At 42.7% G+C, this 69,906-nt stretch overlaps 1 protein-coding gene across 3 annotated transcripts; it reads left to right on the top strand.

Moving 5' to 3' along the window:
- The first annotated feature begins 9,763 nt into the window (after positions 1-9,763).
- Positions 9,764-42,895, top strand: LOC132874420 (vacuolar fusion protein MON1 homolog B-like). Of its 3 annotated transcripts, none has more exons than XM_060910591.1 (5): positions 9,764-9,827; positions 10,245-10,832; positions 11,198-11,990; positions 36,367-36,514; positions 38,803-42,895. In XM_060910591.1, the coding sequence occupies exons 2-5, from the start codon at positions 10,286-10,288 to the stop codon at positions 38,968-38,970; spliced, it is 1,656 nt and encodes a 551-aa protein (XP_060766574.1). In that variant the 5' UTR covers positions 9,764-9,827; positions 10,245-10,285; the 3' UTR covers positions 38,971-42,895. The 3 variants fall into 3 exon arrangements, with proteins under 3 accessions (XP_060766574.1, XP_060766573.1, XP_060766575.1); XM_060910590.1 differs by having other exon boundaries at positions 9,776-9,902; XM_060910592.1 differs by lacking the exon at positions 36,367-36,514 and having other exon boundaries at positions 9,776-9,902; positions 38,803-38,937.
- Positions 42,896-69,906: the final 27,011 nt, after the last annotated feature.

The following is a 69,906-nucleotide window of genomic DNA, read 5'->3' as shown; positions in this document are numbered from 1 at the left end:
TCTGAGACCATCCGGCCACACTTGTCCAATCCGAATGACATCCCTATGTCATCGCTGTAGATCCGGGTGGTCAGCCTGGTGCTGTCCAGCTCTTCATCTTTGACCATTGAGATGGTTACTGGTTCATCCGGGTGGCCAGAGAAACTGTTTGGCAGTTTCCATCCTCTGGTATGGAGAGTGAGTTGTACTTCCATTAATCTCTAGTTGTGATAGTAGATTTCGATTATGGATGTTGGAACACTGGGCTAATGTTAGCCTTGATTGTGGGTTTCGAAGTATCCAATGGTCCCACATTCGCTGCATGTATCCCCTCTCTCTGGGATTGCTTGTATAGTAGCATTCCAGCAATTCCGTATTTTCTGTCCTCGTCCATCGATGTCTTGTTCCAGTAGCCCGTTTCTCATCAATTTGCCCTGGTTCTCTAGCAACTGACGGGCAACGTCTGAGCCGGTATGACTCTATCAGTTATGATCTTCACTCATTCCTGAGGTAGGCTGATACATCATGAGGGGTCTTGCCTAAGGACCCTTACTGGATGATGTGTTTGCCCCGACCGGGATTCGAACCCCAATCTCCTGCGTTGTAGTCAGTGAGCATTACCACTGTACTATCCAGCTGATATATATACACACATACACTTCATAAATATCTATATAAATATATAATTACAAAAATAAATATCTACTACATACTACATAACTTCAAGGTAACTGTGTACCTTTTCAGGGTCAAAAAGGTACATGCATGTTCCCAATCAGTCTATAAATTCTACAAATAAGTACCAGATGTACACCCAGGTATTTGTAGGTCCTGACTATCTCCACATCGACCCCCTCAATAGAGATCGGCTGCAGAGTTGGCCTGGACCTTCTAAAGTCCACAAGCATTTCTTTTGTTTTGCCAATGTTCAGCTGCAGGTGGTTGAATTTACACCACAACACGTATCAGGCTCCTGTACTCCTCCTCCTGTCCATCATGAACACAGCAATCGCAGTCTGAGAACACAATCGAACACAATCGCAGTCTGAGAACTTCATGTGGCAAGACTCTGAGTTGTATTTGAAGTCTGATGTGTAAAGAGTGAACAGAACTGGAGAAAGCACAGTCCCCTGTGGTGCTCCAGTGCTGATGATCACCGTGTCAGAAATGCCATCCCTGATCCCCTACATGTTGTGGTCTCCCGGTGAGGTAGTCTGTGATCCAGGAGACCAGATGTGTGTCCACCTCCATCTCCTGCAACTTGTCTCTCAGTAGAAGGGGCTGGATGGTGTTAAAGGCGCTGGAGAAGTAAAAAACCATGATCCTCACTGTGCCACTCCCCTTGTCCAGATGAAAGTGAATCCTGTGCAGAAGATAGAGGATGGCATCATCCACTCCCACCTTCTCCTGGTACATGAACTGCAGTGGGTCCTCAGCATGGTGGACCTGGGGTCTGAGGAGGTTCAGCAGCAGTTGCTCCATGGTCTTCATCACGTGTGATGTCAAGGCGACCTGCCTGTAGTCATTCAGTTCCTTTGGATGTATTTTCTTGGGAACTGGAATGAGGCACGTCTTCCACATGACAGGAACCCTCCTAAGGCGAAGACTCAGGTTAAAGATGCCCTCAGCATCCTGGGACACACCTTGTCCAGGCCTGCTGCCTTCCTGGGGTGGAGTCTCCTCAGCTCTCTCCTGACTTGGTCTACAGTGAAGGTGGGGGGACTGAGGGAGTGGATGTGTATTCCGTCTGCAGGAGGTGTTGATGGCTCTGATGATGATGTTGGTGGTGGGGGAAAGGGCTGATGTGCCGGTGATGGTGACGAGGTGACAACTGCTGCAGGAGGAGGGGAGGAGCGGGCAGCAGAAGCAGGACAATCAAACCTGTTGAAGAAGTGGTTAAACTGGTTTGCCCTGTCCATGCCCCCATCTGCTGAGCTATCACTGTTCTTCTTGCAGCCTGTGATGGTTTTCATCCCATCCCAGACCTCCTTTATGTTGTTTTCTTGCAGCTTCTGTTCTACCTTTTTCCTGTATGACTCCTTGGCCTCTTTTAGCCGGACTTTGAGTTCCCCCGTACATGCTTCAGCTCTGACCTGTCTCCGTCTTTGAACGCCCTCTTCTTTTGGTTGAGGAGGCCCTTGACTTCACTGGTAATCCAGGGCTTGTTGTTTGGAAAGCAGCGTACAGTTTTTGTGGGAACAGCAACGTCCCTGCAAAAGTTCAAGTAGTCCATTATGCAGTGTGTCACCTCCTCAATGTCCTCCCCATTTGGGTCTAACAGTACATTCCAGTCGGTTGTCTCAAAGCAGTCCTTAAGAGTTTCCTCTGCCCTGAATGAACGCATGGTGGTGGGCTACCTCAGAACCATTGGTTTGTACTGAGGCTGTAGGAGAACCAGATTATGGTCAGATCTCCCCAGCAGTAGTAATGGGATTGCCTTGTATGCGTCCCTTATATTGGTCTACGGTCCTGTTTTTCCTAGTGGGACAGTCCATAAACTGACGAAAGGCAAGGAGAGTGGAGTCCAGAGTGACATGGTTAAAATCCCCAGAGATCACAAAGAAAGCCTCGGGGTGTTGTGTCTGCAGCACTGCCATGGTGGAGTGAATGACGTCACACGCCGCCTGTGCGTCCGCATGCGGAGGAATGTAAACACAGGTGAAAATGGCGTGTGTAAACTCCTGAGGCATGTAATACGGTCGGAGACTCACTGCTAACAGTTCAATGTCCCGGCAGCAGATGATCACCTTAATGTTTATGTGTCCTGGATTGCACCATCTGGTGTTAATAAACAGTGCAAGTCCCCCACCTTTGCGCTTGCCGCTCAGCTTCGCATCCCTGTCCGCTCTCACTGTAGTGAATCCAGGTAGCTCCACATTAAAATCTGGTGTGTCACTGCTAAGCCACGTCTCCGTGAAACACAACAAACTACACTCCCTGTAGAGCCTCTGGGTTTTCACCAGTCCTGCCAGCTCATCAGTTTTGTTGGTTAGCAAGTTCATATTCCCCATAAGCACCGACGGAACTGAGGGTTTGTACCTCCACCACCCCTCCATCTTCTTAGCCTTGCGCTTGGCCCCGGCTCTGCAGCCCCAGTACCAGGGCTCGAAATGAACTTTTTTTCTTTGTGTCCCCCAGTGGTCCCGAATTCTGTGTTGTATTGTCCCGAATGGAAGCAATAGTGTCCCCATTTTTTTCCTCTCCGAAATAACCAGTGGTTAATATCATATGAAGTTACTATTATATTTGTAACTATGCGATTTTGAACCCTTTATATCATTTTTACAATAAGTCACAAGACACAAGCGACACATGTCCTATACATCATCTACTTCAAAATTACAGTTATTGCATTTAAAGTTTATTAAACTTTGGTGATCTCACTGTATGAATAGATACCCGTTTATTTAAAGGGGCCAACTAGCTCATTCAGAAAATGTTTCAACTCCCTACATCTGCAGTACACTTTAGTTGAAAATAAGACCCCTTTTATGTTCATTTCATCTACTTATACCTTGAATATCTGTTGGCACTTATAAGGCCAACTTATAATTTTCACCATTACCGTTATCCATTTTTATGAACTTTCCGTTATCCATTACCGTTATCCATTTTTATGAACTTTCCGTTATCCATTACCGTTATCCATTTTTATGAACTTTCCGTTATCCATTTCCGTTATCCATTACCGTTATCCATTTTTATGAACTTTCCGTTATCCATTTTATGAACTTTCGCTGCCGAAACGTGGGGGCAAATGTTAGCAACATCAACATAGTGCCAGGTCCTAGCCTAGTTGTGCTGCTGACTGACTAAACTTTCTGAACTAGAAAGACACCAAGAAAACTCACTTATTCTGTTGAACGGTATCTTCCGTCAATATCATCCACATCATTCCTGTTGTATTTTATAACGTGTCTAACAGTGTTCATTAAGTTCATTCAGTTGCTAGCGTTGCCTGCAGACCAGGCGATGACACTTTGGATCCTGAAGGTCCCGGAGACGTTATGTCTGGGCTTTCAGTTTCTTCCCCGCGGTCGGTCCGCTTCAACCACTTAAGCATTTTTGTTCTGGCAAGAGTTGGCGCAGCGTGTGTGGTAGCAATTCCATTCCAAGTCCATATAATGCGGACACCGGCCGAAGATTCTAGAACAGAATGCGCTGCTCTGTAGCCTACGGATGCAGGTGCATCGAAAGTGTAGCTACTACTGTATGTATTTTTCGCTGTTAAAGTTTTAAAATTAAAATTGACAAATTAGGTGAATGTCTACGTATGTGTTACGGCTTTGTAAATAATATTAATGTAGAACTTTTTTTCTAGATCTATTTTTTTCCATTGTCCCGGGATTGTCCCAGATATGATGATTTTGTGTCCCGATGACATTTTTTATGGTCCCCAGGACATCGGGACACCGTTAGTTTCGAGCGCTGCCCAGTACCTCCTCCTCAGTTCCACAGGTAGTGAGTGGACAATGCCCTCGTGTCCCCTCGGTCGTAGGGCGAGCAGTTGTTCCCGAGTATAACCACGAAAATCTCCGCTGCGCCGCATGATGACACCAGAAATATTCATAAGATTAGGGTTGTCCTGATCCGATTGCGTGATCGGAAATCGGCCCCGATCACGTGACTGTGGACTCGATCCGGACTCGGGCGTTAGGTTCCGATCAGGTATCGGATAAACTGAGGCGCGGGATTTGCTGCTATGTCTGCTGTGTGGAGATATTTCCGAGTGAACGAGGAGAACGATGCCGTAGCAAACTGTGAGCTTTGCAAACTCGGGATCTTGAGAGGTGGGAAAACAAAGGGTGCGTTTAACACAACTAATTTAATAAGACACCTAAAAAACAAGCACCCGACCCAGTACAATGAGTTCAGTGTGGCAAACAAGCCAACCAGCCAGCCAACACTCGAAGAAACCTTGAAAAGGAAAGAGAAAATGCCCAGCGACAGTAATAAGGCAAAACAAATTACAGAAAAGATTGCCCAAATGATAGCGATGAGTGACCAACCATTCTCCCTGGTAGAGGACACTGGATTTCTCCTGCTTTTAGAGCACCTGGAACCTAGGTACAATATGCCCTCACGTCACTACTTCGTTGAAAAAGCACTGCCAGCACTACAGAAAAAGATCCGTGACAAGCTACTTGTGCAATTAGCAGAGGCGTCTGATGTCGCGTTTACCACAGACATCTGGAGTTCCTCTGTGTGTCCGATGTCATTACTAAGTCTCACTGCGCAATGGGTAGACAGCAAGTTTGTTTTACGTCGTGCGACCTTGCATGTCAGGGAATTCCGTGGATCCCACACAGCAGAACGTATCCAGCAGGCAATAGAAGAGATGCTAAACAACTGGGGAATCGACAAAAAACGAGTACATGTCATTTTGCGTGATAATGCTGCAAATATGAGAGAGAGAGAGCCATGCTGGATTTGGGAGTACAGAGTGTGGGCTGTGTCGCACATTCTTGTCAGCTCGTTGTGCACGAGGGCCTGCTTTCACAGCGTAGTGTCACAGACACACTAGCCAACGCGAGGAAGATCGTAGGCCATTTCAAGCACTCGCCGCTGGCCTACTCCCGTCTGGAAGACATACAGATGGACTTGAACATGGATGTCAAGCGCCTGAAGCAAGATGTACAGGTGAGATTTCTGTTTTCATTTTCATTCCAATTCCATTATTTATTTCTATTCACGTTGCTCTGCACCTGGTTTGCCAACAGAATTTCTTTGTAATAGTAGTGAAGTGAAGCATACTCTGAATACAGTTTATGATATGGAATGAACCTTATTTTCATTATAGAATATGAGAACTGTATAACAATAATACAAATTATTGGTATTATTTCTGATGTGCAGACAAGATGGAACAGCAGCTATTACATGCTGCAGAGTCTACTGGAACAAAAACGGGCTCTCAGTGTGTGTGCTGCTGAGCGCACCCTACCAGCAACACTGACTGCCCACCAATGGGAGCTCATGACAAAGACAGCAGAGGTTCTCGCTCCCTTTGAAGAACTGACCAGAGATGTGAGCAGAGAGACTGCATCTGCAGCTGATGTTATTCCTACCATCGCTGGTAAATTTTATTTATTATTTTATTTTGTAACATGTTTGAAACAATCCATTAACAAACTATCCCTTTCATTCATTCATTCATTCATTAGTCCTCAGACGTGTCTTATCTCGTGAGGATGACCATGACCAGGGGATCAGGACCATGAAGAGGACTCTCCTGGAGGCAGTGGAGAAGCGCTTTGCTGATGTGGAAACAGAGCCCATCTTCTACATGGCCACGCTACTAGACCCCAGATACAAAGATGGGCAAGTACACTTAAATTAAAACGCCCCTTTTGGTCAACATGTTATCACCAGTAATATGAGCCAATATTTTATTTCCCTTTTAATTTAGTTAGTTATATGGTGATTTTAATTGTTTATTAATTTATTGAGCACATGTGTAATTCAATTGTACTGAACTACTGTGCTATGTGGTGTCTTTCTTAGGTTGTTTTGAAGTGTAAGTAATGGTACATTTTATCTATTTTCAGTTTCTTCAACAAGGCAGGCCACCTGACGCTTGCCAAAGACAATCTCATCCAGGAGGTGGCGAAGATGGAGGAGAGGTGGGCCACCAGTGAAGAGCCAGAGGCCACAGCAGAGCCAGTGAGCAAGTCCCCATGTTTTGAAGGATGCAGCAGCCTGGCCAGTGCCTTTGAGGAGATCTTGCAAGAGAGGCAGTCACAGGCCCGGTCAGTGAGTACCACATCAGCAGAGGTGCAGGTGCAGACCTACTTCTCACAGCAAACCACCCCCAAGAGGAGCAATCCCCTTCAGTACTGGAAGGATCATGCTGCTCAGTTCCCATCACTTGCTGCTGTTGCTACCAAGTATCTCTGTGCCCCCTGCAGCTCTGTGGACAGCGAAAGACTTTTTAGTGCTGTCGCAAATGTCCTTGATGAGAAAAGGAACCGGCTCTCATCTGACCATGTTGAAATGCTAATTTTTATCAAGAAAAACATACATACTATTTTGTAAATGTAGAGAAGGAGAATACGAGTTAGATTGAAGTTCCAAAAAGCACAATACAGGCCTGACTTGATTGCAGTAACTTTTATTTGCGCATTTATTTGCATTTGATATTTTGATGCCATGCCTATTTTTAAGTTAAGCAGCTATTTGTTTTAATACTAGACTATTGAGTCTTTAATGTTGCATTAGGTTCTAATGTTGCACTATTCCTAATGTGAAGAAAATTTTATTCTATTTCTGAGTTGTTCTGACTTGAGACTGTAATTCAACCTACCTCATAGAAGTTGGTGGAAAAAAATACAAATAAGGGACATCCTGGATTTTATTGTTTGCTCTTAATTCATTTCATAATGTTCTATAGAAGTATCGGATCGGGACTCGGTATCGGCAGATACTCAAAATCAAATGACTCGGACTCGGGGGCAAAAAAACGTGATCGGGACATCCCTAAGATATAATAATAATACACACCAGATATGTGTAGTTGTAAAAAGACTAAAAGAAAACCGCTAAAAGAAAGCGCTAAAGTCAAAGAAAGATGATACAGACGGAGCTACTGGAGAGGCCACCACTCTGCGTCAGCGCTAGAATCATCTTGGTCCTTATCCTGTCCTCTTTCCAACTCCTCTCTACTCCACGTTGGTTCGAAGTCGTATGGAATAATCTCCATCACTGATGAAGCTGGCAAATCTCGAAATTAATCTAAATTGGAATGATATGGCGGGGCGGCACGGTGGTGTAGTGGTTAACGCTGTCGCCTCACAGCAAGAAGGTCTGGGTTCGAGCCCCGTGGCCGGTGAGGGCCTTTCTGTGCGGAGTTTGCATGTTCTCCCCGTGTCCGCGTGGGTTTCCTCTGGGTGCTCCGGTTTCCCCCACAGTCCAAAGACATGCAGGTAAGATTAACTGGTGACTCTAAATTGACCGTAGGTGTGAATGTGAGTGTGAATGGTTGTCTGTGTCTATGTGCCAGCCCTGTGATGACCTGGCGACTTGTCCAGGGTGTACCCCGCCTTTCGCCCGTAGTCAGCTGGGATAGGCTCCAGCTTGCCTGCGACCCTGTAGAACAGGATAAAGTGGCTAGAGATAATGAGATAATGAGATGAGATGGCGAACTGTGTAAACAGTTTTCAACATGGCGGCGCTGACACTTAACGTTTGAAGTCTCGTGAAGATTGCGCGGATAAGCAACGCCTGCTGTGGACCATACGAAATACATTCAACATGGCTAAAAACCGAAAAGGCCGATAAGTGTAATATAATATGCTAATACGAGTCACGATATAAGGTTAATAAAACCGAAAACGTAATTGAATAACACGTTAATTAAGAAATAAAGCAAGTTTAAAAATGACTTAAGTTCCCCTTTAAAAGTGCATCACAAACGGTCTATTCTGCCTCAACTCTATTGCGCTGCTAATATTTGCTGCTAACTTCCGAGGCACCGCAATCTGGTGTCCAAAAACAAACAAATAAACAAAGAAATGTGCAGGTAGTTGACGCGATTGTGGTTATTTCTAACTAGTAGTTCCACTGTAAGGGCCCGGTAACAGTAAGTTGTGACTGTTACTTAGCAGGGTTTGTTTTCTTTTCTGATAAGTTTAACTGTCCCCAGTGGCGTGCACAGACATTTTGGGGGGCAAGTGCTCTGGGGGGAAAAAAGGGCACTTTTTTGTGGATGTGGAACACCTTATTATAAAAGTCTGAGATTTAACCCTCCTCTTGTGTTCATAATCATATCAAAGTTTTGGGTATTTTTCTGTAGTTCCATCTTTAAAAAGTCTGATAAAGTCTGATCTTCCCGTCACTGACTTGAGTCTCAAGACTGTGTTTATTCACAGATTTCCGTGAGATCATCTTAAAATTTGTAACGAAATATACACACTCAATGGGCTCAACGGAGCTCTCCTTTATTTGCATAACGGCGTGCATACTAGCATAACGTGATATTCTTAATCATGTTATAAAAACAGGTCGGAATTGATGGAGAGTGGGGTTGCCTCAGTGGTTTAGGCTACATTTAAAATGTTGTTCAGTTTGTTTCTCCATATGGAAAGGGATCAAATAAGCTGGCAAAGGCTGCCATGTGCAGTTGTTTCTGTATGCGACAGGCTACTTCACGACAAAATAATTACAGCTTAGGCTTAGAGGGCAAACAATACATTTTCACTCGATTCATGTGTTACCTGGCTGGTGGGGCAGGGGAAGAGCTGACTGACTGCCCGATGTGTTGTCTGCGCTACGACAAGGCTGTGGCTTCCAGGACGCTATGCTGCTGCAACCTCACATTGAATGCACTGCACGCTTGTTCACGTGACAGAGCAAGAGAGACAGAGGTCCGGTGTGTGTGCGGAGGGGGCACACATCGGGACATTATTTTCACACACGCTTTTAATGCCGCGGCTTTTCTAAAAGATCATGTCGACATTGGCCTCAGTAAACTGTAAAAAAAAAAAAATTCAAAAGGGCACTTTTTTGGACAGAGGGCAGAGGTGCAGGTGCTTGAGCACCACCTCGTGTCTATCTGTGCACGCCACTGACTGTCCCAGTTTACTGCTATTTAAGACAACACAATTTATTAAAGATGAACAGCCAGCACAGGCGTTCAATATTTTGATGAGTGCTTTGACAAAATATAACTACTCTTTTTAAAAAAAGAGAGAGAGAGAAGAAAGATTATGATGTTTGCATGCGAAAAATTTTTGTTTTCACGTGTTTTGATTGCGGTATGGATAATCGGTAAGAAGGTAAGTTGTGCGCATGCGCAGCGGAAATCGCAGCGAAAGCGGATATGGAGCAGTACTTAAACAAAAACAATGCCGGTACGGCTTCTTAATGAAAATTTTGTGTGTAATATTTTTCTTATACATTCTGCTCTAAAGATGTCTTACTGGACAGTAAGTTGACTAAACTAATTTACCTGAGAGGTTAAAAAAAGTATGTATCTTAGGTATCAGGTACGCTAGCTAGATGGCTAACTAGTTAGCCTGTGAAGGTGCGGAGAGAATTTGCTGCTGTTAATTTTAACCAATAAAATTTAGTTAACAGCGGTTTGTACACTAGAGGAAATGTTCTGTGTATTTCAGTGGTTCATCTGCTGTATAGCTCATTTCTCATTTTCATCTACCTATCAGTAGACGGATTGTCATTCGTCACTCAGTCTTTTTTCCTTGGCAGCTTTACTAATTTCTGAATTTAAACGTATTTGTTTAAGAACTATTTCTCCTTTGTTTCCTCAGTACATGTTCTGTTGCTATGAATAAGGGAAATCCGAGTGAATATGACTGAGATGGATACGACGGACTCCCCTGTTATCACATCTTTACCTCAGAGTGATAAAAATGAAATGCAAACTGAAAATAATATAGACAGTCTTATAGAGGCTGATGATCTCATGACTCTCCCCAAAACAGAAAGAGATAAAGGGACAAAGCTGAAAAAGACTCCCTCAGAAGACCATGTAAACCCAAAATATCTTCCTGTTCAAAACCTTAAAGTGTTGGAAGACAGTGACCAAGAAGACGTGCGTGAATTTGTTGTGACCATGTTAGCTCGAGGAAAACTGGAAGAGCAGGGTGTGTGCACAAAGAGAACTTCGTCCCCTCTCTCAGAAACTCCCCTAGAAGCTTCCTCTCACTGGGACGAGGATGTGACTGCAGAAAGTTGGCGACAGCATCGGAAGCATGTGTTTGTTCTGAGTGAGGCTGGGAAGCCCATCTACTCTCGCTATGGCAGTGAAGAAGCCCTCTCCTCCACCATGGGTGTCATGATGGCTCTGGTGTCCTTCATTCAGAGTGGGGACAATGTCATTCGTTCTGTCTACTCAGGTATTGACCTACTTGGAGTGAAATTTATTATTTAAAAAGAAAATGGTATGTAAAAATTGTGTAAATTTTAATAGACTATAAATGTTTTGCATGTAACTCTGATACTTAAGATAGTCCTTCTCTACATCATTATCATTTGCAAATTAACGATAGACATTACCTAGATTCTCAAAGTTGGTGGCATTGAACACAGGCTATCAAATCAGACCATATTGTGTCATAGCAGATTCAGTGGTATCAAATATCAGTTCTTTGCCTTTGCATCATATTGTGTGGGACAGCAGGTGATTTTTATTTTAAATGATGCTGTTTCATAACTGTTAATTGCTGTTTTAACCCTTCTGTCTGACACTCTTGTGCTATAGATGAGCATACAGTGGTCTTCATGCAGCAGGGGCCTCTGGTGCTTGTCTCTGTCTCTAGCACCCATCAATCTGAACAGCAGCTACGCAATGAACTGCTTTATGTCTATAATCAGATTGTGAGCATGCTCACCCAAGCCAGCATCACCCGCATCTTTGAGCACAAGAAGAACTACGACTTGCGCCGCTTGTTAGCTGGCTCAGAGAAAATCCTAGATGGTTTACTAAACCTAGTTGACTTTGACCCTAGTTTCTTGCTCTCAGCTGTGCACTGTCTACCTATTGCTTCTTCATTCAGGGACTCCCTTAGCCAGATACTTCAGAAAGCCATCACTCCCAACTTGGTCTTCTCTATCCTCATTGCCAAGAATCAGCTGCTCACCATTGCACAGGAGAAGATGGTGATTGAGGATGCCAAGCTGGATCCTGCTGACCTCCTCCTGCTTCTCAACCTTATTGGTGCCTCCTCTGCGTTTCAGGCCGGTGAGATCTGGACCCCAATCTGCCTCCCCAGCTTTAACCCTGATTGTTATTTTTACGCCTACATATCCTACTTGGACCCACCCAAGTGCACCGTGTGCCTTCTGCTGCTCTCCACAGACAATGAGGCATTTTATGCAGTAGCCGAGTGCAAGAGGAAGATTGAGGAAGCCATGCAGGCCCAAAATGCTCTGACCTCCATTGCCAAAGCTCAGTCCTACAGTGTCAGTCAGGTGGGAGTGTCTGATCTTCGGCACTTTATGTACAAGCCTTTTGATGTTCCAGACAACCACCATCAGCTAACACAGTTCACCAGGTAAAGGCAACTGAAATGATAAAACTACCCATTTAAGTTAGCACACGGTTTGGTTTACTCTTGTTAAAAAAAAAAAGTTTTTGAATATGTCAGAATGAATCAATCTTTTTTTCAGTAATTTATGCTGAATTTGTTTATCTCATCATTGTAAACTATTTTTCAGTGTTTCTATGGGCATTAGAAGTGTAGCACATACTGATGCAGTCATGTGAAATACAGTATATGGCTGGGTTCCCCATTCGTTTTTCCCCAAGGGCCTAATTATATCATGCATGCCAAGCCAAGGGCTAAAACGTCCAGGGTTAAACCAACGCACACCAACACTGAAAAATAAACCTCCTAGCCTGCATACGTCTTTTTATATCTAACTCAAACCAAAAACCTTTTTATTTGCTGCCCTCTTAAAAGCAAAAAACAATGACTATTAGCAGGAAAAGATAACTGTCAGCTTTTTAACAAATGCCTGATGTGTCTGCATACCAACAATTACATTAATGCTGATTTGTCTGTGAAGATTCTCAGTCATCCAGGTCATAGTAACTGTGGGTGGTAAAAGAGAGCAACTGGACTTGCTTGAAGATTCTTGAAGAATTCACAAGGAAGGAGCTCCACTCAGACCTACCATCAGCAGTATAAACTCTGTCACCTATAACATTGCCAAACACTTAGCCACCATCCTGGCTCCTCTTGTTGGGAATACGCTACATCATGTCAAAAACTCAAGATTTTGTTACTAAAGTTGCAGACCTCAAACTAGACTTAGATGAAACCATGGTTTCTTACGATGTCACTTCTCTTTTCACCTGCATTCCCACCACAGAAGCAGTCGAATCTGTTATAAAACGACTCCTTCAAGACAACACCTTACTGGATAGAACGAACCTCACCACGGACCAGATTTGCACCCTGCTTGACCTCTGCCTGACTACCACTTATTTCCAGTTTAATGAAAGTTTCTACAGACAGAAGCATGGATGCGCCATGGGCTCACCGGTGTCCCCTATTGTGGCCAATCTTTACATGGAGGAAGTGGAACATAAAGCTTTGACCACTTTTTCAGGAGTTGCTCCCAGCCACTGGTTCAGATATGTGGATGACACCTGGGTTAAAATCAAAACCCATGAAGTGGAAGCCTTCTCTGGAAGCACATCAATGCAGTGGATATCAACATCAATTTCACTCAGGAGGATGTCAGTGGGAATAATCTAGCCTTCTTGGATTGTGATGTACACATTAGACAGTCCCCCCAGGATTTTGCGGGCCTTTTTTGGATTGTTGCGGGCTAAAATGGCTGAAGTTGCGAGGGGGTTTCCAAAAAATTGCGATGAAAGTTGCGGTGTTTTTTAGTTTTTTGTTGTGATTACATTGCGGGAGGAAGTGAAAGTTGCGAGAAATTGTTGCGATTTTCTCTTTTTGTGATTAAAATTGAGTATGTTAAATATTAAGTTATTACCGAAAAACTATTGATTAAAAAAAAGCAAAGACACTGAGAAATGGTCCCATAAACAACTTTACCAATATAAAAGATTACCAGGACTACAAAAATGCAGAAAAATAGGCTTTACTTATCCAAATGCTCCTGTTGGTTCAAAAATTAAAGTGCATAGAACCTCACAGCACAACATGAAGTTACTTTAAAATATAATATAAATGCCTCAGCTTTCATGTAAGACAAAAAACTATTAATACTAGTACTGTGTGCAGGCAGTCTCTCCTGAAGACTAAATTAAACAATTATAAACTAATAAAATAAATGGCTCAGGCTTCATAGAAGAAAAAAACAATTTGAACAGAATCTCACAGTATGATGCTGAAGCTGCCTAAACAATGGAAAATAAAATATCATTTTGGCAAAAATGTTGGCATCCATTAATTTCTTTTATTAAGTAAAAAAATAATGTAAAGTGCACACAGTCCTTCACTGTAAACATAACACACTTTCAGTAACAGAATTTAAGCCTACGTAAACACTGACTCGCACATCATGCAGTGTTGCCAGATACTGCTAACGTTTTCCATCCCAAAATATGTTCAAAACCTGCCAAAATGCACTTAAAACCGCCCAATCTGGCAACACTGCGCACATGCTGCTTCTCTTGAACGTATACACGGAAGTAAGGTGGAAGGTAGTTTGTCGACGTCACCTCAAGACAATGCCAACAATTGGTCAAATTTGCGGGAAAGTTGCGGTGATTGGATATAATTGCAACACCGCCCTGAATTCACGGGGATTGGTTGAATTTGCATTGAAGTTGCAAATCGCAACATCGTGAAATCCTGGAGGGTCTGATTAGACAAGACAGTAGCCTTAACATCGAGGTCTACCGGAAACCCACACACACAGACCAGTACCTACTCTTCGACTCTCACCACCCACTGGAACACAAATTGGGGGTCATTAGGACCTTGCAACACAGGGCTCAGAACATTCCTACAATGGTAGAGGGAAAAGAGAAGGAGCAGAATCACATCAAGAAAGCACTTCAGAACTGCAGGTATCCCAACTGGTCTTTCTTCAAGAGCAGAAAAAGGAACATAACGGACAAGGAGGATAACAGGAACAAACACAAGAACATTGTCATTCTGGTCTATCTGAGAAACTCAGGAGGATCTTCTACAAACACAACATTCCGGTACCTTTCAGACCTAGTAACACCCTGAAGCAGAAACTGGTCCACCCTAAGGATAGACTAGCCAGACACAAACAGGACAACGTAGTGTATGCAATTCAGTGCAGTGAGGAATGCACGGACTCGTATATTGGGGAAAACAAAACAACCACTTCACAGGCGTATGGCTCAAAACAGGAGAGCCAGTTCCTCAGGCCAGGACTCTGCTGTCTACCTTCATCTTAACAACAAAGGACACTCATTTCAGGATTGCAACGTACACATTTTAGCCAAAGAGGATCGTTGGTATGAGTGAGGAGTTAAAGAAGCCATATTTGTCAACCTGGAACGGCCATCACTGAACAGAGGTGGGGGTCTAAGGCTACATCCACACGACAACGGCAACGAGATTTAAAAAAAAAAAAAAGATATCGCGTCCACATGGGCAACGGATCAGTAAAATATCAGGTACATATGGCAACGCAACGCTTGCTGAAAACGATGCAATACACATGCCACACCTCTACGTGCGCTGTAAGACGGTTCCATCGGAGACACCAGAACAATAGAAGTAAGGATGCATGCGCATAAACTATTATGCGCGAGACTTCATGTTAGCCACAAAGTCAGAAAAATCTGTTCGTAAAATTGTTCTCATCTCATTATCTCTAGCCGCTTTATCCTTCTACAGGGTCGCAGGCAAGCTGGAGCCTATCCCAGCTGACTACGGGCGAAAGGCGGGGTACACCCTGGACAAGTCGCCAGGTCATCACAGGGCTGACACATAGACACAGACAACCATTCACACTCACATTCACACCTACGGTCAATTTAGAGTCACCAGTTAACCTAACCTGCATGTCTTTGGACTGTGGGGGAAACCGGAGCACCCAGAGGAAACCCATGCGGACACGGGAAGAACATGCAAACTCCACACAGAAAGGCCCTCGCCGGCCCCGGGGCTCGAGCCCAGGACCTTCTTGCTGTGAGGCGACAGCGCTAACCACTACACCACCGTGCCGCCTCGTAAAATTGTTATAATGACCAAATACAATGAAAAGTATTTTTCCAGTCTCACTTGTGAAAGGTAATCCCATGTGATCTCGTTTGGACGGTAAACCTGTTGGTACAGTTAAACGCAGCACATGAATGAGGCATCTTTATTCTCCGCTTTGCCCCATCCAATATGGCGGCGAGGATGATGTATGATTCTACGCGGAAGGCGGCGTCTTTAATGGTGCAGAATAAATTGAATGCTACACGTTGATGGATTAATTTGTTCTTCTATGCCCTTTTTGTGGAATGTATTGTAGGACTTAAACCAACATCTGAAGAGGTGAGATCGCTCCTTTTTTTTCCCTATTTTTGCTGGTGGGATTGACTCTGCCCTAAGGGCTATTCATTCTCTCTCTCTCTCTCTCTCTGCACCATTACACAATAAATATTCACAGTGAAAATATTTTGTAAGCGTGTTTCATGAACCAAGTTATAGGATTTGTTGACAACTCGCATTGAGTTCGTTACACTTCTACCCGGCGTGAAGCACATGTGGTTGTGACGTCATCATAAACAAATCCGTTCTACTCATCCAGATGACTTCGCAACGGCGCCGTTGCCAGATTTTTCCACTCTGGAACCCGTTCTCAAAAGATTTCGTTTTGGGGCACCCAAAACGCCGGTGCCGTGTGGACGTCAGGCCGAAATGATAAACAATTTTATCAGATTCACCTGAATCCGTTGTCGTGTGGACAGGGCCTAAGACATCATTTATCAGCCACCTACAATGCAGTCCTTGGCACACTTCCCAGACAACTGAATGCACACCAAAACCCAGCTGTTTTCAGTGACTCACAAGAGGACAGAGAGAATCAGCATTCCATTTATCACCTTAACGGCCAATCCGTTGATCACCCTAACGACTTTCGAGGCTGTTCACATCCAGCCCCCAGTGACCCACACCAACAGGATGACTCAACGACACCTTAGATGAGCTTTTCATCCATGAGAGGATAAATACCTGATACTCCCTACTAGTCAGACAGAACTGAAGAAGCCTTTCGGATGAGAGGTGAAACGTCTTCAAGAATCTTCAAGCAAGTCCAGTTGCTCTCTTTTACTACCCACAATTAATGCTGATTGTTAAACAGTGCAAATGTCTGCAAAATATCCAAACAGTTTTCTGCATAGACAGCTATCAGCAGTATCTCTACAACCACATTCACTGCACCTCAGACAATAGATAGTTTTCACATGACGTCACAGAGTCGGGGATTCCCTAGTGGCGGCCATCTTGGGGGTCCAGCTTACCGTACGGGTGACTGAGCACACATTGTAACGCGCGAGTACAAAGTCTTCAAAAGAACCCAAGCAGGCTATTTAAAGCTAGCAGTGGTGCACACTTGTTGTATTCACGGCTGTCGTAATAGGTCAAATGATGAAGTCAAGCGGAGCTTTTATGGAATTCCCACTGTACGGGAGCACGAAGGCGAGCAAACAAACTCGGCATACAAAAGAGAAATCTATGGCTTGCGAGAATCAACCGCAAGGATTATCAGCCTTCCAAACACAGCAAAGTCTGCTCCAATCATTTTATAAGTGGTAAGTTGTTTAAATAAACAATCAACTGTGTTTTAAGTTTGTTTTTGGAAACCAAAACATCATGTGAACAATCTCTGGAGAATGCCTAACTGGAACCGCTGAGTGTACGTTTACATTGTAATGTACACTTAATATCGCTCGTTTGTCACGTTTCTATTTGAAACTTGTCACTTCACTCACGCAAGGGTCATTTTTGAAAAACAGTTTAGGTCTATTCTGTATGATTTGATTTGTGTTTGGGATGCAAACAGCGCGCCTTTTGGCGGATGCCGCCTGAATCGCGCAGATCCGATATTTTTTTTTTTTAGGGGGGGCGTTGGAGTGTCTGATTATAATTTCAAAGTAAATTCTGTATTAAAATTACTAAATAAGCAAATCCGTTACAGTCCATGAAACAGGAAGTATAAGGATGAGAAAAAAACAGTTTAAATCGGAAAGCTGCGCACATTTGCGCAGCCCAAGCGGTGTGCAGGACTGCGCATATGTGCGCAGCTTTCCGATTTAAACTGTTTTTTTTTCTCATCCTTATACTTCCTGTTTCATGGACTGTAATGGATTTGCTTATTTAGTAATTTTAATGCAGAATTTACTTTGAAATTATAATCAGACACTCCAATGCCCCCCCCCCCCCCCCCAAAAAAAAATATCAGATTTGCGCAATTCAGGCGGCATCCGCCAAAAGGCGCGCTGTGAATATATAAAGTTGTATATATCAGACAGCTTTTAAAGTTTGATGAAGTCAGTTTCAGGCTTTGGAGCAGGCTTTGGCAGTTTCAGGCATAGTCACTTGAAAATGCATCTTTGTCCACTTCGTAGGGGTCAATTCCCCCAATCAAGGCCAGTTTGGCTGCATACCGTTGTCGTGAGATGTCGTCTAATGTATCTATATGCTTCTGTTTGCTTGATTTTGCTGACATTGATCTTTATTTTAGAAAACTGACTATATAACTTCATAAATTCGTCCGAGATAACGTAGCCGGTAGTGGCGATGGTCCGTTTTGTTTGCCCCCCAAGATGGCGGCTGGGGGGCGTTCCCCGGAATGCCGTGACGTCAGTGAAAACTATCTATTAGTCTGTATGCATATCAAGCATGTTGGTTTAGCATTGGCGTGGTCTGGTAAAATGAAACAAAACTAAACGGTCCCGTCAGATATGACCCGACAAGTTTCTTATTCACCTTTTGCACTTTTTTTGTGCAGGCCATGCTGTTCTTTCTTTAAGACAGTTAATGATTGTCTACTGGTAATAAAAGGCAGAGATGACAGGTGCTTTAGCTTGTTAGTTGAGGACCGTAGATAGCATGCACATCTTCCGATGTCTACGTGTGCTTCACAGCATAGGTCCGAGGTCAAGTGCATAGTGTGGGATGAGGTCAAAATAAAGTAGAGCAGCGCAGACATTTTCACATGTTGCACAGTTTATTTCATATGTTATGTACCTGCCACACCTGTCATGGCAATGCTTGTGGAGACCTGACCATAATGCCGTTTGTCATTTTTGAATATTCCATTCCAGATTTAGTCCCCCTTTGCTGTCGTCATCTCCATTTTTCTGGGAAGCCTTTCCACTAAATTTTTGAGCATGGCTGTGGGGGTTTGCCCATTCAGCCACAAGAGCATAAATGAAGTCTGGCCTTGATTTCAAGCGGGGAGGCCTGGAGCACTATCAGTGTACCAGTTCATCCAATAGATAGATAAATGGATGGATAGATCACTTTATTAATCCCCAAAGGGAAATTGCAGTGTTGCAGCAATAAATTCACATAAAACACACACACATACAAAATATATATTCTATGCTCGTGCTTCTAAAAAAAAAAAAAAGAGAGAATATCGTGGAAAAGTTCACTTTTTTCCATAATTTAATTTGAAAAAGAGAAACTTTCCAAGCTCATGAAAATCAGAAATCCAGTATCTCAAATTACATTATAGGTATTTAGCAGACACGCTTATCCAGAGTGATGTACCCAGAGCACCCTGGGGAGCAGTTGGGGGTTAGATACCTTGCTCAAGGGCACTTCAGTCATTCCTGCTGGTCCAGGGAATCAGTCTGGTGACCTTTTGGTCCCAAAGCTGCTTCTCTAACCATTAGACCATGACTTCTCCCAATTATTAGAATATTTCCTAAGATCAATTAAAAAAGGATTTATAAGACAGAAATGTCTAATTTATCAAAAGTATGTTAAATTTGATTAGATGAGAATCCACTTACCCATTGGGGTAAAATGATAAAGATCCTCAAGGCTTATGGAATTCCCCCAAGGCTTCTAAGAGCAATTGATGCGATGTACACTGGTACCCGAGCAAAGGTGATGACCCCTGATGGTGAGACTAGAGATTTTGAAATCTCTGCTGGTGTTCTGCAGGGCGACACACTAGCCCCTTACCTCTTTCTGATAGCCCTTGATTATGCTCTTCGAAAAGCCATCGATGGACAGGAGCATGAATTTGGCTTTACAATAACTCCAAGGCGTTCGCGCAGATACCCGGAAAAGAACATCACTGACTTGGACTTTGCTGACGACATGGCGCTGCTATTTAACGATGTCAGTCGGGCACAAAGATTGCTGTACAGTGTCGAGAGGGAATGCAACCGTATTGGCCTAGCTCTCAATGACCAGAAGACCCAAGGTGATGTTGCATGGTGTCATTTCCTGGGCATCTGTTTACAAACGATGGTAGTACAATTGAGGAGGTTAATGATTTTAAGTATCTCAGCTCATGGGTTAATTCCACCGACCAGGATATTAAGGTGAGAAAGGCTCTTGCCTGGAAAGCGTTAAATGACTTGAGTAGAGTTTGGAAATCTAGTGTCTCCCGTGAGCTTAAGATCAGGCTCTTTTGCGGTAACTGTGGAGTCCGTGCTACTTTATGGGTGTGAATGTTGGTCATTAACATCGACCCTTGAAAGATCATTTGATGGTGCTTATACTCGGATGCTCCGTATAGCCCTTGACATCACTTGGCAGAGCTTTGTGCCAAACGAGGAACTTTTATGGTACTTTACCAAAAATCTTGGACAAAGTGGCCTGGCGGAGACTTGGACTCACTGGCCATTGCTTTAGGCATAAAGATCTGCCCACGGGAGAGCTTATGCTTTGGGAGCCCCTCCATGGCCACAGAAATCGGGGACGCCCTCCTCATTGACATCCTCAGGAGGGACATCAATGCATCATCCACTGCTGAGCTAGCAGAATGCATGGCCAATGAGGAAGACTGGTCATCCAGGCGTGAAACTCAGCTGAGGCCGCCACAGTAGTAGTAGTAATAGTAGTTGGTTGGAGCTTCTTTACCACGAATTACTGCATTAATGCGGTGTGGCATGGAAGCGATCAGCTTGTGGCACTGCTGATGTGATTTTGAAGCCCAGGTTGCTTTGATGGTGGCCTTCAGCTCGTCTGTATTTTTTTTTTGATTGGGTGTTTCTCATCTTCCTCTTGACAATACCCCAAAGATTCTCTATGGGGTTCTGGTCAGGTGAGTTGGCTGGCCAATCGAGCACTGTAATATTAAGGTTAGTAAACCATTTGGTAGTAGTTTTGGTACTGTAGTCAGGTGCCAAGTCCTGCTGGAAAAGGAAATCAGCATCTTCATAAAGCTTGTCAGCAGATGGAAGCATGAATAGCTCCAGAATCTCCTGGTAGGCAACTGTGTTGACTTTAGACTTGATAAAACACAGTGGACCAACACAAGCAGATGACATGGTAACCCAAATCATCACAAATTGTGGAAACTTCACACTGGACTTCAAACGCCTTGGATTCTGTGCCTCTCCAGTCTTTCTCCAGAGTATAAGACGCAGTACTTTCTCTCCTTAGCCCAGGTAAGATGCTTCTAACGTTTTCTCTGGGTCAGGAGTGGCTTGCTATTAGGGATGTGACAGTTGTAGCCCCTTTCTTGAGGACCTCTGTGCATGGTGGCTCTTGATGGACTGATGCTAGCCTCAGTCCACTCCTTGTGAAGTTCTCCCAAGTTCTTGAATTGACTTTGACAATCCTTTCAAGGCTGTGGTCACCCCTTTTGCTTGTGCACATTTTCGTGCCAGCCTTTTCAGCAATGGCTTACCCTCCTTGTGGAGGGTGTCAATGATTGTCTTCTGGACAACTGTCAAGTCACCAGTCTTCCTCATGATTGTGATTTGTGTGTACTAAACTAGACTGAGAGGCGCACAATATTTTTATACCATTTTACACAAACTTGAAATGCAATTCTAGTATTTTGATACTTTTGATTTTCATGAACTATAAGCCATAATCATAAAAATTTAAAGCAAAAAAGCCTTGAAATATTTCACTTTGTGTAATGAATATAGAATATATGAAAGTTTACCTTTTTTGAATTATGAAAAAAGAAATTTCATGATATTCGTGTGTGTAAAATTACATATACACACTACTACAAAAGAGACTAAAATAGTAAAAAATAAAATAATACAACGAAAACTGTAATTAAAAAGTAGAATGTGCAATGCCCCTGTGAGAACAAGTCTACCACAAACAAACCGAGTACCATTATATACTGGTTGGTTTTGTCAACACATGATGATGGCTTTGGAGGCAGTTAATGTAAAGGTGTCTGCATGTCCCTCTGTAAGAATTTTGACATGTTCAATGCCATTACCCAAGTAGTACGAGCAATAACTGTGACCCACTTGTGGGCCGTTATCTGTATTTCAAAAACAAAGTAGACCTTTGGGCACATATGACAGTGGAATGCGTTCTCTATCAGCTGTTAATGATTTGAGATGGAATATGAAACTCAATTGAAAATATGAGCATGTTGGTCTCTGTAGGATGATCACATGTTCTCTTAAAAGGACAACTATTTCGGGGTAAATCTCCGCAGTTCTAGGCCAAAGGCCACAGATCCAGCATTGGCCCTTGTTCAGGGCTTGTGCAAAGCCGTGTGCGGCTCTCAGAAAGCTATCGTCTACGGCCAGTTCGGTGTGTTCATCGTACCTCGGAGCAGCTTTGATTATAACATGCAAGGGACAATAGGACAATTATGAGCATCATTATTATATGACGGACTCAATGTGTGATTACTGACTCTTCCAAAACCCTTACCACTTCCAGCAATACACCATCTCGAGTCTATTCAAACTCCAAGTTCACAATTTACAACTATTAACTAGAGAATAAAACTCAAACCAGAAACAATAATTATAAGGTTATATAGTGATTCAAACAATTTTTATAACTACTTAGATTATAGGAGTGATTTAAAATGTTATGACTGTGTAACTGAATTGGTAAAAGCTCTTGAATCATCTTTCTTGTGGCTTGTTTACAACTCAGTGTTTTTGAGTCACTAAACCTTGAGTCCAAGTCCAGTCTTGAGTCCTTAGTGTTCAAGTCCAAGTCATTTAAAAAGGAATTAGAGTCCGAGTCGAGTCCGCTATTGGTCGAGTCTGAGAAGAAGACTCCAACCGCACCATTTGACGGTGGCTGTTTTAGCACATTAGTTTGTTCCTGAACATGATGTATGAACAGGTGAATGTGCATTCTCTTTGTTGGGGAGTGCAAAGTGTTCTGTCAGAGATGGTTGGGAGACGGATGTAAGTGCAGAAGGTGTGTTTATTAATACAAGTGAAGACAGGTGAACAATCCAGAACGGCAGGCAAAATTGTAAAACAGTGAAACAGGCAATAGGTCGAGCGAAGCACAAACAGGCTACCATAGATTAGGTAGAATCAAAAACAAGAAACAGGAAATCGGGGATCAGGAAACCAAACAAGGAAATAAGGCTAGGTGTGCTGCCTTTAGGCAGATATAAAACATTTTGGGATTTAATGTGTAATTCATGTAACAGGAAGGCAGACTTTTTATTTTGATGTCATAGTTAGAAACAGGAAGTGGGAAGTTAGTTGGAGCAAGGCAAGCTGGTGTTAACATGCTGTGGAAAGGGCTCCTGTGGAATTGCTGATTCATTTGTCCCAGCAGAAGCATCACTTATGTATTCTTTTGTTAATGTTGTTAGTTTGTTGTAATTGATAATTTTATAGTTTGTCGAATTTATGCAGTTAAAAACAGTTAAAAAGTAAATGGTGAAGGAATAGATAACGATTTTCTGGACATGTTAAATGTTAGCTAAATGTTAGCTATAGCTGAGTTTAGGCATTGCAGTTAACAGTGAACGTTAAGGTCATTAGCTTGGCTTGCCTAGTTTATGTAAGTTAACTATCTTAGCCTGTATAGAAACATGATAGAACCTAATTATTTTCCTGATTGTTTTATTTCTAGTTTCACTTTCCTGAAGTTTGTGATTTGGATTCTACATGTAAAGAATTTTTAATAAAGACTTTGCATCACGAATAAAGGAAAGTTTAGCTCACTGTCTAGCTGGGTTACCACACCTTAGTGAGGATAGTACAGTGAAAGTGTGATTCAGCCGGAGTGCAACATCGAAAGTGGCAAGAAAGAAAATCTAACCAGAAGAATGGAACAAGAAAAGAATCAGAAAGCTGAGAATGCATCAGTGTACACACACAAGTCAAGGAGCTCTAACTCCTCTTCATCCAGTGCCGCAGTCAAGGCGCGCACGGCAGCAGAGGCTGCAAAGGTACGAGCTGCGTTTGCAGAGAAAGAAGCAAGGCTTAAAGTTGAAAAGGCTGAAAAAGAGGCAGAGCTACAGCTGGGAAAGGCGAAGCTGGAAGCTGAATTAAGCTCACTTGAACAACAAAAAGGGGCAGCTGAAGCACAAGCTGAAGCATTAGAAGCAGCTGAATATCAAGAGAATTCAGTTAAGTCTGGTTCATCTTCACATGAGGTCCTCCAAGAGGAAATTGCAACACGCATAAGAGTATATTGCAGCACAAACCGAACTGCGCCGGAAAAGCGTTCCAGTGTCTCTCCCCGATCCAGCACATGATGCAGCAATGTCTGAAGAGAGTTACATTACATGGCATCCTTTGTCAGCGATAGGCCCGAACGAGGATGATGTATATGAACAGGGCGAGGCCCCCAGCAGACCACCTGGCCACAACAAGTCGTCGAATCGAAGCGCACCTCATATTGGAAATCAAACAAATTCAAATTGAGACAGCGGATGTCATGAAGTGCCAAAGAAGACGCATTTCCCTCAGGAACCAGCACTAAGCGCAATGGCGCCACCATACTTTCCTTGTAATGTCCCATCAACTTCAAGCGTGGCACTTGAAACAGAACACCTAGCACGATATCTGTCTCACCGCGATCTAGTGAGTACCAGCCTCTACCAATTCGACGACAAACCCGAAAATTACATGGCGTGGCAGTCATCATTCGATAATGCCACTGTAGGCCTGGGACTCACATGCACTGAAATCTTGGATCTGCTCATCAAGTGGCTCGGGCCAGAGTCAGTCAAACACATTAAACGTATTCGCTCTGTGCATGTAGGGCGCCCAGACGTAGCACTACAAAAGGCCTGGGAGCGCCTCCGGCAGTGTTATGCTGCGCCCGAAGTAATGGAGAAGTCACTGTTTAAACGACTGGACGAATTCCCAAAAATATCGACAAAAGATTACGGGAAACTGAGGGACCTAGGCGATCTCCTTATGGAACTGCAAGGTGCTAGAGGAGAAGGTTACCTCACAGGATTGGCATACCTGGATACAGCCAGGGGAATTGGGCCCATCGTTGAAAAACTTCCCTATGGGCTTCAGGAGAAATGGCTTGTAATTGGCTCAAGGTTTAAAGGGAAAAAAAACAACGTCTATTTCCCTCCATTTGATGTCTTTGCCGATTTTATCTGTCATGAAGGAACGATCCCAGCTTCATTCTTTCATCTGGCAACAGCAAAGCAGCTTTACACAACTTTGGGAGTAAGATATCTGTTCAGAAGACAGAGATTTTATCAGGTAAAGATCCGCCTGCAGATATACCTGAGAAAAAAGCTGAAGGGACAGAGAAAATTTGTCCCATTCACAACAAACCACACGCACTGAGGAAATGCAGAGCGTTCAGAGGAAAGACACTTGAGGAGAGGAAGAGCATTCTCAAGGACAACGGGATGTTTCAAATGCTGCATGTCTGCTAGTCATCTCGCTAAAGACTGTAAGGTAACTCTGAAGTGCACAGAGTGTGGCAGCGACCGTCATCATGCCGCCATGCACCCAGGTCCTCCACCTCAAGTTGCGAAAGGGCCTCCACCACCATCAGACAATGGCGGGGAGGAAGACGTGCTGGCTGGTGACGGCACAGTCATCAATTCTAGCTGCACACGGGTTTGTGGTCCAGGCCGAACAGTAAGATCCTGCTCAAAGATTTGTCTGGTTCGAGTATATCCCCAAGGTCAATGCGAGAAGGCAACTAACGTACGTAATTTTGGACGACCAAAGTAATCGTTCATTGGTTAGATCTGACTTCTTCGAGCTATTTAACATCAAAGGCCAGTCATTCCCTTACTTACTCAAGACCTGTGCAGGGCTGGTGGAGACGTCAGGCCGGAAGGCTGAAGGGTTTCAAGTCGAATCTCTGGATGGGCAAACCAGCCTACCACTTCCGCCTCTAATTGAGTGTAATGAAATACTCAATGATCGCTCTGAAATACCGACACCTGACGCGGCCCGCCGCCATCCACACCTTAGAAGTGGAGCGCCTTACATACCTGAGCTTGACCACAACGTGGAGATACTTATCCTGCTTGGCAGAGATCTCGTCAGAGTCCATAATGTCTGGCAGCAAGTGAGCGGACCTCCAGACGCTCCTTTCGCACAAAAATTGGAACTAGGATGGGTGCTTGTCGGGGATGTGTGTTTAGGGAGTGCACATAGACCAGTCGTGGGGACATTCAAGACCAATGTGCTGGAGAATGGCCGTCCATCTATCCTCACACCTTGCAAAGGTTCCATAAAGCTGACTCAGACCGTGTCTCATGGTGGGGAGCAGAGGAGTAAGTCCACAAAATCATCACTGGATGCCCTTGGACAAAGTGTTCAGTGAGACTGAGTATGACAATAGATCTGCCCCGTCTATTGAGGACACCATCTTCCTGGAGATCATGGACCGAGAAGTCTACAGAGACAAGTCAAACAACTGGGTTGCTCTGTTACCTTTTAGGGTCCCTCGGCAGCGTTTATCCAACAACTACGAACAAGTATACACTCGCTTCACTGCTCTGGAGAAGACGCTACGAAGGAAACAGGAGATGAAAGACCAGTTCCTGGAATTCATGAAGAAGATATTTGAGAAGAAGCACGCAGAAGTGGCTCCGCCACTAGAAGATAATGAAGAGTGTTGGTACCTGCCAACTTTCGGAGTCTACCACCCACAAAAGCCTGGGAACATTCGCGTGGTATTCGACTCTAGCGCAAAGTATTTAGGAACATCTTTTGAACGACATTCTTCTCACAAGACCGGACCTCAATAACTCACTCATGGGGGTGCTGATCCGCTTTCGGAAGGAACAGGTTGCAGTGATCGCCGATATACAGCAAATGTTCCATTGCGTCCTTGTTCGCAGCGACCATAGGAACTATCTGCGGTTCTTGTGGTATAGACCCCTTTCACTGACGTCACCCGAAACCGGAAGTAAACAGACCCTGCACCATTTTGGAAGACCAACAAACTCATGATAAGGGGATAATAACAGCAGCGGTATGTGAACCCACGAGAATAAAGTGGAGTGGCAAACGACTTAAACAAATCTGAGCTGTTTTATTTATGATTTATTGGCCCAACAGTAGACTTGAAAGAAACCTGTGTGAGACTTGGCAAAAAACTGTGGATATAATGGATAAGTCTGTGCATGATCTGCGGACACTTTGAGGTAAGCAAACGCAAGAAATTCAGATTTAAAACATGCTAAAGTGGCCCCAAGTTGATAACTGTATGAGGAGCAAGCCTCCCAGACTTCTACAATTTAATAATAATAATAATTTAGGATGGTTTGGGGCTTGTTTGCTGCTGCCAGGTTGGTTGTTGAGTAGCCTGACTTTTTTCCCCTTGCGTGTGGTATCATTGTTGACGCGAGGTTGTTTTTTGAACATGCCAATGCGGACACGATTTCCCCTGATGAGTTATGACTTCAGACGCGATGCGTGTGTGGAGGTGTGGAGTCCGCATGATATGTGTGTAAGAGAGGCTTCTCATGTGTTTGGAGATCCGCGCTCCGAGACAAGCGCAAGCACACACACCCCCAAGGGAAAAAAAGGGGCCCCCCGAAAATATCGGCATAGTTCGAACACTGAGTGTAGGCACTGGGTGTAAACAACAAATAGTTTACAATGTCTGGGTAGCAAACAGATGGCAGAATTGGTGTCAGGTCCTCCTTATGTTTCCATTCTCCCTTGCCCCGAGTCTTATCATATGGGTCAAACCCATCAATCACAGCCAGTTTCTCCACATACCATGCCCTTTCTGCAACTGGTAATGTACTCACATAACCAGAATTATCATCCATCGTGTCACTTTACTCTCGCTCGTACTTTGTTTTATATTGTGAGTGCATGTACTTGGTCTTCCAATATGGCGCCTAACAAAATCTCGCGGCGCGGTGACGTCATGTGAAAGGGGTCTATAGGGACAATGACATGTCCAAGGACATCATCGACTATAGAATGAGGGTCCACGTTTTCGGCAACAGTCCATCCCCGTCTGTGGCTATCTACGGTCTTAGGAGAGCCATCCAAGAAGGTGTGCACAGACACGGAGTGGACACTGTCCAGTTTGTGGAACGTCATTTTTACGTCGATGACTGGCTCATTAGCCTACCCACTGATGCTGATGCCATCAGCCTCCTGCATAGAACACAGGCCTCCCTCAGTGAATCAAACCTGAGGCTGCATAAGTTCGCTTCAAATAGCGATGTCGTCCTGCAAGCCTTTGCACCAGAAGACAGGGTGGTCCTGAAGGACCTTGACTTCAGTGGTGAAGCTACGCCTGTGCAAGGTAGCTTGGGACTATTGTGGGAGACCACAACAGATACGTTCACATTTGCTGTCTCACAAGAGAAGAAGGCCTTCACTCGCAGAGGAGTGTTGTCTATGGTGAACAGCATCTTTGATCCACTGGGCATGGTCGCACCAGTGACCATAGAAGGCAAAAGTTTGCTGAGGGAACTCTGTGTCGACATGTGTGACTGGGATGCACCGCTCCCAGAACAAAAGCTGAAACAATGGCAATCATGGCGAGAGTCATTGCATGATTTAAGCAAGCTGCACATTCCACGTGCATACATTGCGACATCACTTTCCAAGGCTGAGCACACAGAGCTATGTGTGTTTTCTGATGCAAGCACCAAGGCTATTGGAGTGGTGGCGTATCTGAAGACCACGCAAGCTGATGGAGAAATCCAAGTAGGATTCATCTTGGGGAAAGCTAAGCTGGTTCCACAATCGGAACCAACTATCCCTCGGCTAGAGCTGTGTGCTGCAGTATTAGCCGTAGAAGTCGCTGAACTCGTACAAGACGAGTTGGACATGAAACCCGATGCGGTCAAGTTTTACTGTGACAGCAAGGTAGTGCTGGGATATATTCATAATCAGACCAAACACTTCTATGTTTACGTTCACAACAGAGTTTGTAGAATGTCAGTTCACAACACCTGACCAGTGGTACTATGTCAGTACGGAAGACAATCCCGCAGACCATACATCGCGGGCAGTTCCTGCGTTGCAACTGGCACAGACCACATGGTTCACGGGACCGGACCGTACAAACAGAGTCCACCTGATGAAGACTCAAGGGAAGTCTTTGAACTTTTAAACCCGGAATCAGATGTGGAGATACGTCCTGAAGTGAATAGCCTTTTGACTCAGAGTCAAAACAGAGGCCTCAATGCCACGCATTTTCAGCGGTTTTCATCAATGCACACTCTCACTAGGGCGATTGCTCTGCTTGTCCATATCACCAGATCTTACAAGAACAAGTCTAGTCAGTGTAAGGGATGGCACTACCTCAACTTCCCGCGCACTCCGGATGAGTTGTCTCAAGCCAGACACATCATCGTCAGAGCAGCGCAGGAAGATGCCTATTCTAAGGAATTCACAGCACTTGAAAGTGGAAAAGCTGTAGCCAAGGACAGTTCTCTTCAGAAGCTCAGACCTGTTCATGAAGATCTGATTCGCGTTGGCGGCAGACTTAAACATGCTGACTTGAGCAGTCTAGAAAAGAATCCCATCATCTTACCCAAGAACAGTCATGTTTCCCTGCTGCTAGTGCAACAGTGTCATGAGGATGTTAAGCATCAAGGATGACACTTTACAGAAGGGGCCCTGAGAGCTGCTGGCTTTTGGGTCATAGGCGGAAAAGGGCTTATTGCTTCGGAGCTGTACAAGTGTGTTGTGTGCCGGAAGTTACGCTGCAGAACAGAGGAACAACTTGTGGCCGATTTACCTCCGGAACGGCTACACACATGCCCACCCTTCACTTATGTAGGAATGGACGTGTTCGGACCTTGGCCAGTCATCTCAAGGTGCACCCGAGGTGGACAGGCCCAAAGCAAGAGATGGGCGATGCTCTTCTGCTGCATGAGCTCCCAAGCCGTGCATATTGAGCTCATCGACTCTTTGGACACCTCCAGTTGTGTCAATGCACTTAGGCGATTCTTCGCAATAAGGGGACCTGCTAAGCAAATAAGATCAGACTGCGGAACAAACTTTGTTGCCGCTGCAAAGGAACTGGGACTCAGTCAAAACACTTCAGTCCAGCAGTTCTTGAGCCAGCGAGGATGTTCATGGGTGTTCAACCCACCTCACTCATCACACATGGGGGGCTCATGGCAACGTTTAATAGGCCTCTCAAGAAGGATCCTGGATGCGATCCTGTTACAGGAGAACGTCCAGCTTACCCATGATGTTTTAAACATCCTCATGGCAGAGGTGGTTGTAATACTCAACGCCAGACCCCTCGTTCCAGTCTCTACTGACCCAGAGTTACCCTTCGTGCTGTCCCCGCGATGATTCTCACCCAGAAGGTGGGAGTTACTCCACCACACGGGGAATTCACGGGAAAGGATCTTCTCAGCAGACAATGGAGACAGGTGCAAGTACTTGCTGACCTGTTTCTGGCGTCGCTGGCGACAGGAGTACCTTCCCACTCTGCAAACCCGACGAAAGTGGAGAGAGACACGACGGGATGTGAAGGAAGGGGACACTGTGCTCCTGAAGGACAGTCAAGTCGCACGTAATGCTTGGCCAATGGCAAGGATTACAGCAGTCGTCCCTGGTAGGGATGGCAGAGTAAGGAAGATCGAGCTGAAGACAGCGGGCAAAGAATCCAAGCTGTTTCAGAGACCGGTGTCAGAAGTAGTTCTTCTGCTGCCAGAGGACTGAACTTTAGGCCATTTATTGCTTAATAGTGACCTTTAAGGTCAGACGGGGAGTGTGCTGCCTTTAGGCAGATATAAAACATTTTGGGACTTTTATTTAATGTGTAATTCATGTAACAGGAAGGCAGACTTATATTTTGATGTCATAGAGTTAGAAGTGGGAAGTTAGTTGGAGCAAGGCAAGCTGGTGTTAACATGCTGTGGAAAGGGCTCCTGTGGAATTGCTGATTCATTTGCCCCAGCAGAAGCATCACTTGTATGTATTCTTTTGTTAATGTTGTTAGTTTGTTGTAATTGATAATTTTATAGTTTGTCGAATTCATGCAGTTAAAAAGTAAATGGTGAAGGAATAGATAAAAATGATTTTCTGGACATGTTAAATGTTAGCTAAATGTTAGCTATAGCTGAGTTTAGGCATTGCAGTTAACAGTGAACGTTAAGGTCATTAGCTTAGCTTGCCTAGTTTATGCAAGTTAACTATCTTAGCCTGTATAGAAACATGATAGAACCTAATTATTTTCCTGATTATTTTATTTTTAGTTTCATTTTCCTGAAGTTTGTGATTTGGATTCTACATGTAAAGAATTTTTAATAAAGACTTTGCATCACGAATAAAGGAAAGTTTAGCTCACTGTCTAGCTGGGTTACCACACCTTAGTGAGGATAGTACACTAGGTAATGTCTCAACAACGCAACTCAATACTTCACAAAGTGCGTGCATTTTCACAGTTTTTATAGGTTATGTTTTAATCTTGTGCAGATGCGAGTCATTTACAGCACGCACGAGAGAGAGCCCGCTTGGCTCTGTCCGGAGCATGCCTGAGAGTCTTGGCATGCGCCAAGGCACGCAGGTGTGACACTCTTGCATGAAATTAGGACAAAATTAATATCTATATAAATATCTTATGCCAAATTATTATGGCATGTTACAAAGAAAAAGGAAAAAATCCAAGTCCTCGTCTCAATGCAGTTAATGCACGAGTCCAAGTCAAGTCACGAGTCAAGTCAAGTTTATTTGTATAGCACTTTTAACAATAAACATTGTCGCAAAGCAGCTTTACAGAATTTGAACGACTTAAAATATGAGCTAATTTTATCCCTAATCTATCCCCAATGAGCAAGCCTGTGGCAACAGTGGCAAGGAAAAACTCCCCTGGATGACATGAGGAAGAAACCTTGAGAGGAACCAGACCCAAAAGGGAACTCATCCCCATCCGGGCAACAACAGACAACATGACTATAACATTAACAGTCCTAACGTAAAGTCAGCTTTGTTGATGCTGGAAACCCGAGCGCAAAACCGTTCACGACAACCGTAGTCCCAAAGTCAGCAAGTTAACTGCAGTCCTAGAGTCAGCAAGTCCTTAAAATTAGGGCATGAATCAGACTTGAGTCCGAGGCTTGAACTCGAGTACTACAAGCCTGTTACAATTTACGCTGTATAGAACAAGCATGCGTAGACTAATTGGGGAGAGGTTACGAGCACTTCACCCAGATGTCTTGTTACTTCTTTCCATCGTTGCCTGGATTGTCCTCCATATGCGTGGCACGAATCCGCTGTGGTTTTCCTTTCACTGCTGCTTCAGTGATGAGGATAATCTGATCGGGTTCTTCAGACTTTGGCTCTAGTGGTAAGTGTTGTGGTTCAGAACGGAGCGATTCAGTGATCAGAACCCACTGTCCTGATACCAAGCGGTGTCCACTGGGTCCAGGCAAGGTTCAAGCATCTACCACTTGCTTTCTTGCTGTCTGAATTGAGTCTGTAAATTGGGAACAGTACTTTTAGCAGCACATCACTAGTCAAATGGACATCAGCAGTATGCAAATAAATTGTTCCTGGTAAAGACATGGGTCGACGTGGAATGATTTCATAGGGGCTAAGCCCAGTGTCTTTGTTGTGCATCGCTCTTGTACTGCACAGCACTATAAGGAGTGCCTCTGGGCCATGAGAGCACTTCCTGATGCATTTTGGACAGTCTGTCTCTATAGTTTGATTCATTCTCTCCACCATTCCTGATGACTGAGGATGATGAGGGCAGTGGAGCTTCCATTCCATGCCTAGCATCCGACATACTACTTTAGACCGTGCCTGTGAAGTGGGTTCCTTGGTCTGAGTCCACAGTCTTTTGGAGGCCTCAGCAAGGGATGATGTCTTTTGATCAGCACTTTTTTGCAGTGTGAATGGCTGTACCCGGTCTTGTGGGGACTGCTTCCACCCACCTGGAAATATTTCCACCACAACTAGAACTTCAGAGTATCCACGTGACTTTGGTAATGTTATGTAGTCCACCTGTAAATGTCCGAATAGGCCTGGTGGGGCTGGAGTTCTCATCATAGGTGTTTTTTCATTTTCCACAATCAGTTGTTTTTTAGACAGATAACACATCGTCTGGCCACACTTTCAGCTTCTTTTCTGAATGCTGGATTCCACAATGTCATCCTGACTCTGTAGACCATTTTCTCTACTCCAATGTGGCCCAGGGAGTGTATCTGTGTGGCCAGATATGGTGGTAGGAGCAACGACTGTTGTTTCCATGATCCACTGTCATGTCTCTTTGCCCCATTTTTCATCTTTGCTACAATCATCTTGTAGCTCTTTGATATCAGCCAGAGCACGCGACTACAGCACAATCAGGTGTACGCATTGTGTTGCAAAAATGGTCAAAATTTGATTAAGCAGTTTCAAGAAGTAAAGTGATTATTTTTGCTGCCAAATATATTGGGAATGTGGTATTCTGAGGTTTTTTTTTTTTTTTCTTATTCAGACCTACATTTTAAAAAAAAAAAATGTATGGAGCCATGTATTGAGGGCCTACGGACACTACGTACTCATAATGAAGTTTTATCAATCAATAAATGCCAATGATTATATACAATATTTAGTGTAAAATAACCTTATTCATAAACTTTAAAACAGAACATGCAAAATAAATGCTTATAAATCCATATCAAAATGTCTATGTATTTCTTAGGTCTAACGTAATGAAATTACGTTCATGAACGTACGTGAAGTCACGTTCCCAGCCTATGAGTTAGTATTAAGTAAATTACTCAGCATTTAAATTAAAATTCATTTTTTAAATTACACATTTCTGGATCAAGCTGAAAGGTAAAGGTATGACTTGTAGGAAGTGCTGTAGTTCTGTACATAATACCCCATATGTGCACAAAATACATCATTCATACAGGAATTATTTAGTGATTTGATAACTTATTTACATAGCTTTATGTAGGTGGATGTGAGAAGTCAACTGCCATTGTAAATACAGAATGTATGCTTACTACTGATGTTAAATAATGGGAACAAGATCAGTGAAGCTTTGGACCTACAGACACTACAAGTAGCCTATGTTATTTTTACTAATTTTATAACAAAAAAAAATTATTTATATTGACTGAGATTTGTCAACTAGCATTGTAGACTAAAAACAGGCAGCACTACAGTGCTAATCATATGACTCAAAATTGTTAAAATTTATTCTGTTTGCTCTTATGTTAAATAATTTTCATTAATTTGACACTCATACCATTTACTGTTCCTTCGTTGTATTTGCAAATATAAAATTTGTTTACTTATTTTAAACAAAATTTGTAAATTTAATGGGAGAAATATGGGTAAATCACTGCCAAATAGGAACAAGAATGCTTTGGGCCTACAGACACTACAAACAAGAATTGTGATTTTGACTAATTTTATAACAAAAATTTATATAAATTGATCAGATTTGACAACTAGCATTGTAGACTAAAAACAGGCAGCACTACAGTGCTAATCATATGACTCAAAATGTTAAAAAGTTATTCTTTGTTTGCTCTCATGTTAAATAATTTTCATTAAATTGACACTCATACCATTACTGACCTTTTCATTATATAATCATTTGCGCATATATAAAATTGTTTTACTTATTTGTAACAAAATTGGTGAATTTTATGGGAGAAATATGGGTAAATCACTGAATAATAGGAACAAGAATGCTTGGGGCCTATGGACACTACAAACAAGTATTCAGGTTTTATCACTGTATGTATTAATCCAATTTATGTTGAGTGCTTATGTTTGATAAAAGTATCCAACAGCAAATAGCAACATACTAATAATTATCAAACATGGCATCCATTCTATGATTTTAGTACCAGGCCTATGGACACTACAGATTTTTTTAGGCAAAATTACATGGGTTCAGGATCAGGTGACAAGACCTAGTATTTGTAAGCAATCGGATAACTACTGATTCACACACAACAGAGACATCATATGCTTGCTTATAAATTACATTTTGATGATGTATCTTGCACTTTAGTCTTTTAGAGTAGTTTTTGTCAGAAAATATATAATCATGCAAAATGACGCTCGACACATGATTTTCATTTTTAAATTTTTTTTATATAATACTGTGACGCATTTACTCAATAAACATGAAAAAAATAAATGTGGTAAAAGAAAACATGAATTTTACTAATATTTGCAATTAATTTAAACATTTGTATACATTTAAAATATCAATAAATAGCAAGTGCAATATCATTGTATCAAATTTATGATAAATTTGGATCACATAATTAGTCATAACTTTGGACTCGATTGATCGATTTCCACAATTTTTTCAGGGATTTTAGATCCAACGTAGTTACATAATTTCCATTACTCTTCATGATAGACAAGCAAACTCATATGATGTAGGATACAGATACTCAGTACTAACAGTAATTGGTACACCTGATTGTGCTGTAGCCGTTGTGCTTGTAGAATCTTCACAGTTGCGGTTTCAGTTTGATTGTCTGCTGCTTTGTTAGCCCCTTCCTTGGTGGCTAATTTTGTGGCCCCGTCTGCTGGCGCATTTCTTTTTCGCTTCTTTTGTGTTTTGCCTCGTGTGCTTTGACTCTGAGGATGGACACTTCTTTAGACGGCTGCAATGCAGCTAATAGTTCTTGGACCAACTGTCCATTCTGTATTGGAGTTCCAGCAGCAGTCAAGAAACCTCCTGTTTTTCCATAATTGTCTGAACTTGTGCCACTCCAAAAGCATATCTGGAGTAACTTAGCCAGTGGGTGTTTGTGGTGCACCCACTGGCTAAGTTACATGCCTGAAAGTATAACTAACACATACAACAAAAGAAAGAGACTAAAAATAGTAGAAAATGTAATTAAATAATAGAACAAAAACTGCAATTAAAGTAGAATGTGCAATGCCACTGTGAGAATAAGTCTCTCCTCCTGGCACACAGGGGAGTCATTTATATATTATTATTGCAAAAAGGTGTTCAGTGAGGCTGAGGTTAGGGCTCTGTGAAGGCCACTTGCACACCATCCTTATCAAATCATAACTTTGTGGACCTCTGTTTGTGCATATGGCTGTTGCCGTACTGGAATATGTTTAGTTCTAGTGAAGGGGAAAGTGTCTTTTTGTATGTCGTAGCATAACATTCTTTACAGTTGTGGCAAATGTTTTGGGAAGGCCCACATATGGGGTGATTAGTTAGATGTCCACAAAGCTTGGCCATGTGTTTGGTATTTGTAATGGATATTATCTTGTGTCCACTTACCACTTTCCTGCTCTTATGATTTTATATTTTTCAGAATTTCCTAAATAGTGTGGTGGGGTTGGTTTGGTCCTGTTCCATTTCATCATGCCTAGCCATAATTACATAATTTTTATACTTAAACTGTACAAAAATTAAAGCCACATCACTTCTTAATGTGTTCTGCAGTTAGTGACCACAATGACCTTGAGAACTGTCTCCTTGTCACAAGCTTTAGTTTTAACCAGGCTGTACTATGCCTTTTGGTGGTTGAACTGAAAATTGCATATTTTCTAATACTTATGCCAGTAGTTCTGTATAAAATGGAGACAGGTGAACCATGGTTTGCCAGGTGTGTCGTGCATTTGGATCACATTTGTTTGCTTGTGGCTCTTAGCCCAGAGATGGAAGCTCCTTATGACAGTGAGGAGGAGAAGATGAGGCTGCTGGACCTTTACAGAGACATGCATGGCCGCATGCACAACACTTCACGCCCTCTTAAACTCATCTACCATGTGGCTGCACGAGAGACCCTGCTGGCCTGGGTATGATTTCACTGATGATTAACAATTACCTGAGTGCTACAATATATTGGTCTTGTCTGGTTGCTTTTATGCAGTCTCATTTAGTCCAGATGTTTTGCCTGTTCATCCCCCTATATGGGTTAATGAGCTTTAGTCCACATTGGTGAATTGACTACTCAGGAATTGGAGATTAATTTACTATAACAGCACCTCTGACAGGCTGAATTATAAACAACCATTGGGGGTTGCTTGGAAGATGAGACCTTGTCAAAATACCTGAGAACTGGCCATTATATACAGTCTTCTCCAGAAGTATTGTAATGGCAAGGCCAATGATTTTGATTTGGTTGTAAACTGAAGACATTTGGTTTTGAGATCAAAAGATGAATATCAGATAATGGATCAGAATTTCAGCTTTCATTTCCTGCTATTTACATCGAGATGTTACAACTGTAAACATGGCACCTTTGTTGGAAGACCACCTGATCTTTATACCTAAAGCAAAAGTATTTGAATAGATATTTACTTTAAGACTAACGGTTAATATTTTGGTGCATCTCTCTTGCAATAAGTAAGTGACCTGCTGATGCGACCACTGTTGCATTCTTCATGTGGGTTGCTTTTCCAGGCTTGCACTGCAGCTTCTTTCAGGAGGGTTTTTTTTTTGGGGGGGGGGGTTGGGTTCTAACTTCAGTCTCCTTCAGGATGTGAACTGCATGTTCAATTGGGTTAAGGTCTGGTAATTGCCTTGGCCGGTCTAAGACCTTCCACCCCCATGTTGCAGTGTGATTTGGGTCATGGTCTTGCTGCATGCTGACGTTCCTCCCAGTTTGATTAATTTCTCTGTAAATTGGCACAGAATGTTTCTGTAGACTTCTGAATTCATTTTGCTGTGATCCTTATGAATTGCATCATTGGTAAAGATTAGTGAGCCTGTTCCAGAAGCAGCCGTGCAAGCCCAAACCATGACAGTACCTATGACACTTGCTCATATATTTTGACTCATGAGCGTATTCATGCTTTATTCTTTCCATCACTGGTTGTGTGTTTTTTGTTATAATGCCACAGGATGTTGGAGCTGAAACTAAATAATGAATAGGCTTAAAGTGCAGACTTTCAGCTTTAATTTGAGGTTATTTACATCCAGTTTTGGTTAAAGTTTAGGAATTGCATTATCTTCGTCTATAGCAGGGGTGTCAAACCTGATCCATAAAGGGCCGTGTGGCTGCAGGTTTTCATTCCAGCCATGCAGCAGCACCCTGATTTGGCTTATTCAATCAACTGACACACCCACCCTTTAATCAAGGGTGGGTGTGGCTGCAAGTATTTGACTGTGTGAAGACAGTTCAGTTGATTGAATGAGCCAAGTCAGGTGTGCTGCTGCATGGCTGGAATGAAAACCTGCAGCCACAAGGCCCTTTATGGATCAGGTTTGACACCCCGGTCTATAGTCATGACTATCATTTTGTAAATTAATTTGCAGGTGCATTCGGTAGTAAAAGACACTTGCATTTTAACATATTTTTAGCCAAGTCTGCTGCCACCATCAGGTGAAATAGACAAAATTGTAACCTGTTGGCTAACAGGCCATCTACCATACATTCTAAGAGAGGAGCTGCAGGCCAGTTAACATTTCTCTGTAGGCTGCATTTGGCCCTGGGGTGAACTTTGGACACACCTGTAATACATTTGTTTCTCTAGTAACAGCTCCTTTACAGGGACTTTGTTTAATTGGATTAAGAAAAGTTTAAAAGAGAAATGTATAGTTTAATCGCTGACATAGTAAGATTAGCTGTTACCATTTATGCAAGGAGTCCCCAGTTTCAGTGATGTGGGAAAGTCTTCAAGATAGGAGTTTATGCTTTGTAACCCCTCAGTAACATGACAAGCTTTGTGGTAGCCCAGCCCCCCCCCAAAAAAAATTACTTTGAGAGAGGAAAAGGACAGTCCGCTGAGGGAACAGCTGCTGCTATAAGACAAGTGAGAGCAACTAACTTTTGTGGATGTTCCATAACATTTAAATGTAACTATAAATGGACAAACCATATTAATAAGTAAAAATAATTGTTGGCAAATCGTTGTGGTATGAAAAGAATAGCAAGTTATGCTGTAGGAAAATGATCCACTTCCACAAGTGGTAACTCTTCAGTCAACTGTTTTGTTATTCTTTACTTATGATACTGATAATTGTTGTAAGTTTGTCATCCCTATGCAATTAATTAACATCACTTTCAACATATGTAGATTTCTTTGGTAAATATAACGTGAAATAGTAAGTGGTTTAAAATGTATTTATTTTTTTGCTGCAGGTTACCACCAAATTCGAGCTGTATACTTGCTTTAGCCCTCTTGTAACAAAGTCGTGTGCCATCAATGCTATTACAAAACTGCTGCGGTGGGTGAAGAAAGAGGAGGACCGTCTCTTTATACGATATCCCCCGAAGTACTCAACCACACCCAATGCAAGCAAAAGCTAAGAATTATTGTACCCAATAATTGTACCTAATAACAATGTCCTCCATGTCAGACCTGATGCTCTGTTTCTTATGAATGATGCTGAGCACTAAAGTTTGCCCAATACTTCAGCAGCACTGCAGAAGTCTTTACTGTTAATAAAGAATATAATGTTTGGCGTATTACAGTCCTAACTTAACATATCTTTGGATGGCAGATGGTAAGTGCTTGGGGGTGTCCCCTTCCTTCCTTCCTTCCTTCCTTCCTTCCTTCCTTTTTCCTCCTCCTTCTTTCCTTGGGCATTTTCCTTTCACTCAGTATTTGAAATAATGATACCATGGAGCCTGAATTATTTGATTCATGATTTTTATTAGAACAGGGGCTGAAATGGTGTGTTCTGTCTCGAGGTTAACATAATTTAATTTGAATCATTTAAATAGCAGCATTGTGTAATTCAAAAATTGCTCAAACTGTATTTTTATTCTCAAACCTTTTTTCATGTTCTATAAAATTGAGTTGTATGGCAGTTGACTAGTTTAAGAACAAAATTGAGTTATTTTTAGAGACACCAAGAGTGGTCACTAGGCTTGTGCAAGATCAAGAATATTATTGTCCCTATATTGCCACAATATTTAGTGATGTTTATTGCAAATTATATTTGGGATATTACCACACCTGCTGACTGACATGTAGGAATAAAAAAAAAAAAAAGATTAAATAGGACTGTCAAATCCAACACTTAACAAATAATGTTAATTGTAATGATCATTAGAAAGTGTTTTAAATACACAACTCCCCCCCCCCCCCCCCCCCCCCAAACTGGTACTTTGCTTCTCAACATTGCGATGCATAAATGGAGATAACATTGGCCATGTGACATTAAGACAACTGATTTTCTAAAAGCATTGCACTGGAATATTTTTTTTTTTAAATTAAAAAAAAAAAAAGTTTACTGTGCATTACTGCAGAATCACTTAAAAATCCCCCATCCACCTGAGTGTTCGCAAGTGCCACAGTTCCAAACTTCACAGCTGGTAATCTTACACCTCCCCTACTATTTTTAAACTGGAAAGTGTGGAAATATTTGTAGGGAACCCACCCACCCACAGCCTAAGGCAGGGGTCGGCAACCCTCGGCACGCGTGCCAGTACTGGCACGCAGAGGAATTTCCAGTGGCACACTGACGATGATACACAAACCTAATTATGGCCACACCAATTCAATTAGTTGGTTCTCGGAATCGGCACTTGAAGAAAATGCAAAATGAAAAAAAAAAATCGAAATCAAACTCCCGCCAACAGAAAAGGTCACGTGACATCGAAAACCAATCAAATCGCCCCTTTCACTTTCGATAAAGACTTGTGGAAGAAACATGCCTGTGGAGGGGAGTCCTGCAAAGCCTGTGTTTGTGATATTCAGCAAACAGAAGCATAAAATCTTTGACAGGTGTGTTGAAATTCTGTTTACTGATTTGCCTGTATTGTTTGGTCTATTTCCACCGCTAATTTTATCATCAGAGCATTTTTTTTTTTTAAATTTAATTTTTATTTCGCCCGCTCGCTTCATATTTTTCCTGAAAAAAATCTGAGAACCAACTAATTAAATTGGTGTGGTCTATTCAACACATTAAAAATGTTCAAATGTCATCTTGAACTGTCATTGGCTGTTGCATGGCGAGCCTGCTCTTTTAGCATGACTACAAGACAATATAGCATCCCCCTCCCCATATTTCTCACAAGATGGGCCCACTTGATGCAGCAGTTGCGCTAAGATGGCAAAGACGACGACAGTTTGGGCTTTCCTCTCCTCGTGGACCAAAGAATATGGGTTCGTTTCTCAGAGGGACCGTGCTGTGTGCATGTTGTGTTTTGAAAGTGTTGTGTGTCGAACATCCAGTGTTAAACGTCATTTCGAGACAGCACGAAAAGGCTTTCGAAGATCAGGCAGATAGGGACGAATCAATCTCATGCGCAGTGTGCAGATATGGGAAGCAAGCCCACACTTTAAAAGTCTTTGCCTCAGCTAAAAACAATGCCACTGAAGCTAGCTATATAATTTCTCACTGCATAGCTAAACATGGAAAGCCATTCACAGACGGTGAATACATTAAGGAGGCCTTTCTCTCCAGCTCGGATAGTCTTTTTGAGGGGCTGCCAAATAAAGAGACAATAAAATCAAGAATAAAAGACATGGCCGTGTCAGCCAGAACTGTTGAGCGACGAATTGGTGAAATGGCAGAAAACGTAAGGGTGCAGCAAACAACTGGCATAAAACTAGCATTGCGCTTGATGAAAGCATAAATGTGAATGATGCGGCACGTTTGGCAGTGATGGCAAGATGGCAAGCTCTGCTGTTTAAAGCCAATGACCGACACAACTAAAGAAGAGGACATAGCCAAGGTGTTGGTGGAGCATTTTGAAGAGCGAGGTATTGACTTGGGCAGGATTTTTGCACTGACAACTGATGGTGCCCCCGCTATGGTTGGGAAACGGAAGGAAGCAGTCAAATTAATTGAAGATAAAGTCAGTCACCCCATCATGAAACTTCACTGTATAATACATCAAGAAAATCTATGTGCCAAAATGTCTAATTCTGATCTCAACAGCGTCATGGATACAGTGGTGAAGATCATAAACTTTATCATCAAACATTCCTCTCTAACACATCGACAGTTTCAGTCTCTGTTAGACGAAATGGACTGCGTGTATAAAGATATCCCTCTCCACTCTGCCGTAAGGTGGCTGAGTGGCGGAAAAGTTTTGGAGCGATTTGTTAGCTGTCTGGATGCCATCAAGGCCTTCCTACTTGAGAGGGCTCAAGACTACCCTGAATTGGAAGACAAGAAGTGGATCATGAAGCTTATGTTCCTCACTGACATTACAGGACATCTCAACGACCTAAATCTCCGACTGCAAGATGCAGGACAAACGGTGTTGATGTACAATGCTTGAGTGGCCTTTGTCAGCAAGCTAGACATATTTCAAAGGGATGTTGATACCACCACTTTTCGTTATTTCAGACACGTAAGGGAGTTTGCCTCCAACCACACAATTGACACCGTTGATATCTGCAAATACATGCGCCAGCTGCAGTCAGAGTTCGCAGAGTGTTTTGGGGACTTTCAGAAGTATAGCTCAATGTTCTCTTTCTTGATCAAGCCTGACAGCTTTGATGGACATGAACTGGATTTGGCTCTGATAGAGTGGTTGGACACACAGGACATGGAAATGCAGCTGATTGAGTTGAAGAGTTCAACGTTGTGGGTGAGCAAGTTTGCAGAGCTACGTATACAATTACAAAGCACAGCGCAGGGTCAAGGAGACATCATTTACGCCTGCTGGGCATCTTTACCCGAAAAGTTCAACTGTTTTTGCAATATCACACTGGCTTTGTCAGTGTTTGGATCAACATATCTGTGTGAACAGATATTTTCGCACATGAAGAATGTATTTTGCCCCTCCCGAAGTCATCTGACAACGGGCCATTCGGAAGCATGCGTCCAACTCAAAGTGACCAATTACCATCCCCACATCTCGGAGCTAAGTAAGGGGAAGCAGGGCCAAGGATCACATTGACTGACTGACTGATGGGCAAAACATTTATTTTGTAACAAGGCTACTTCAAATTTGCAGTTTATTGTTAAGCCACTTTAGGTAGGCTACTTGTCAATGTTCTCTGACACTCATTATTTAATTTTTTTTCTGCAGTTTTATTATTCATCAGTTCCATTTCCAGTAGGTTGCTATGTCTTTTTATTGTGAATAACTTGGGCCTGTTACCTACTGCAAGATTTTGGATGTTATTTTGTGAATTTGTATAAGCTGCTTGCAATGTTGTTATCCAATGGGGGGGGGTTCTTAAACCTTGTGTGTGAGGTTAATGGCATAAAACAAGTGCAATGGTGTTTTACATTTGCTCAATGCATTAAATATCCATATCCGTGTAGAACGTGTGGTGTCTAATTACACATAGTTAACAACACCTATTTGAATGGCACACTAACAAGAAAATTTCTAATTAGCACTACATGGCAAAAAGGTTGCCGACTCCTGGCCTAAGGTTTTTCCCTCCCAACCAGATTTCTAAGTCAAAGAGTCTTGTAGTGTAAAGGGATCAAAATTGCAGTTCTGTAGTTGGTGGTGTAGCTTATGCATATAGGTAAAATGCATTATTTGAAATTATTTCTTCAGCTCAAGCTTTTAGTATTTGTCCAACTGCGATTAAAATGGGCATGATACGATGGAGAGAGTTTACATGCAAACTAATGTGACCATTATGCTTATTTCTGACATCAGTGCAAGAACCTGATATTAGGTTGGTTAGTGAAATACTATAAAAATCAGATTAATACCATTACCAGATTTCAGTAAATTTAGAACTAAATTTTAGCCAAATTGAGATTGATCAGTGTTTGTATAATGCACGTGCGTTAACATCCAGCTTGTTTCTGTCCTTGTATCAAAGTAAAAATAACTTTGAGCACAGAAGAAAACTATTAGTAAAGCAACTTGAGTGAGTTTTTTTTTAATTTTTTAATTTTTTTATAAAGCAGTAAGTTTTCAGCTGTTTCTCCAGTCACCAAGAAACACATGCTAGATTAAATATATATTGTGCATTATAAAAATGGAGCATCTATGAACACTAGGTTAATAAAATAATTTAAAAACTTGTCACACCTGATTGTTAATTGACTCATGCATATCTGATGTTTCCCCCATTCTCAAATTATTTAAATGTGTTCAGGTTATTTTGTACCTGTAAATGCACCCATTGAAGATTGCCTTGCATCAAATGCATTTTAATATTGCGTTGGTAAATTATGTTGTACTGTAAAACAAAGGCATCTTTCATGGGTTTTCAGTGATTTCAGTTTTATTACAATATCTAGTCTTTTGCTGATGTACTGCTGCTAAAAAGTTATTGTATCACTTTCCATTCTCATGCCTGGCACTGTTTTAAAAAAAAAAGTGATCTTTGACCCTTTTGTCTTTTCTTTGAGAAACACATGGTCTGTTCTGGAGCAAATCAGAAGCGAGTGGTGCTCAAGCTGACACTCGTTCGTTCACCAATATCTATTATTTTTTTTTCATTGTTTGGTCACAGGGCTTGCCACAAAAATGCCTTGGTTAAAATTAATTTAATAACTTATTTCCCCATTTTTACATATGAGCAATTTCAAATTTGCAACTTAAGGTATTGGTTCAAAACCCTGTAATGATATTTATGTAACATTTTTTCCCCCTAGATTTCCATGAGATGGCATTCTCTTGAAAAATACTTGGAGCAAAATCTGTGTATTTTTTTTTTTTTTTTTTTAATGCTTCCGCCACCTTCTGCCACCGCAGGAGGCATTATGTTTTCGGGTTGTTCGTCTGTGCGTCCGTGCATCCCGAAACCTTGTGAACATGATATCTCAAAGGCTAATGAAAGGAATTTCACCAAACTTTCACCATTTGTGTGCTTTGGGACAAAGATGAACTGATTAGATTTTGAGATCAAAAGGTCTAAGGTCAAGGTCACTGTGAGGTCAAATGTCTGTCCGAAAACCTTGTGAACACAATATCTCCAAGGCAAATGAAAGGAATTTCACCAAACTTTCACCATTTGTGCATTTGGGGACAAACATTGATTAGATTTTGAGGTTAAAAGGTCACAGGTCAAGATTACTGTGAGGTCAAATGTCCATCCCCAAACCTTGTGAACGCCATATCTCAAAGACTAATGAAAGGAATTTCACCAAACTTTCACCATTTGTGCGCTTTGGAACAAAGATGAACTGATTAGATTTTGAGATCAAAAGGTCTAAGGTCAAGGTCACTGTGAGGTCAAATGTCTGTCCGAAAACCTTGTGAACACAATGTCTCCAAGGCAAATGAAAGGAATTTCACCATTTGTGCATTTGGGGACAAACATTAACTGATTAAATTTTGAGGTTAAAAGGTCACAGGTCAAGATTACTGTGAGGTCAAATGTCCATCCCCAAATCACAACTTAATAAGACGTGTAGTCTACCAGGCGGAGGCATCCCCATCGACGCCATTGGCGTCGAGTTCTATCTAGTTATTTCCCATCTCACAAAACACTTTCAGGCATGTTTGGCACATTGAAGTGACTTTTTACAGGTTTAGAAACACTTTTTTTCTCCTCTCGATTTTACTTTGTATAGATTAAAAATATTTCTGGCCCTGTATGCAGATTCTTTGTGAATATTATAATGCTGTTCAGAACATTGTCATAAATGTGATAGCCTTACTTACTATTAATTTTGTAACCACACAATATAAATGTACAATTTACAGTACTTAATTTACATTTTAAAAACGTGTTTAATCTATACAAAAGCAGAGTTTTTCCCAAAGTCTATCTAGTCCATGCATTGTAAATAAAACTTGAGATTTAAAAAGTTATCTGAAACAAAGGCATGAAAACAAATCCATGAATGGAATTTCAATCCATCAAAGGTTTAAGGTCAATATCATCTTACACATGCAAGTATAGTAGGTGAAACAGGACATTTGAAAGCACATTAAGCCTGTTAAGTGTCTAAAAAGAGATCATTTTGAAATGCCCAAGTATCCTAGAGGCTTGATTTCAACACTTCTTGATATCCTAGAGGCTGTGTTTACATTCAAATATTTTCACCACTCCAAATGACTTCACTAAGATTCCAAATGAATTTTATATGTATTTACACTGATTAGCCGTAACATTAAAACCACTGATTGGTGACATGAATAACACTATTTTATTACAGTGGCACCTGTCAAGTGGTGGGACATATGGCAGCAAGTAAACAGCCAGTTCTCAAAGCTGATGTGTTGGAGCAGGAAAAATGGGCAAGTGTAAAGATCTGAGCAACTTTGACAAGGGCTAGATTGTGATGGCTAGACGACTGGTTCAGAACATCTCCAAAGTTTGTGGAATTGTGGCAGATCCAAATCTCTGTAGACAATTTTAATTTATCTGCACAGAACATATAATTTACTCCAAAATTATACAAATACATAGAATGTGCAGTATGCTAGTTAGCATGTTAAGCTTTTTTTTTTTAAATATCACACTGCGGCGGCACGGTGAAACACGCTAGTTGTTGAAAATGATGGGCATACCATAACACAGACACTGCCTTTTACACCTTCAATCATCTTTCACCAGAATTTTACTAGGTTTAGTGCAGTTTTATTAATGCTCTCACCCCCATCCCTTTTTTAAAACCATGTGTACATTCTGCATCCTCACTGAATTTCTGGCAAATATTAAATGTTTAACTTGACTGAGGTAAAGCCATATCCTGCATCGGCCTCAAAATGTTTGATAGCCATCACACCACCCTTCACATTTCACACTTGGTTCCATATTTTAATCTCTTCAAACTTTATAGGACCTTATTATTCCACCAGGAAACATTACTTACAGTGACTCAAACACCCAGATTCAGATACTGGCCTCAATCAGTTTACTCTATTTGCATGGAAGTGTACACATGAATGTTTTTTTTTATTCCAACTGAGCAAATCAGATTATTAATGGATTATTAGGCTGCATATAGACCTAAACTTAACCAGTGACCGTTGTTGCACATCTCATTTTAGTGAAGGGTCAGTAAATTTATTAAATTCAATTGGGCCCCGGACCACTGCAAGATGAAAAGACACCGGACATCTATTCACAGCATACAAGTCATCATGTGGACACAAAATATCTCTGAACAATTCTAAAGCTTCACTTTTAACAACTACATGACAGTCTTTTTGAGTTTTATCTCACAGTGAAGTGTTTAAATGAAAGAGAGAGGGCTGAAGTTCATGTTTTCATGCACATGACTGAGGTGCCTCATTGCTCGCTCATATGCCTTGTGTACAGACTTCCGTACATTTGGTTTCTTGCCTTCCATCAGGTGAAGTTTATCCACGGTGTCATCGATTCCCATTGGATGGAGTTTACCCACTGGTAGCCATTGCCTATTAGGTAATAGAGGAAGAACCACTTAGGCTCAAAACAAAATACCTGTTCTGAGGACCTGAAGTCACTTCCATACAACCTAAATAAAATCAAACTTCCAAAGGTTAGCAGTTTAAGAAGTTCAATAAAAATAATTTGAACCAATATGAATGAGACTTAACAGCAATCATACGCAGTCTGTTTCCACTAACATTCGTATCTGTTGGTGTTTATTCAGTCATTTTTATCATGAAAACACTTATCGTTTGATGTGGGGCTTCACTTATAAAGACATGCATAAAAGAATCCTGCATGGGTGTGGTCAAGCACCAGTTTATAAATGGAGAGCAAAGTCAGGAGAATGCATGGTAAGGAATGAGCACACACCTGTGGATGAGTAACACAAAATAAAAACAATGCGTAAAATAAATTATCTATGAACATTTCTAAAGCTTCACTTTCAACCACTACCCAACAGCCTTTTGAGCTGTATCTCACACTGAAGTGCTTTAAATGAAGGGGGCTGAAGTTCATGTTTTCATGCACATGGCTGAGGTGCCTCATTTCTCACATCAGGAACCTGTTTGTTAATCACAAAATGAGTTAAGTTGGTAAACAACACCAAAGCAAAAAGAAAAAATATATATATGTAGGCACAACTCTGGATAAGTGACGCGGTGGTATAGTGATGGTATACACTGTGGCCTCACAGCAAGAAGGTTCTGGGTTCAAGCCCAGTGGCCGACAGGGGCCTTTCTGTACGGAGTTTGCATGTTCCGACATCACTTCCGGGGCGCTCCATAGCGTGCGACCCAGCAGCCTAGCGTCTCTATTTTTGTAACTTTCTACCTTTTAAAAAGGACTATTTTAAACCTTACCTCGCGTGTGAATGTGTACTGTCAGTGATTTTTAGCCATGCAAATTATGGGAGCTCTCTTGGAACTTTTAGTGATCTTTCTCTCGGTAACGTTGTTACTGGGCTCTCCTACCTGTTGGGAAGCAGGTGGACGCGGAGTCACCGGGAGAGCTATATACAGCAGAAAGTTTCTCCCCTCGCTACGGACTTCAACAGCCGGGGTTATCCCTGCTACCATCCCGAGGGCGCTGTACAAACCGGCCTTGAAGCCTCGGAAAAGGGGAAGGAGAGGTGGCCTACGCCGGAGACTTAAAAACATTCGGTAGGATAATCGCCGCAAGTTACCACCGCTCCCCACTATACTGCTATCAAATGTGCAATCCATCCGTAACAAGATTGACGAACTGGAACTATGGACTAAGACCAGAAGGGAGATCAGGGAGTCGTGTCTACTTGCTTTCATGGAATCATGGCTCACCGACCTAGATCGAGACGAGGATTTGTCAATAACTGGGTTCGGAAGCCCAATTCGGCAGCCCAATTCGGCTTGACAGGTCACGGGAGGCGACGGGGAAGAACAGAGGAGGAGGGGTGTGTTTCTATATCAATGGGCGGTATTGCAACATCGTAACGGTCAGAGAAAAAATCTGTACCGCCGACATAAAACTACTTTCCATCTCACTCCGTCCCATCTACCTTCCGCGTGAGTTCCAACAACTTTTTTATACACTGTTATATATTCACCCACGAGCAAATGCGGCAGCTGCTGCTCAGCTGATTGCAGACACTACACACAAACTGGACGAAATTTGCCCCGATGCACCTAAATTCATCTTGGGAGATTTTAATCACTGTGATGTGAGGAGGACTATGAGAACTTATGAACAATATGTAACTTGTACTACAACACAGAAAAAGACCTCTATTGATCTTTGCTATGGGTCAGTAGGTGGAGTTTACAGATCCATATCCTTCCTTGGGAGCTTCCTACCACAACTTATGCCAGTGTATAAACCCTCTTTCAGACGCTTAGAACATGAGGAGAGAATTGTGAAACTGTGGTCAGAGGATAGTATCTCTTCTCTGCAAGCATGTTTCGAGTGTACTGACTGGGAGTGCTTTCAGGAGGGGTCTGAGAACATTGATGACACTGTTAGAACACTAGCAGACACTGTATCATCATACATCACATTCTGTGTGGACATGGTCATCCCAACGAAGAAGATTGTCACTTTTCCGAACAATAAACCATGGGTGACGAAGGAACTTAAGTCTGTGATTAACAAGAAAAAGAGGACTTTTTACACTGGGAGATTAAAGCTGTGTCCAAAGAAGTAAAAAATGAGATTAGGAAGGCTAAAATGAAATATAGAAGGAAAGTGGAAGAACAATACAGTGGAGGGGATCTTAGAGCAGCCTGGCGAGGAATAAAGTCAATGGCATCTTTAAATCAACATACTGAACGTAGAATGCCTATTACTGTTAATGGTGTTGAGTCATGTGATCTTCCAAATGCTTTCAATTTATTTTATTCACGTTTTGAATCCTTTGACTTTCTTGACAATATTTCTATGTGGAGAAACACTCTGGTTCCTAATAATGACCTAATCAGTGGCGTGCACAGACATTTTGGGGGGCAAGTGCTCTGGGGGGAATAAAGGGCACTTTTTTGCGCATGTGGAACACCTTATTATAAAAGTCTGAGATTTAACCCTCCTCTTGTGTTCGGGTCGCCACTGACCCGTTTTAGTTTTTAAAGGTGTAAAACAACCACTTAATGTTAATTTATTACATCAAGGCTTTTTGACTTTGCCAGGAATCTCTAGTTGAACAAAATAGAAAAAGAAATTTTTGTTTTCCTAAATCTGAAAATGGTCTAGCAAAAAATATAATACTTATGTGCAGTTGTTTCTGTATGCGACGGGCTACTTCATGACAAAATAATTACAGCTTGGGCTTAGAGGGCAAACAATACATTTTCACTTGATTCATGTGTTACCTGGCTGGTGGGGCAGGGGAAGAGCTGACTGACTGCCCGATGTGTTGTCTGCGCTACGACAAGGCCGTGGCTTCCAGGACGCTATGCTGCTGCAACCTCACATTGAATGCACTGCACGCTTGTTCACATGACAGAGCAAGAGAGACAGAGGTCCGGTGTGTGTGCGGAGGGGGCACACATCGGGACATTATTTTCGCACACGCTTTTAATGCCGTGGCTTTTCTAAAAGATCATGTCGACATTGGCCTCAGTAAACTGTAAAAAAAAAATTTCAAAAGGGCACTTTTTTTGGACAGAGGGCAGAGGGGCAGGTGCTTGAGCACCACCTCGTGTCTATCTGTGCACGCCACTGGACCTAATGATATCTCAGGAGCAAGTAACATCTCTGTTTAATAAGGTCAATATTAGGAAAGCCGCTGGCCCTGATGCTGTTTGTGGCCGCACACTACGCTATTGTGCAGACCAGCTAAGTGGAGTATTTACCTCCCTCTTCAATATGTGTGCAAAACAAGGCCAGGTTCCCCAAATATGGAAGAGCTCCACCATAATACCATTAGCTAAATTAAATAAACCCAAGGAGCTAAAAGATTTTAGACCGGTAGCTCTTACATCTTTAGTGATGAAGAATTTTGAAAAAATCCTTAAGGCTGAAATTATGTCTTTGGTCACTGGTAAGCTGGATCCATTACAGTTTGCTTATCAAACTGGTAGAAGTGTAGATGACGTGAAACTTTTTATTTTAGATACAATACATAAACACCTGGAGAACACTCAACTTTTTAGATCTAAATGTTGATTAAACAAAAGAGCTCATAATAGATTTTAGGAGGGCTAAGGCAGAGCCAAAGGCAAGTGTCATACATGGGGAGGATGTGAAATCGTCGACACATACAAATACCTAGGTACAATATTTGACAGTGAGCTGAAATTTCACATAAACACAGAGACAATTGTTAAAAAGGGACAACAGAGAATTCATCTACTGAGAATGCTAAACTCTTTCAGTGTTTCTAAAACTATTTTGCATAACTTTTATCAGTCTTTTATTGAAAGTCTTTTAACTTTTTCTTTTTTATGTTGGTTCAACAGTATATCAGTCAAAGACAAGAACAGTCTCAGTAGCATTGTTAAATTAGCTCAAAGATTACTGAAATCCAACTAAACAGTCTGAGTGGTCTGTTTAACAAACAGGCGGTCCATAAAGCCAGAAGTCAGCCTGATCATGTCTTAGGTCGAGAGTTTTCCTTAATGCCCTCAGGGAGGTGCTATTATTCTGTCATGACAAAAACAGAGGTACTCTAAAGGCCTCTGCATGCTCTTGCGACAAGGCTTTCGCAGATAGCTTTTCGCAGACAGTTGTAATTTATCGTTGAGCGGGGAGTAATAGGCGTGCGCGATGTTATTCACCGCCACAACGCAAGGGGGCGCGAAGTCGCGAAATCGCTAGGAGTAGTTGGTGGGTGTGGTTAGTGGAGTGTTTATCCTCCGGTTACTTATAATGACTAGAACTGGAGTCGTATAGATGTACGTACTTCCTCACTTCCTCAATCAACCGCTCTTCGTGCTGCTCCATCTTCGCTCGTGTTTTTAAAAATGGCGGTCGTGAAAACAAAACAAACCGGGAAAGTAGGGAAGCGGAAGTGCGTGTACAGCGGATGTAGAGTGGACCAATCAGAGCCCTCTTGTCTGCGAGGCTTCTGCGGTGGTCACAATTTTTGGGAGGTGCGCGCAGAGCGTCTGCGAAGGTGGGGGTGCTACGCAGACGCTATCTGCGAGGACTGGGTTGTCAGCATAAATTGGCCCTAACTCCTTTATCCCTGCAACCATTAGGTTAGGACTGGTTCTACTAAGGGTTGTTTAGCACTGACAGGACAGGATGTGATGTTTGGCTGAATGTGTGCGTATTGGATGTATGTCTTACTTTCTTCCTATTTATTGTATTCTTATTTCTTTACTTTTTATTTATGCTATTTATTGTTTTATTGATTGATGGAGACTAGAACTGACAAACTAAATTGCCCATTGATGGGACAAATAAAGTTTTCTGAATCTGAATGTTCTCCCTCTGGGCGCGCCAGTTTCCCCCACAGTCCAAAGACATGCAGGTTGGGCTAATCAGTGGCTCTAAATTGACCGTAGGTGTGAATACAAGCATGAATGCTTGTTTGTCTCTATGTTTCATCCTTGCAATGATCTGGTGACTTGTCCAGGGTGTACCCTGCCTCTCGCCCACAGGCAGCTGGGATGGGCTCCAGCTTGCCCGTGACCCTGCACAGGATAAGCGGCTACGGATAATGAATGGATGGATGGATGTTTCGCGTTTAACTGAGGGGAAGAGAGATGATAAAGGAGATGAGAGTGCAGATGTGTGCTGAGTAGCATGAAAGCTGAGCAGAATTAAATTCTCTCTCTCTGTGTGAGAGAGAGATGTAAAATTGAAACCTACAGTAATGCTGAAAAGCTCCTGGAAAAAAGAGAAACAAATAAAGAGCACAGTTGAGCTGTCACAAGCCTGTCTCCCATGTTCTTATTCTCCTCTGAACTAATGAGTGTTACATTTTAGTGTCCTAAAAGTTCCTGCTAATGACCTCTTAAATGTCTATTTGCATGAGAAAAAATTTTCCTAATTCCTTATCAGTAGCCTGTTTAAGGGGAAGATGATGGCCTAATAGTTAGAGAAACAGCTACCCCAAACTGCTCCCTAGGCTACTCTGGGTATGTTGTACATTGCTCTGGATAACAGTGTCTGCTAAAAGCTATTAAGTCAAAAAGTGAGTTAAGTCAGTAAACAACACCAGATCAAAAAGAATATATATACACAGTGGGGCAAGAAAGTATTTAGTCAGCCACCAATTGTGCAAGTTCTCCCACTTAAAAAAGATGAGAGAGGCCTGTAATTTTCATCATAGGTACACTTCAACTATGAGAGACAGAATGGGGGGAAAGAATCCAGGAAATCACATTGTCTGATTTTTAATGAATTAATTGGTAAATTCATCGGTAAAATAAGTATTTGGTCACCTACAAACAAGCAAGATTTCTGGCTCTCATAGACCTGTAACAACTTCTTTAAGAGGCTCCTCTGTCCTCCACTCGTTACCTGTATTAATGGCACCTGTTTGAACTCGTTATCAGTATAAAAGACACCTGTCCACAACCTCAAACAGTCACACTCCAAACTCCACTATGGCCAAGACCAAAGAGCTGTCAAAGGACACCAGAAACAAAATTGTAGACCTGCACTAGGCTGGGAAGACTGAATCTGCAATAGGTAAGCAGCTTGGTGTGAAGAAATCAACTGTGGGAGCAATTATTAGAAAATGGAAGACATACAAGACCACTGATAATCTCCCTCGATCTGGGGCTCCACGCAAGATCTCACCCCGTGGGGTCAAAATGATCACAAGAACGGTGAGCAAAAATCCCAGAACCACACAGGGGGACCTAGTGAATGACCTGCAGAGAGCTGGGACCAAAGTAACAAAGGCTACCATCAGTAACACACTATGCTGCCAGGGACTCAATTCCTGCAGTGCTAGACGTGTCCCCCTGCTTAAGCCAGTACATGTCCAGGCCCATCTGAAGTTTGCTAGAGAGCATTTGGATGATCCAGAAGAGGATTGGGAGAATGTCATATGGTCAGATGAAACCAAAATAGAACTTTTTGGTAAAAACTCAACTTGTCGTGTTTGGAGGAGAAAGAATGCTGAGTTGCATCCAAAGAACACCATACCTACTGTGAAGCATGGGGGTGGAAACATCACGCTTTGGGGCTGTTTTTCTGCAAAGGGACCAGGATGACTGATCCATGTAAAGGAAAGAATGAATGGGGCCATGTATCATGAGATTTTGAGTGAAAACCTCCTTCCATCAGCAAGGGCATTGAAGATGAAACATGGCTGGGTCTTTCAGCATGACAATGATCCCAAACACACCGCCCGGGCAACAAAGGAGTGGCTTCGTAAGAAGCATTTCAAGGTCCTGGAGTGGCCTAGCCAGTCTCCAGATCTCAACCCCATAGAAAATCTTTGGAGGGAGTTGAAAGTCCATGTTGCCCAGCGACAGCCCCAAAACATCACTGCTCTAGAGGAGATCTGCATGGATGAATGGGCCAAAATACCAGCAACAGTGTGTGAAAACCTTGTGAAGACTTACAGAAAGCCTCTGTCATTGCCAACAAAGGGTATATAACAAAGTATTGAAATGAACTTTTGTTACTGACCAAATACTTATTTTCCACCATAATTTGCAAATAAATTCTTTAAAAATCAGACAATGTGATTTTCTGGATTTTTTTTTCTCATTTTGTCTCTGATAGTTGAGGTATACCTATGATGAAAATTACAGGCCTCTCTCATCTTTTTAAGTGGGAGAACTTGCACAATTGGTGACTGACTAAATACTTTTTTGCCCCACTGTATATTAGATCCAGCCACTGGGGGTGCATAAGCGTACTCTTGGTGCCGGTCCCAAGCCCGGATAAATGGAGAGGGTTGCATCAGGAAGGGCATCCAGCATGAAACTGTGCCAAATTTAACATACGGATTAAAAAGACAAATTCCATACCGGATCGGTTGGGGCCCGGGTTAACAATGGCTGCCTCCAGTACCATTGGTCAACAGGGTGCCAGCGGAAAATATGCTACTGTTGTGCCAAAATGGAGAAGGAGAAAGACAGGGGCAGTGTTTTCCCCAGAAAAAAATTAAAGCCCTAAATTCTGGCATGATAAAACACAGACAATTGAAGTGAAAATAGATGCTCTCACGTGCATTTTCAGGGTCTCTGAGAGGTTTTAGATACATGATTATAGGATAGATTTTAACAGTGCTTCAATGATTATACACATTCGAAATTTCACCTTAAAGTTCAACATGCAAGTTAAACTGTTTTGTTATAGATTACTTAGGTATACGATAGATTTGAAAATCTACAGGGATACCTTGCATTTAATTATCTATGATCAAGTAGTGTTGTAACAAAAATGTGCATGAAAATATGAACAGTGGTTTGCTCCATCTTATGCAATCCAATGAAGAGAATCGATCATCATGACCTCCTGTTGATCACAAAGGGATCTGAACCTAAGAACTGCCACCTTAAAATAAGTTGCTGTATTACTATAACTTGTATGTTATAGTAAGTTATAGTTATAGTATATATTTATACTATATAATATACTTATTATAATATATAATATACTTTATATACTTTATAATATATAATATACTTATTATAGTTATAATAAGTTGCTGTATTACTATAACTATAATGATTTAGAATGTTTCTGATGCAATTATCATAATATATGTATAACTAAAATGCACTGAAAAGAAAAGTAAGGCAACTGCATATTATAAAGTTTAAATTTTGGCACTTTATTAAATGGACTAGATTAAGATTAAAACATATTTAAAGGAAAAGAAAACTTAATTCATACATTTAAGTTTGCAGAAAGATTATGTATTTATAAAAACATTTGTTAATAAGTGTCAAATGTGGCGGCACGGTGGTGTAGTGGTTAGCGCTGTCGCCTCACAGCAAGAAGGTCCGGGTTCGAGCCCCGTGGCCGGCGAGGGCCTTTCTGTGCGGAGTTTGCATGTTCTCCCCGTGTCCGCATGGGTTTCCTCCGGGTGCTCCGGTTTCCCCCACAGTCCAAAGACATGCAGGTTAGGTTAACTGGTGACTCTAAATTGACGATAGGTGTGAATGTGAGTGTGAATGGTTGTCTGTGTCTATGTGTCAGCCCTGTGATGACCTGGCGACTTGTCCAGGGTGTACCCCGCCTTTCGCCTGTAGTCAGCTGGGATAGGCTCCAGCTTGCCTGCGACCCTGTAGAACAGGATAAAGCAGCTAGAGATAATGAGATGAGTGTCAAATGTAGCATAATTTTGAATAATAATGATAAGCATATTTGTCACTGTGAGCCTTTAACAAAAGAATAATCCGGAGCCTTCTTTTGTTAAATGGATCCCAGTGACATCACACTGCCAAAAATGCTTATTATTTGAAATTATGCTATATTTGACACATTTGGACAAGTTCACTTCGTGAGAGTCATAATCTTTCTGCAAACCCAAAGTAATGAATTAATTTTCTACTCCTTTAAAGCAGATTAATTCTCCTTGGCTTTTGCTTGTCCCAATGTTGGGCAACCCTCTCATAGTCCATCTCGCTGTCATCCATGCTGATGTGGATCAGATTGTCCAGCAAGTCTTCTCCTAGCTTATTAAAGTCAGTCGGCTTTGTCCGTCTGGTGGGGGACAACATCGGCAGCCAATGAGATCGCTTATAATGAATCGGAAACTTCCGGGATGTCTGACGTTTTCTTTCGATATTTTTATTGGACGGTTTGAACATGTGATCTTGACATAACCAACAGATTACAGTTTGTTTACATCATACCACGCGGACATATTACTTTGACAGAATCAACACAAACATTGGAAAAAAAGAGCGCTTGTTTAACACAAATATCAATCAGTATGTAAATGGATCTGTTATTTGCTCTCCTATGTATCTAGTTACTTGTGGGTAGGAAATTTTAACGTATTGGTATAAATCTAAGCGTTAAAATCTAAGAGGATTTTAACTAAAGCGACTAAGCGTATCGGCAGGCAGAGCAAGCGTATCGGGCCCGATACGCAAAAACGCTTTGGGGAAAACCATGGAGAGGGGGGAGGCGTATTAGGGGAGAGCGTGAAAGATGGAAGGGAAGGAGCTTAGAATTGAGGGTAGGAGCACTGAATGTAGGAACATTGACTGGCAGAGCGAGAGAGATAGAAGGAAATTGGACATTTTGGAAAGAAGGAAGTTGGACATTTTATGTGTGCAGGAGACAACGTGGAAGGGAAGCAAGGCCAAGAACATTGGAGGTGGATCCAAGTTGTTTTATTATGGAGTCGATGGAAAGAGAAATGGTGTTGGTATTGTTTTGAGGAGAGAGTTGGTCAACAGTGTGATTGATGTGAAGAGGGTGTCAGATAGAATGATAGGCATGAAGTTGGAGATTCAAGGAGTGGTAATCAATGTTGTGTGTGCGTATGCCCCACAGGTTGGATGTGAGAATGAAGAAAAAGTGTCTTTCTGGGAAAAGATGGATGAAGTGGTAGAAAGTATACTGAGGGAGGAGTGCATACTGATAGGAGCAGATTTCAGTGGACATGTTGGTGAGGGAAACAGAGGAAATGAGGACGTGATGGGCAGATATGGTGTAAGAGAGAGAAATGTAGAAGGGCAAATGGTGGTTGATTTTTTCAAAGAGGATGAACTTGGCAATAGTCAATACATACTTTGAGAAGAAAGAGCAGCACAGGGTGACGTTTAAGAGTGGAGGAAGATCTACACAGGTGGACTACATACTCTGCAGAAGGGGTAACCTGAAGGAGATTGGAGACTGTAAAGTGATGGCAGGGGAGAGTGTAGCTAAACAACATAGAGTGGTCATATGCACCAGGGGCGATTTCTCAGAGACAACAAGGGAAGCCGAGCTTCCCCTAAAATTCTCTCCCCAAACTGCGGCATCTACGACATTGAATTCTCATTAAAACAATAACTTGCATAACATAATATATGCCCAAGATTGTATTTACGTTCATAACTATCCTGTAACTTATTTGAGTGATGTCTGACGAACTTGCAGTTCGCTACGAGAATCACCTTTGCTGCCAGGCTGTAACCAGCGTTGCCAGATACTGCTGACGTTTTCCAGCCAAAATATGTTCAAAACCTGCTAAAATGCACTTAAAACCGCCCAATCTGGCAACACTGGCTGTAACCTTTCTTATTTCAATGGGCTGTATGGCTGGCAGCCGGGTATCCGTTGCAGTCTATGAGAGGGCTCTGAACAGCCAATTTCAGCTAGTTGTTATTGGTTAAAATCGACAAAATCGTCACTTCCAGGGAAGCCGGGCTTCTCTGGGACTAAACGAGACAGTGGGAGGGACAAGAAGCCGGGCTGATGAAGGATTATTGGAGGTAGTGTTTGAAAGACATGAGGAGGGCGGGCTCTGTACTTTGGCGTCGGCGAGGAACACGGAAGTATGATCAGTCAGTCCCCAGCGGATGTCGAGAAAGTGTAGTCGTGTGCCAAAGTGCTGTCCGACTTTCTTTTCATATAAACGTTTCTTCTCATTGATGTCTCTGTACATTACTCTGTAAATAAATGTAAATATTACTCGTTGTGCTCCGTTAACTTTCATCCATTCTATCAGTTTGATCATTCGCGAATTCACTCGTTTATTAGGGCCCGAGCCCAAATGGGCGAAGGCCCTATTGATCTTGTAAGAGTTCACTATTATTAGGGCCCGAGCCCGAATGGGCGAAGGCCCTATTGATCTTGTAAGAGTTCACTATTATTAGGGCCCGAGCCCGAATGGGCGAAGGCCCTATTGATCTTGTAAGAGTTCACTATTATTAGGGCCCGAGCCCGAATGGGCGAAGGCCCTATTGATCTTGTAAGAGTTCACTATTATTATTAGGGCCCGAGCCCTATGGGCGAAGGCCCTATTGTTCTTGTAAGAGTTCACTATTTTTAGGGCCCGAGCCCTATGGGCAAAGGCCCTATTGTTCTTGTAAGAGTTCACTATTCTTCTTCTTCTTCTTCCGTCTTCTTCTTCTTTATTTTTCTCCGCTGTTGGGCCATTTTCGGGGCGCTTGCCATGGGCGAAAACGCACGAAATTTGGCACCAGTTCCGAGAATTGCCACCGCTACTCAGAACCAGAAGCCCAAACTTGGCCGGGGCTCAGGGCCTCTATAGCGCCCCCTAAGTCGTTGTGATTTTGGCCTCCCGCATTAAGGTGCCTGGGTGCCAGGTAGTTTGTAGTGGTGGCATGCCATTTGGTACGCATATGTATCTCACTAAGCCGGACAAAAATGTAATGCCAATGCATTAGCCACGCCCAACAGGAAGTGAGGTAATTTCACTTTTGTGCGAAATGCATGGCCACGAAGACGGCGCAACTCCTCCTAGACCGTTCATAGGAATGTCACCAAAATTGATACACATCATCTACAGACATGGCTGGCGAAAGTTACTAAATACGTTTCACGTCGGATAAACCGTTCAGAAGTTATACGTCAATCAATTTTCGATGCAAAATTTTACATGCTTAAAAATTCATAACAAATCTTCTGATTGCTCAAAACTGCTCATTCTTCACACGCAAATCACTCATTGGGCTTCTGACATGTTACCCAATTTCTGTGATATTTCGCCACTGGGGGCGCTATTTTTGGGCAAAAAATCCAATCTTTCCTCAAATTTGGTCAAACTTCACGGCCACCCTCTTACTACCTCCCATGTCATGTATACCACATTTTGGGAATTTTTGTCCATGGGGGGTGCTGTTTTTGGCCAACGCAATTGCTCCAAAACGGGTTTTTGGTAAATAATTCCATACTGCTTTTCCTTCACACCACTACCTTGTGATAGTACGTTGCTGTTGTACACACTTATTTTTCCAACTCATAATCGCTCATGTACAGCATAGCGCCACCTAGTTACATGGGAAAAACCAAAAACTTATTCTTCAAAAATCTATATCTCATCTTCTATTTACTCAATTGTCATCAAACTTCATACGCAAACTCTTCATAGCTCACCTGACATATACGCCAAATTTTGTGCACTTTCGCCCCTGGGGGTGCTGGTTATGGCAAAAATGATATTGCAGCTGCTGATTTGTCAAACTTGGCAAGCAAACTCTTTACAAGACCCTTATTGGGGCGCTTGCCATGGTCGACAACGCACGAAATTTGGCTCCTTTTTCTTAGACTGCCACCGCTTCTGAGAACCAGAAGCCCAGATCCAGGTGGGCCTCAGGGCCTCTACAGCGCCCCCCGAGCACCGTACAGTGCGAGACCCTATTGTTGCCATGTGTCCAATTCTGTGCTTTGTCGCCATTGTGGGAGTAATGTCTCTTGCCGAAGAAGCTGTGGAAGGTATTTCGCGGGGACGCATGCCCCCGCCCCCCTTGGCCGCTGGCGCGAGGGCCCGTCGAGGCCGCTTGCGGCTTTAATTAGGGCCCGAGCCCTATAGGGCGAAGGCCCTATTGTTCTTGTAAGAGTTCACTATTATTATTAGGGCCCGAGCCCTATGGGCGAAGGCCCTATTGTTCTTGTAAGAGTTCACTATTATTATTATTCTTCCGTCTTCTTCCGTCTTCTTCTTCTTCCGTCTTCTTCTTCTTCTTCTTTATTTTTCTCCGCTGTTGGGCCATTTTCGGGGCGCTTGCCATGGGCGAAAACGCACGAAATTTGGCACCAGTTCCGAGAATTGCCACCGCTACTCAGAACCATAAGCCCAAACTTGGCCGGGGCTCAGGGCCTCTATAGCGCCCCCTAAGTCGTTGTGATTTTGGCCTCCCGCATTAAGGTGCCTGGGTGCCATGTAGTTTGTAGTACTGGCATGCCATTTGGTACGCATATGTATCTCACTAAGCCGGACAAAAATGTAATGCCAATGCATTAGCCACGCCCAACAGGAAGTGAGGTAATTTCACTTTTGTGCGAAATGCATGGCCACGTAGACGGCGCAACTCCTCCTAGACCGTTCATAGGAATGTCACCAAAATTGATACACATCATCTACAGACATGGCTGACAAAAGTTACTAAATACGTTTCACGTAGGATAAACCGTTCAGAAGTTTTACGTCAATGAATTTTCGATGCAAAATTTTACATGCTTAAAAATTCATAACAAATCTTCTGATTGCTCAAAACTGCTCATACTTCACACGCAAATCACTCATTGGGCTTCTGACATGTTACCCAATTTCTGTGATATTTCGCCACTGGGGGCGCTATTTTTGGGCAAAAATTCCAATCTTTCCTCAAATTTGGTCAAACTTCACGGCCACCCTCTAACTACCTCCCATGTCATGTATACCACGTTTTGGAAATTTTCGTCCATGGGGGGTGCTGTTTTTGGCCGACGCAATTGCTCCAAAACGGGTTTTTGGTAAATAATTCCATAATGCTTTTCCTTCACACCACTACCTTGTGATAGTTCGTTGCTGTTGTAGACACTTATTTTTCCAACTCATAATCGCTCATGTACAGCATAGCGCCACCTACTGACATGGGAAAAACCAAAAAATTTATTCTTCAAAAATCTATATCTCATCTTCTATTTACTCAATTGTCATCAAACTTCATACGCAAACTCTTCATAGCTCACCTGACGTCTACGCAAAATTTTGTGCACTTTCGCCCCTGGGGGTGCTGGTTATGGCAAAAATGATATTGCAGCTTCTGATTTGTCAAACTTGCCAAGCAAACTCTTTACAAGACCCTTATTGGGGCGCTTGCCATGGTCGACAACGCACGAAATTTGGCTCCTTTTTCTTAGACTGCCACCGCTACTGAGAACCAGAAGCCCAGGTCCAGGCGGGCCTCAGGGCCTCTATAGCGCCCCCTAACTCGTTGTGATTTTGGCCTCCCGCATTAAGGTGCCTGGTTGCCATGTAGTTTGTAGTAGTGGCATGCCATTTGGTACGCATATATATCTCACTAAGCCGGACAAAAATGTAATGCCAATGCATTAGCCACGCCCAACAGGAAGTGAGGTAATTTCACTTTTGTGCGAAATGCATGGTCACGAAGACGGCGCGCCTCCTCCTAGACCATTCATAGGAATGTCACCAAAATTGATACACATCATCTACAGACATGGCTGACAAAAGTTACTAAATAGGTTTCACGTAGCATAAACCGTTCAGAAGTTATACGTCAATCAATTTTCAATGCAACATTTTACATGCTTAAAAATTCATAACAAATCTTCTACTTGCTCAAAACTGCTCATACTTCACACCCAGATCACTCATTGGGCTTCTGACATGTTACCCACTTTCTGTGATATTTCGCCACTGGGGGCGCTATTTTTAGGCAAAAATTCCAGTCTTTCCTCAAATTTGATCAAGCTTCACGGCCACCCTCTTACTACCTCCCATGTCATGTATACCACATTTTGGGAATTTTCGTCCATGGGGGGTGCTGTTTTTGGCCGACGCAATTGCTCCAAAACGGGTTTTTGGTAAATAATTCCATAATGCTTTTCCTTCACACCACTACCTTGTGATAGTGCGTTGCTGTTGTAGACACTTATTTTTCCATCTCATAATCGCTCATGTACAGCATAGCGCCACCTATTGACATGGGAAAAACCAAAAATTGTATTCTTCAAAAATCTATATCTCATCTTCTATTTACTCAATTGTCATCAAACTTCATACGCAAACTCTTCATAGCTCACCTCACATGTACGCCTAATTTTGTGCACTTTCGCCCCTGGGGGTGCTGGTTATGGCAGAAATTATATTGCAGCTTCTGATTTGTCAAACTTGGCAAGCAAACTCTTTACAAGACCCTTATTGGGGCGCTTGCCATGGTCGACAACGCACGAAATTTGGCTCCCTTTTCTTAGACTGCCACCGCTACTGAGAACCAGAAGCCCAGATCCAGGCGGGCCTCAGGGCCTCTATAGCGCCCCCTGAGCACCGTACAGTGCGAGACCCTATTGTTACCATGTCTCCAATTCTGTCCTTTGTCGCCATTGTGGGAGTAATGTCTCTTGCCGAAGAAGCTGTGGAAGTTATTTCGCGGGGACGCATGCCCCCGCCCCCCTTGGCCGCTGGCGCGAGGGCCCGTCGAGGCCGCTTGCGGCTTTAATTAGGGCCCGAGCCCTATAGGGCGAAGGCCCTATTGTTCTTGTAAGAGTTCACTATTATTAGGGCCCGAGCCCTATGGGCGAAGGCCCTATTGTTCTTGTAAGAGTTCACTATTATTATTCTTCTTCCGTCTTCTTCTTCTTCTTCCTCTCTTCTTCTTCTTCTTCTTCCGTCTTCTTCTTCTTCTTTATTTTTCTCCGCTGTTTGGCCATTTTCGGAGCGCTTGCCATGGGCGAAAACGCACGAAATTTGGCACCAGTTCCGAGACTTGCCACCGCTACTCAGAACCAGAAGCCCAAACTTGGCCGGGCCTCAGGGCCTCTATAGCGCCCCCTAAGTCGTTGTGATTTTGGCCTCCCGCATTAAGGTGCCTGGGTGCCATGTAGTTTGTAGTAGTGGCATGCCATTTGGTACACATATGTATCTCACTAAGCCGGACAAAAATGTAATGCCAATGCATTAGCCACGCCCAACAGGAAGTGAGGTAATTTCACTTTTGTGCGAAATGCATGGCCACGAAGACGGCGCAACTCCTCCTAGACCGTTCTTAGGAATGTCACCAAAATTGATACACATCATCTACAGAGATGGCTGACAAAAGTTACTAAATACGTTTCACGTAGGATTAACCGTTCAGAAGTTATGCGTCAATCAATTTTCGATGCAAAATTTTACATGCTTAAAAATTCATAACAAATCTTCTGATTGCTCAAAACTGCTCATACTTCACAAGCAAATCAATCATTGGTCTTCTGACATGGTACCCAATTTCTGTGATATTTCGCCACTGGGGGTGCTATTTTTGGGCAAAAATTCCAGTCTTTCCTCAAATTTGGTCAAACTTCACGGCCGCCCTCTTACTACCTCCCATGTCCTGTATACCACATTTTGGAAATTTTCGTCCATGGGGGGCGCTGTTTTTGGCCGACGCAATTGCTCCAAAACTGGTTTTTGGTAAATAATTCCATAATGCTTTTCCTTCACACCACTACCTTGTGATAGTACGTTGCTGTTGTAGACTCGTATTTTTCCAACTCATAATCGCTCATGTACAGCATAGCGCCACCTTCTGACATGGGAAAAACCATAAAATTTATTCTTCAAAATTCTATATCTCATCTTCTATTTACTCAATTGTCATCAAACTTCATACGCAAACTCTTCATAGCTCACCTGACATTTACGCCAAATTTTGTGCACTTTCGCCACTGGGGGCGCTATTTTTGGGCAAAAAATCCAATCTTTCCTCAAATTTGGTCAAACTTCACGGCCACCCTCTTACTACCTCCCATGTCATGTATACCACATTTTGGGAATTTTCGTCCATGGGGGGCGCTGTTTTTGGCCGACGCAATTGCTCCAAAACGGGTTTTTGGTTAATAATTCCATAATGCTTTTCCTTCACTCCACTACCTTGTGATAGTACGTTGCTGTTGTAGACACTTATTTTTCCAACTCATAATCGCTCATGTACAGCATAGCGCCACCTACTGACATGGGAAAAACCAAAAAATTTATTCTTCAAAAATCTATATCTCATCTTCTATTTACTCAATTGTCATCAAACTTCATACGCAAACTCTTCATAGCTCACCTGACACATATGCCAAATTTTGTGCACTTACGCCCCTGGGGGTGCTGGTTATGGCAAAAATGATATTGCAGCTTCTGATTTGTCAAACTTGGCAAGCAAACTCTTTACAAGACCCTTATTGGGGCGCTTGCCATGGTCGACGACGCATGAAATTTGGCTCCTTTTTCTTAGACTGCCTCCGCCACTGAGAACCAGAAGCCCAGATCCAGGCGGGCCTCAGGGCCTCTATAGCGCCCCCCGAGCACCGTACAGTGTGAGACCCTATTGTTACCATGTGTCCAATTCTGTGCTTTGTCTCCATTGTGGGAGTAATGTCTCTTGCCGAAGAAGCTGTGGAAGTTTTTTCGTGGGGACACATGCCCCCGCCCCCCTTGGCCGCTGGCGCGAGGGCCCGTCGAGGCCGCTTGCGGCTTTAATTAGGGCCCGAGCCCTATAGGGCGAAGGCCCTATTGTTCTTGTAAGAGTTCACTATTATTATTCTTCTTTATTTTTCTCCGCTGTTGGGCCATTTTCGGGGCGCTTGCCATGGGCGAAAACGCACGAAATTTGGCGCCACTTCCGAGAATTGCCACCGCTACTCAGAACCAAAAGCCCACACTTGGCCGGGGCTCAGGGCCTCTATAGCGCCCCCTAAGTCGTTGTGATTTTGGCATCCCGCATTAAGGTGCCTGGTTGCCATATAGTTTGTAGTAGTGGCATGCCATTTGGTATGCATTTGTACCTCACTAAGCCGGACAAAAATGTAATGCCAATGTATTAGCCACGCCCAACAGGAAGTGAGGTAATTTCACTTTTGTGCGGAATGCATGGCCACGAAGACGGCGCAACTCCTCCTAGACCGTTCATAGGAATGTCACCAAAATTGATACACATCATCTACAGACATGGCTGACAAAAGTTACTAAATACCTTTCACGTAGGATAAACCGTTCAGAAGTTATACGTCAATCAATTTTCACTTCAAAATTTTACATGCTAAAAAATTCATAATAAATCTTCTAATTGCTCAACACTGCTCATACTTCACACGCTAATCACTCATTGGGCTTCTGACATGTTACCCAATTTCTGTGATATTTCGCCACTGGGGGCGCTATTTTTGGGCAAAAAATCCAATCTTTCCTCAAATTTGGTCAAACTTCACGGCCACCCTCTTACTACCTCCCATGTCATGTATACCACATTTTGGGAATTTTCGTCCATGGGGGGCGCTGTTTTTGGCCGACGCAATTTCTCCAAAACGGGTTTTTGGTAAATTATTCCATAATGCTTTTCCTTCACACCACTACCTTGTGATAGTGCGTTGCTGTTGTGGTCACTTATTTTTCCATCTCATAATCACTCATGTACAGCATAGCGCCACCTACTGACATGGGAAAAACCAATAAATTTATTCTTCAAAAATCTATATCTCATCTTCTGTTTACTCAATTGTCATCAAACTTCATACGCAAACTCTTCATAGCTCACCTGACATGTACGCCAAATTTTGTGCACTTCCGCCCCTGGGGGTGCTGGTTATGGCAGAAATGATATTGCAGCTTCTGATTTGTCAAACTTGGCAAGCAAACTCTTTACAAGACCCTTTTTGGGGCGCTTGCCATGGTCGACATCGCACGAAATTTGGCTCCTTTTTCTTAGACTCCCACCGCTACTGAGGACCAGAAGCACAGATCCAGGCGGGCCTCAGGGCCTCTATAGCGCCCCCTAACTCATTGTGATTTTTGGCCTCCCGCATTAAGGTGCCTGGTTGCCATGTAGATTGTAGTAGTGGCATGCCATTTGGTACGCATATGTATCTCAGTAAGCTGGACAAAAATGTAATGCCAATGCATTAGCCACGCCCAACAGGAAGTGAGGTAATTTCACTTTTGTGCGAAATGCATGGCCACGAATACGGCGCAACTCCTCCTAGACCGTTCATAGGAATGTCACCAAAATTGATACACATCATCGACAGACAGGGCTGACAAAAGTTCCTAAATACGTTTCACGTAGAATAAACCGTTCAGAAGTTATACGTCAATCAATTTTCAATGCAAAATTTTACATGCTTAAAAATTCATAACATATCTTCAAATTGCTCAAAACTGCTCATACTTCACACGCAAATCACTCATTGGGCATCTGACATGTTACCCAATTTCTGTGATATTTTGCCACTGGGGGCGCTATTTTTGGGCAAAAAATCCAATCTTTCCTCAAATTTGGTCAAACTTCACGGCCACCCTCTTACTACCTCCCATGTCATGTACACCACATTTTGGGAATTTTCGTCCATGGGGGGCGCTGTTTTTGGCCAACGCAATTGCTCCAAAACAGGTTTTTGGTAAATAATTCCACAATGCTTCTCCTTCACACCACTACCTTGTGATAGTACGTTGCTGTTGTAGACACTTATTTTTCCAACTCATAATCGCTCATGTGCAGCATAGCGCCACCTACTGACATGGGAGAAACCAAAAAATGTATTCTTCAAAAATCAATATCTCATCTTCTATTTTCTCAATCTTGATCAAACTTGATACGCACACTCTTAACAGGTCACCTGACATATGTGCCAAATTTTGTGAACTTTTGCCACTGGGGGCGCTGTATATCTCGGCTTCTGATTGGTCAAACTTGATCAAACTTTATAAAACAACTCTTCATAGGTCCCTTGACATGTATACCAAATTTGGTGAACTTTCACCACTGGGGGCGCTCATTGCGCTGTAGCAGTTGCAGGAGAGGTGTTTACAATCATGAGGCACCAGGAGTATGTTGTTTTGGTTGCCTTAAACACACATGAATTGTGGACCACTGGGGGCGCTCATTGCGCTGTAGTAGTTGCAGGAGAGGTGTTTACAATCATGAGGCACCAGGAGTATGTTGTTTTGGTTGCCTTAAACACACATGACTCGTGGGGAATGGGTAGGCAGTCGGGAGCAAGTGTTCTAGCGTTACATACAGACTAATAGATGTCTAACAGAAGACAATCCTATGTAGCTATAGCTTGGTGACTGATGAGGTAAATACATTAATTCGGTTGGGAAGCCATGGCATAAAATGTTCTGTCCATGACAACATCTCAGCGCACCGTGTACTCTGTGTCCAATTCTGTGCTTTGTCACCATTGTGGGAGTAATGTCTCTTGCCACAGAAGCTGTGGAAGGTATTTCGCGGGGACGCATGCCCCCGCCCCCCTTGGCCGCTGGCGCGAGGGCCCGTCGAGGCCGCTTGCGGCTTTAATTAGGGCCCGAGCCCTATAGGGCGAAGGCCCTATTGTTCTTGTAAGAGTTCACTATTATTATTCTTCCGTCTTCTTCTTCTTCTTTATTTTTCTCCGCTGTTGGGCCATTTTCGGGGCACTTGCCATGGGCGAAAACGCACGAAATTTGGCACCAGTTCCGAGAATTGCCACCGCTACTCAGAACCAAAAGCCCAAACTTGGCCGGGGCTCAGGGCCTCTATAGCGCCCCCTAAGTCGTTGTGATTTTGGTCTCCCGCATTAAGGTGCCTGGTTGCCATGTAGTTTGTAGTAGTGGCATGCCATTTGGTACGCATATGTATCTCACTAAGCCGGACAAAAATGTATTGCCAATGCATTAGCCACGCCCAACAGGAAGTGAGGTAATTTCACTTTTGTGCGAAATGCATGGCCACGAAGACGGCACAACTCCTCCTAGACTGTTCATAGGAATGTCACCAAAATTGATACCCATCATCTACAGACATGGCTGACAAAAGTTACTAAATACGTTTCACGTAGCATAAACCGTTCAGAAGTTATACGTCAATGAATTTTCGATGCAAAATTTTACATGCTTAAAAATTCATAACAAATCTTCTAGTTGCTCAAAACTGCTCATACTTCACACGCACATCACTCATTGGGCTTCTGACATGTTACCCAATTTCTGTGATATTTCGCCACTGGGGGCGCTATTTTTGGGCAAAAAATCCAATCTTTCCTCAAATTTGGTCAAACTTCACGGCCACCCTCGTACTACCTCCCATGTCATGTATACCACATTTTGGGAATTTTCGTCCATGGGGGGCGCTGTTGTTGGCCGACGCAATTGCTCCAAAACGGGTTTTTGGTAAATTATTCCATAATGCTTTCCCTTCACACCACTACCTTGTGATAGTACATTGCTGTTGTAGACACTTATTTTTCCAACTCATAATCGCTCATGTACAGCATAGCGCCACCTACTGACATGTGAAAAACCAAAAAATTTATTCTTCAAAAATCTATATCTCATCTTCTATTTACTCAATTGTCATCAAACTTCATACGCAAACTCTTCATAGCTCACCTGACGTCTACGCCAAATTTTGTGCACTTTCGCCCCTGGGGGTGCTGGTTATGGCAAAAATGATATTGCAGCTTCTGATTTGTCAAACTTGGCAAGCAAACTCTTTACAAGGCCCTTTTTGGGGCGCTTGCCATGGTCGACAACGCACGAAATTTGGCTCCTTTTTCTTAGACTGCCACCGCTACTGAGAACCAGAAGCCCAGATCCAGGCGGGCCTCAGGGCCTCTTTAGCGCCCCCTAAGTCGTTGTGATTTTGGCCTCGCGCATAAAGGTGCCTGGTTGCCATGTAGTTTGTAGTAGTGGCATGCCATTTGGTACTCATATGTATCTCACTAAGCCGGACAAAAATGTAATGCCAATGCCTTAGCCACGCCCAACAGGAAGTGAGGTAATTTCACTTTTGTGCGAAATGCATGGCCACGAAGACGGCGCAACTCCTCCTAGGCCGTTCATAGGAATGTCACCAAAATTGATAGACATCATCTACAGACAACGCTGACAAAAGTTCCTAAATACGTTTCACGTAGGATCAGCCGTTCAGAAGTTATACGTCAATCAATTTTCAATGCAAAATTTTACATGCTTAAACATTCATAACAAATCTTCTAATTGCTCAAAACTGCTCATACTTCACACGCAAATCACTCATTGGGCTTCTGACATGCTACCCAAATTCTGAGATATTTCGCCACTGGGGGCGCTATTTTTGGGCAAAAAATCCAATCTTTCCTCAAATTTGGTCAAACTTCACGGCCAGCCTCTTACTACCTCCCATGTCATGTATACCCCATTTTGGGAATTTTCGTCCATGGGGGGCGCTGTTTTTGGCCGACGCAATTGCTCCAAAACGGGTTTTTGGTAAATAATTCCTTAATGCTTTTCCTTCACACCACTACCTTGTGATAGTGCGTTGCTGTTGTAGACACTTATTTTTCCAACTCATACTCGCTCATGTACAGCATAGCGCCACCTACTGCCATGGGAAAAACCAAAACATTTTTTCTTCAAAAATCAATATCTCATCTTCTATTTACTCAATCTTGATCAAACTTGATACGCACACTCTTAACAGGTCACCTGACATATCTCCCAAATTTTGTACACTTTTGCCACTGGGGGCGCTGTTTTCAGGCAACATTTTATATCTCGGCTTCTGATTGGTCAAACTTGATCAAACTTGACACAACAACTCTTCATAGGTCCCTTGACATGTTTACCAAATGTGGTGAACTTTCACCCCTGGGGGCGCTCATTGCGCTGTATCAGTTGCAGGAGAGGTGTTTACAATCATGAGGCACCAGGAGTATGTTGTTTTGGTTGCCTTTAACACACATGACTTGTGGGGGATGGGTAGGCAGTCGGGAGCAAGTGTTGTAGCGTTACATACAGACTAATAGATGTCTAACAGAAGACAATCCTATGTAGCTATAGCTTGGTGACTGATGAGGTAAATACATTAATTTGGTTGGGAAGCCATGGCATAAAATTTTCTGTCCATGACAACATCTCAGCGCACCGTGTACTCTGTGTCCGATTCTGTGCTTTGTCGCCATTGTGGGAGTAATGTCTCTTGCCGAAGAAGCTGTGGAAGGTATTT

This window comes from Neoarius graeffei, chromosome 26 (genome assembly GCF_027579695.1).
Source record: "Neoarius graeffei isolate fNeoGra1 chromosome 26, fNeoGra1.pri, whole genome shotgun sequence".
Classification (NCBI taxonomy): Eukaryota; Metazoa; Chordata; class Actinopteri; order Siluriformes; family Ariidae; genus Neoarius; species Neoarius graeffei.
Note: the sequence above shows the minus strand (reverse complement) of the source record. Positions and strands in the feature narration are given on the sequence as shown.

Excerpts from the sequence above, each read along its gene's own strand:
- LOC132874420 (XM_060910591.1), top strand. The coding sequence starts at position 10,286 with ATGACTGAGATGGATACGACGGACTCCCCTGTTATCACATCTTTACCT. Across the intron at positions 11,991-36,366 it reads CAGCTAACACAGTTCACCAG|CCCAGAGATGGAAGCTCCTT; the intron begins GTAAAGGCAACT and ends TGTGGCTCTTAG. Across the intron at positions 36,515-38,802 it reads GAGAGACCCTGCTGGCCTGG|GTTACCACCAAATTCGAGCT; the intron begins GTATGATTTCAC and ends TTTTTGCTGCAG.